Source organism: Netta rufina (genome assembly GCF_964035555.1).
Source record: "Netta rufina genome assembly, chromosome: 8".
Lineage (NCBI taxonomy): Eukaryota > Metazoa > Chordata > Aves > Anseriformes > Anatidae > Netta > Netta rufina.
The window spans coordinates 28443630-28515718 of record NC_140131.1 but is presented as its reverse complement, the minus strand read 5'-3'; the positions used below and the strand labels follow the sequence as shown (position 1 = coordinate 28515718).

Sequence of the window (72089 nt, the reverse complement as noted above, 5' to 3'; positions counted from 1 at the left end):
GTGTCAGCTACTGGGCATTCATCCTCATATGGTCTGAGCCTTCTCTTCACAATCTGGGTTTGTTATCAGCAGTGATCCTGAGAATGAATGCCTTTCGCTTTCCATGAGTGACAGATTTGCTGCAGCTGTTCCACACAGGTGTGATAATGCAGATATAAAATTAGCTGTAAATCTGACTAGTTGAATAGGTTTATGCTACCACATGGCATCTGTGAACTTGTTACACCATCTTCTTCCCCCCAGAATTTAGTGGTTGTGAACAACATATTTGAAACACTCTAGCATCTTCTGTGTCTGTAAGGAATTATTAGCCTTAGAAAACCATTTTAGTACCTCTGGGTTTTGTAGCTGAATGCTAGGATAGGATCACAGACAGTCCTGCTGTGATATTGTTGGATGGATTTTGTAAAATTGAGAAAAATTGTTGGAATATTAATGTGGTAATGGCTATCTCTGTCAGCTGAGTTGCAGAAATAACAGCTATCAGTTACTTAGTACTGCTTTGGAGATTCCAGAGGATGGTTTACTGAGCCAGAAAATTGTCTAATAAAGTGACTTTTTGTAGAGATGTTTTGTGTAAATTTATGGTTATCTGCTGAATTACACTCCATGTAATTGTGAAAGAGTTTGAAAGGTATTTATTTCAGCCTTTTCTACTGAGGTTAGAGTGATGGGCTTGGATCAATTAATAAAGAAAATACTTTCTGAAGCAAAGATTGCTTTTTCAGAAAGATGATAACTTACACTCAGGAAGATGACGCTGCTGTTGTTGCATACTTTTAGAAATCTTTCTGCCCGTGGTTTTTTAATATACCGACTTGGAAGATGAGTAGATAAAGGAAATATGTTCACAGGACTGTTATTGTACCTTCAATGGTGAAAAGCAAAAGTATACAGTGAAAATCATTGGACTTCTCTCTGATAAAATTAGATAGAAATATGGAAGTTTTTAACTCTTGTATACTTGTAAAATAAAAATACCATAAAAATACCAGTTAAGATGGTTGATATTTACAAGCATCATCTGTATATACATCACTGTATTAACTGAAGTGAATAAACAGCCAGTTCTGGACTCATAATTACATAGAAGTAAAGGTCATGCTAGCCACCAGATAACATCTGTCAAGATCATTTGGCTTGTATCTTTCCAAACTATTTGTGTTTCTTTAAGCCATACTGAAACAGCTTGAATTCCCTCTGTATTCCTGAGGCTTGTGTTTCATGTTGGATAGGCATCTTGGCAGGGCAGAGTGTGCCAGGAGAAACCCCAGTGTAGGGGATTGGTGTAATTTGGACAATCCCTGTAATGCTTCTCTACTTACCCAAAAGCATTTACTCAGCCAAATCTGTAACTTTTTCTAGCTGCAGCTGGCTGGCTGGAAGACAGACTCTGATGTTGTTGAAGTGAACTTGCTGAAAAATCTGGAGAGGACTTCTACTGCAAATACCTAGGATGAAAACTACTGTCTTAAATCAGTTCTCTACAAATGTAGCAGCTTCCCTAATCAGTAACACAGAAATCTGCATCCCTCTGCCCCCCTTAGCCCATCTGTCAGTGTTTCTTCAGTAGGAAATGCAATATCAGACGAAGTGTACCACTAGGATAAAACTAGCTCACCATAATCATCTATGTAGCTAGTGTAACATTCTTTTCTTTTAGCCAAGGCAGTTTTTAAACTTCATCTTAAATTTCTCCAAAAACAGGAATGCCAGTTTGCTGCATCCTGCTGTTTGTAGTAAGTGCTTTTGGTTTTGTTGCTTTAACATTTATATTCTAAGTGCAATTTTAACTTTTGCTGTAGCCAAGGCAGAGGTCTGGAAAGCTCTACATTTTGTTACAATTTACTATTCAGTTTGTAATCGTGTTCCAAAATTGTAGGGCATACTGCATATTTTCTGTTTAACTTCATTTCTAATTCAAATCCAAGCGTATCACATTCTTTTACCTCATGAGATATATACATCCCAGTGTGTGTATCAATATGTGTAGTTGTCTACCTACATCCTCTTTTTTGGACTTCTTCACCCTAGATTATTCCATATACCCGTTCTATAGCATACCCCACAAACAGTTGTATCAGCTCAGGCAGGCTGTGAGCTGCGGCAGAGACTTGGAAACAGGCAGAGATGAACATGGGAAGCTCTTTAACCGTTTTTCCTAATATTGAAATGGAAACGTAAAACTGTTCTTTCTTTGTAGAAACTTGTGATTGCAGTCTTAATTCATGCCAAATCTGTAGCATTCAGTGATAAAACAGAAATCACTCTACAATTTTTCCAAGCGAAATACTCTTTCTAATAAATCCTCAAAGTTATTTTTTAACAATTTTTCCTGTACATGAAAAGATGATTAAATGTTGGTATATGTATTATCAAAGGACAGCCCAAAGTAACCATTGTTTAAGAATAGTATTGTCTACTTTTGTATAGCACAAAGTCATAAAGGGTTTCGTAACAAATTTCATAAATCCGTGTGACTGTCTAGGTCAATAATTCAATAAGCACACAAGAGTATGTGAAGCAATGGGACAATGTCTTTAACTTTAACCTTTTCATGTTTCTTGAAGCATCGCTGTGTGTTTATTCAGTCTTTATAAATCTGAATGGAAGAATGCACCCGAAAGAGCTGATAAATGCTTCAGATATAAATATGTCAGAGATTCCTGCAGTCAGAGTTTAAGGCTATAATGAATAATGCACCACCTAATCTGACCTTTCCTATTTCACAGACCATTACACTTCTCCAAAAGAGATTCCAGTATGGGCTCCTTGTTCAGTCCCTTATTTGGGATCGAAGCAAAACTGAAAGTGCCATTTATGCCAGTTCACAGGTAGTTAACATCACTGGGTGAGAGATCTCCTCAATTATTTTACAACTCTTACTGATTTTAAAATGTTATTTCTTTAGAAGTTTTTCCTTAATGTTTCCACTTTAAAGTTACTGCAGAGTATTGCTTATGTAGGAATATAAAACAGTGTTTCCCAAACTCATACCTCCTTATATCTAATTACCTGAACTCCTAAGGCCCCTTGTCTGTAATGTAGCGAAACACTTGTAAAAGGGCTGAAGAATTTAGGAGTGTGCCCAGCAGTGTCAGCAAACAACTGAGCTGATCCTATTGAGAGGTGGATTCAGACAAGATCATATCCAAGCATGACAGTAGAGCCAATTTGTATGTCAATGTATGCAAATGTATGCTAATTTAAATGGGTAATTTGGCAGGCCAAAGGAAACCCTATTTAGCTGCAGATGAGCAAGGTAACCCAAAAGAATACAAATTAGGGTAAAGTTGAAAAAAAAAAAAAGAGAGAGAGAGAGGAAACTTGATTAACTCTACTAGGCCTGCTGTAGCTGTCTGCTTGTTTATCAAAATTTCTGTAATAAATCTCTCATCTCCCTCACCTAATTTCTGGGAGGCCAGGTGGCAAACATGTAGAGAAATGCCCTGTTTGTGAGGCTGTGTGACCAAGTGGACTAGTTAGGCAGTGGCATGAAACTTTGGCAAGCGGGATTTATTCTGTCAGGCAAAACTGCTTATGCTAAGTGCTTTCTTCTAAAGCTTGTTATGCTGTACAGTTTGCTTGACTTTATTAAAAATGTTCCTTTGATTATTCAGGCAAGCAAAGGAGGAACACGATAGCTCCTCAAGAACATGTGCTGAAAGCTTTACAGCTTCCCCTGGATAAATACCCAGCTGGGCGCACTGAACAGTGGCAGCTGCCAGGGCACTGGGGTCTGTGGCTGTCCCACTGTGGCAGGCTGCGGTCCCTGCAGGGCATGACAAATGGTGTTCCAGGTAGCGAAATCATCTTGGGTTCTGGGAGTCCAACTAGGAAGGGGGTACTTTTCTCAGGTTGGGTGTTCTTAGATTTTTTTTCTGCTTCTGGTTGGTTTTGCTTCAGTTGGTGCATAAATGATTGCCCCAAGATGCTATATTCTCTCCAGGCTTGCTCTTAAATACCATGTAAAATTCAGGCACAGTCATGTATCTATGATTACATCTGCTTCTATACTATCTATAAAATCAGTTCTGTCCTTTTTGATTTGCAACTTGGAAGGAAAACCATGAAATAGAAATTTGTGTAGCTCTGTCATTCAGATGTATTTGCACTGTACATACTGATTTATAATTTGCCTTTAACATAAGGATCGCCTTACTCTGTGGTGCAAAATACTTCCGTTCCCGTATTTGTTTTCTCACAGTTTGAATGTTGTTGAATAAGCAGTGTTCCATGCTCATAATTATGATTTTCTAGATTTTGTGAGCTAGTCTAATGACATAGTAAATACCCATTTTCATACGGTACATAAATATCCAGTTTCATAATTATCTAGGCATATGTCATGCATATTGACATTCAGTAAACACTAATAAAATCAACAGAGTTTGTGTTTACTTAGTATGTTGTACTGAATAGCTGTAACTGAGTGCTATTAAGGTAGATGATGTATTGTGAAAAAGTGTACTGGGATCATTTCATTTATTTAATGTTATACTTTGCAATGTTTATCGCCTTTCAGACTGGGGAGTGTGCTGCATATGGTATCATTTTTCTGCTCCGTATCATGATATTGCCATGCTATTAGAATAACAGCATATTAACATTTGCCATAAAAGTGCAATTTAGTCTTTCAGAGTGAAATTCATGGCTGGGCATAGGGCCAGGATGAGGCTTGTGAATCTCCCAAGCCCTACTTCAGCTCTCACATCAGTGTAAAAGCATATACAAACTGTCATGCTTTCTTCCTTGTTTAGCCTGGTGAACAGATGCTTTTGTATATACTTTGGTATATACTTTTGTATATATTTGGTGAGGTTTGTGCTCTGAACTGAAGGGCGCTAGTCTAGACGTGTAAAAGCCTAAAATACATGTAGGTTCCCACTGCTCTTTCCCAAAACATATGCACAGCATTGTGGGGCAGTGCAGGACTTGGATAAAACACCCTGGGCTGTGCTTAATTCTTGTCACGAGCAAGGGAAGCTGGTGAAGTCCAGCAGCACTGGAGTTGCTGTAATTCAGTCTGTAGGAAAGACGGACCTTTGCAGGTATGCAAAGTAAGGGCAGCATCAAAGTAGTCACATTTTGTACCCTTTGGATTTCTTCCCCATGAAAGGAAACAAAAACCTCCTTATAGAGGTGGTATTTTTTCTTCAGAAATCACTTGGAGCCTGTTATTAATGGTGGGCACATGGTAATCATGAGCCAACTGGCTGCCTGTGCCATACGTGCTGCCGGGACCGAAAGTGTCAAGTTAAAAATAACACCTTGCCGGTGTGCAAAGACATCTTTGCAAGGCTGAAAACATAGAAAAAGCCATTAAAAATCAGTGTAAGAGTGCAGGAACAGAGCTTGGGAAGAGCTATTTGATTCTGCAGATGAATGGTATGCTGACTCGAGATACAGGAAACCTAACATCTACTCTTGGTGAGCCAAAGAAACCTTATTAGGTTTAGCTTAAGCTTAGAAACCTTATTAGCTTTAGCCTAAGCTAAGTGCAGCTTAGGCTGAATTGCTCTCTGTCCACACTGCTCGGTCTGGAGAATGAGATTTGTAAAACTGTTCTTTCCTCCCTGAAGGTGTGGGAAGCTTGGTTAATTACTGTCTGTGTATTGCCTTACAGTCCTGAGGAGATGGCTAAGAAATGCCTGCTGTGCCCAAGAGCTGTAGGAATGAGTTAAAGCTGTTCTTCTGTGCACTTTAAAAGGCACTTGTCTCTTGAAATCCTGAGAAACCATTAGTCTGTTATGTCCTTCAAGGTGACAATAAGCCCAGCTTACCCAGATGAGGGAAGGCTGAATAAATGGCCTGTCTGCATGCTGTGACACGGAGCTGGAGCTCAACGTGAAAGGCATAAGCGTCTTTGACAGCATGCACACTCAATTACTGTGATGCCTGATGTCCTGGAGATGGAAGCGTTGCTGACCACCTTGAGGGTGTGATCCAGAAGGGAGAAAAGGAGGTTTAGCCTGCTCCGGTGAAAGATTATTCTAATTTAATTTCTCACCATTGCAGATATGAAACAAAATATTTCCTTAGAAATAAATAAAAGGGAAGAAAGCTATCCTGTATCTGTTTTAAATTATTTCTTTACAGCAGCCCATGATATACAATCAGTACTGCTTGTAGGCACTTTTATGGGCACAGTAGATCTAAACTTTACATAACCGGGAACATAAATTTAGGCCTTCTCCAGATGAAGCTTGCTATGCTATAAACCTTTTGTACAGTTTGAGTTCTATCTAAATAACCCTTCATTAAAATTCACACTGCAAGATGAGAGGGGTTGGGGAGGCTTAAGTGAAGATCAAGAAGATTAGAATAGAACAAACAGAAGAGGAAACTACAAAGAAAAATAAGCCGGAGTGGTTTGTGCATGTGGCTGATGCTGTGTGAGGGAAATTAAAAGAATTACTTTAAGAAGCTGAAGAAAATCAAAGGAGCGCCACAATTCAGTAACACAGTATGGTACATTTCTTTCAAATTACTTTAAAACAACAGCTTGCCATATAGTCATTTTTGTCTCCAGTTGTTTTTCGTGCTGTCATCTTTCAAACTACATGTATATCTTTACATAAAGGACGTATGGCAGTTGACTCCCATGGGCACAAAAATCCATTCTCCTCATGCTTCCAGACTCACAGCAGTGAGACTCAAAGCGATCGGATCTCTGGGGCAGAAGAGTTCTTCTCCATGCACACCCAGACTGCATTGCCTCGGCATGGGAATGAGCGACTGCAGATCGACTGCACCTCTCCAGGCAGCCCACTGTGGGCTCAGCCCTGTGCATCTGCCCCAGGGAAACTCATCCGTTGCTAGCCAGTGTGTAAGCGCTCCGCTGCACCGTGCCCGAGGAAAATGGCATTTCTGTACAGTGGATGCAAAGCTGGGGGGCGGGATGCAGCTGATCTAAATGTTACCTACATTTGTGGTAGCCTGTGCTTAAGACTGCCATTTTGGGAAGAAAAAATCCTGTAGAAACTTTGCTTCGCTTTGACGGCCAAAAGGTTTCTGCAGTGTAATTTTAATCAAGTGGTCTGGTGGAATAGATACAGGCAGACTCCACAGGCTCCGCTGCTACTACTCAGCTGGCAGGCTGTGTGTATGAGCCCAGCAGAAACTTCTAAAGGTGCTTTCCCCCCTCCTTCAATCTCAGTGATAGACTCATTCTGAATCTTTAAGAAGTTGAACACTTTTATGATAAGCTTCTGCAATCCTTATTGATATGCAGATCAATAAACATGGTTTGTATTTTAAGAACAAATATTTCTTCCACATGCTGTTTCAGGGGGAATACATATTTTGATATTTGGGGCCAATCCCGACATTTATGAATAATTCCTATTGACTTGGATCAGAGTTGGTCACTGCAGCGAGAATGTCTCTTGTGTCCCTAGTCTGATCAGAAGGATGGTCTGTTTGCAGTGTGGAGAAAACTGCACGTCTGTTTTTTGTGAACCTGTGGCTGCATCTATCTAATCAATGCAGTACGTCTCCTTCCCAGATCCCCGGCAGGAGCCATTCTGCACACAACTTTTGTTCGTGGATAGTCTCTGGAACATGGTGCTGGGTAACTGTCTCCTGTTTCCCAGTAACTCAATGTAGAAACCCCTGTAATAAGGAGCTTTGCATAATCTATGGGGGAGAATAGCTTTATTAATGAACAATTCGAGGATAAATTTATAGTTAGGTTATTTGCTCGCATATTGATGCACAGGTATGCGGTCACACATGGGAGAATTGCTGAGGAAAGCTCAGCTTAGAGAATGGGCTTTTCTTTTCTTTTTGGTGACACCATTCTCTCTGCTTGGTGAGGCAGAGGTTTCAGGTATGGCATGTGGAAGCTGCTATGCATGCCTGAGGCCCTTTGCGGGCTTCTGGTGGAAGGCAGCTCCTGCAGGGTGTGGCAGGGCAGGGGCAGTGCCTGCAGCAGCACGGGCAGCCGAGATGCAGCTCTGCAGCTGCATCAGCCTACTGTGAAAAACACGCCCAGGTGCTCAGCATTGCTTCCTGAGCTGCAAGGGTGTAGGGTAAGACTTATTGCAGGGAGCGCTTAGGTGATTTATAGGAAGATATGTTCCCATCCAAAGGATTTCCAGAAAGTACAAATCAAAATTGTTCCCTGGAAATTCTTGAACTAGAAAAGGACAAAACTTACCAGCTGAATAATGCGCTGTGAATGGTTTGTTCATGTCTCGCCCTCCTGTTTTCTAAGCACCTGGGTATTATAACAAATTACCAGGTAAGGGAATTATTCATGCCGTGGTTTGAAACAATCCTGTTGTCTTTTGCTGTGGATCCAGCCTACCGAGCTGAGTGATAGCTAGTGCCCTGAGCTGTCTAGAAATATTCTCAGTTATAAGTTTTTATTTTATTATTATTCTTCTAAATTAAATATCATCTTTTCTAGTAGTGACGAGAGTGGTAAATGGGCTCCAGGGTCACTGCCAGTGCCCTGCCTAACACACTGTGACAGATAGGAGCAGCTGAGCAGCCTGCCTGCGTAACCACGGACTTGATGGTTACTCGCTGGGACGAGCTGCCGCAGGGGGCTATAAGAGATGATTGCTGTTCAGGGAGCCTTCTCTGTGGGGAGTTGTTGTACCCGTTTTGTCGTGGGGAATGGTTAGCCTGTTGCAGGGAGGAAGCTGCAGGCCTGGCAGTGTGCATCGTGCGCAGTCCTCAGGCCCCTGGGAGAGGCACGCATGGGGCACTGCAGGCGTCCCTGCTGCCAGCTGCATGGCTCTGCCAAGTTTGAGGTGCAGAAAGGACCTTTTACATGCTTATCCCTTGAAGCAGGAGGCTGTGATTTGTCACCAAGTTAGTAAAATAGGCTCTACAACTAACTTTCCAGTGTTTAAAGAGAGATTTTTTTTTTCTAAGATATCAGTACCTCCAACAAACAGCCTATGCTTCAATTATACGAATAAGTTTATTTGATATGTAGGTTTCTGCTATATTACAAAGATTTTCTGCTTGTGCTGCTCAGTTATGAAAGCAGAGTTCGTAACACTTAAATTTGCACATATTGAGGCACGGTGTGTTGATCCAAATGTTGTTCCCACATGGGAAATTCCAAAGTCGTATTCCGCAAAGACATTTGGATCAACACAGATTCACAGAAAAATGAATGCTTCCTAACAGGGAGCAGTGCTACTTCCCTGGTAGTGTGCCACCAGGTTTTGTTGTGTTGATGCTGTGTAAGCTGTTATTTCATGTTCAAAGGTATTGGAATCCAGCCCACTGTTACTAATTTAGAAGGACAGGATTTCTCCAGGTATGATATCTACGCTTTAGTGCAGTAGTTTTGTCAGTAAGACAAACAGCACTTCAGAGGTGCTTTTCTTACCCATATCCAGCACCCTTCAGTCGTCTCTTTCCTTCCTTTGACTGATAGGAGTGTAGACATGTTGCTGTTTAAATTGCTAACTAAATGAGATTAATCCTACTGTAAGAAACATTATCAGCTTGTACTAATGCATGTATGATAATTACACTTTATGAAAATTTCATAAGCAAATATGGTAGTGACTTTTCTTTTTTTCAGATGTGTTTATTAATGTTAGAAAGGAAGTTTAATTTCTCCCTAAATTTCTTGGGAGCACTGTATTTTCAAAATCTGTTTTGTTGAAGTTACTCTGTGAGGAGGGAAGGTTAGTGTTTGTTTTAGGGCTTTTGATTAAAAATCTGAAGACGTTTCATTTTGATAAAACATTCCTGTATGATATAAAATACCTTTTAAATCAGCAGTCGTACACTTTTGCATGTTGCAGAAGAAGGCTCGTTGTATAGACAGGAAAGTGTGCTACCAGCAAGTGGGTACAGGAGCGCAGTGGCTGAACGTGTCTGCTTACCTGGGCTCCGTCTCTGCTGTGAGTGATGTTAAAGGCTAACAGCGACTGTTTTAGCAAGGTAGGAGAGTAACTTCTCTCTGGTCCTGTTGTAATGTACTTGTTGTTCCCCTACTTTATCAGTTCTTGAAACCTCACAGGTGTTTTTTTGTTTTGCAACCAGTATGAAAAACAAGGCAATTTGTTATTCAACTCCACATGGGCTTATATTGTAAAGCAGACTTGTTAGCGTATATACAATATTTATAATAATGAGAACACTGATGAGACTTAAGGCGGTCTCAGCTGGTATATTGGAAAAATCAACAAATCAAATGGCCTCTAAATAGATTTGGCAAAAATATCGGTGCATTTATTTTTTTCTTCTTAAACAGGAACACTTTTCTACATGTTTTTGCTTTTCTATGAGCCCAGTTTGAAAGGGTTTAAAAGAGGAAAAAAGGAGAATCTCAGGTTTTGTGAGGAACAAAGCTTTTCATGCTTTCAGATACCCATCTCTCTGCCTTACATGACAGCCCAGTTTAAGAACTAGTTATAGACATTTTATTAGTGTTAGTTTCTTTCTGTACGTGTCAAAATAGGTAAATAGCACCTCATTCTTTTTCCTCAACAGAATACCTCCCCCACCCCCCAAATTTCCAATTAAATATGGGGCAAGCCTCATTCTTTCTTCCTCAGTAAAATACCCCTACCCTCCAACTTCTACTGAGAGAATGCAGCAAGCTGAATAGCCACCACGTTACTCTCCCTTGCCAGAAAGCAGCCACAGCACTGACACCAACATTTTGCGGAGGTGGTTGGGTTTTGCTAGCAGTAATAGCATTACTTATAGTTAAAACTAATACCTTTTAAGAAACAAGTATTTCTGGAAGCTACCAGGTGTCACACCGATCACTTGAACCTTTTGCTTTGTATTTTGTTCGTAATTACTGTCATCCCTAAAAATCCTTCATCAACAGATAAATGTTCTTCTGATATGAATACAAAGCTGGGCAGATGAAGGAGCTACCCCAGACCAGCATAAGTGCGGTACATGCTCCGACCCCCAGGGGCATCGACAGCAGCCCGCTGTCAGGTTCAATCTTCCAGGGCCCAGAGCAGGGAGTGAGCATAAAGGAAAGAAAATAGTGGGAGGGAAGAGCAGGAGAAAAAGACCGAGAGCTTGCAGGGTGGTAAAAATTGGACATGGTGAACAGTTGTAAAGCTGGGCTTGGTGTGAGGCTTCAAAACTGCAAATTTGCCAGTAAGCACCAATGGTGAGTAAGAAGGGATCTACCAAGCAAAGCTGAGAATGGGGATCATGCACCTGAGAAACTATTGATCTGTCTTTCTGAGAAGTAACAACCTTTTCTCAGATTTACCGCTTTAGACTGACCCATAGCCAGAACTGCAATTAAGCTTCAATATATTTTATAAAAAATAGTACTTAGTTTACTTTCACAGAAGTGAAGAGATACAATTGCACAATGGTGGTTACAATGGTAGAAATACATACTGTTGATAAAATGTTTGCAAGAGATTTAAAAACATACTATACAGCACCACATCTGAAATTGGTCGATGGCAAAATGAGTCATACTCCATGTTCACGAAAATTAAATTCCTAAATCTTTCCTTTAGAATAAATAAAAAATATGATGTGCAATATGTCTGCTACCAAAATGTTTCCTGATGTTGAACAATAGATTAAAATCAAAAATGAGGTAAAAAAAAAAAAAAAAAAAAAGACATTCATGCATTTAAGCCACCATTAGTCTCTGACTCTACAATAAGGCAGATCATAATCTTTTTAAAACTGTCTTTAGCCACTTAAATCCTCTTTAGTGCTTTTCACAATAAGGTCCATTAAGACCTTGTAGAATCATGAGTTAAGATGCTTTTATATCCAACAGGTCATTTTTGAAAGGCTCAGTCATATTTGAAATGCATTGTGTAGTACAAAATGTTGCTTTTCCTTAATGGAAAAAGGAAATGTAAATTAAAAGGAATGGAGAGAGATGAAGGCTTTAGAATTTATCACAAATGACACTGCTTTGAGGATGGGAGGTGAGGGAAAGGAAAGGGAAAGAGAATTATGTATCATCTTCAGTCTTAATGACGTGGAAAAGGGTGACATTAAACAGGACTTGGTGTCCATTATTCCAGGCATAGAGAGCTCTATCCCTCGCATTGTAGTCAAGCATGGATATATGAAAATACTGATTATGGAAAGGAATGTCTGTGTATTCGTAAGTGGAGGTTTTGGTGGAGTAAGAGTAGTAGACCTTGGCTCCTGTTAGGTGAGAGTTAGTAACGTACAAGGTGCCACAGATCATGAAGGACTCTCCAGCACTTCTCTTTGGGTAGCCTGTGCTCCAGCTCTTCAGCACCTCCAGCGTGTCTTGGTTTAGCTGGCTGATGACAATGTTGCCTGCGTTCTGGTTGGTGGCATACACAGCCCATAGCCCAATCTCATCTGCCATCAGGTCAATATCGGAAAAGCCACCCCAGGTGTAAGGGTAGACATTGTGAAAGCCGGCATACTCAAGGCTACGCTGTGCAAGCACCCGCCCAGTGTCAAAGCTGTATTTGATGATGATGTTGCTCTGATACTTGTTGAAATAGAGGGAGCCGTTGTAGACAACGTGGTTGGTTCCTGCCCATTTGAATGGAAGGTTGTATGTCCGTGATTCTGCCCCACTGACGAAGTCTGCAATTGATTTATATTCGCGGACAATTTTATTGTTAGTGTAACTGTCCATGTACCAGACCTGGAAAGAAAACAAAGTTTGGAAGTGAACACCTGCAACACAGTCTGTGGCACATGATCATGATATGGCACTATGGATACATTGCCAAAAAAGACAGAAAAAGGTTTTGGGTGTGCAGCAATCTATTGAAGTACAGTATTGTCCACCTTCCTGTTAGAAAGGCATTGAGGAACTCTTGAATTTCTACATCAAAACTTACCTCTACAAGTGAACTGTCAGGAAGACTGTTACAGCTGCAGTGCCTGCAGTTATTTAATGTTTGGGTCTCTGCTGTATGGGACTTTCTGAAGATATTCTCAGAGACCAATAATTAAGGAGAGAGGTGGAAAGGGCATGTGAGTTAAGCTTGGTTTTATGCTTAGAAATACACTTGGCTGAATTTTCCTCAGCTGAATCTTTGACCAGTGAAAAATGGTGCACAAAACCATTGTAATAGCAATGAAACCAGTAAAGTTTGGGAACCACATTTCCCTTAAAAAAATAAAGGAAAACAAATTCACTTTTTATTTAACATTCTGTATCCCCCGTTTTTCCCATTTGTCTTTTCTCCAGTTAGTTCCTCTCAGAGGAAAAATCAGATCCTGACTAACAAAAGAGCAGAGCAATTTCTGCAGACGTTTTTGCGCAGATTTCAAAAGCCCCATTAACACACTACATGCATGGACACCAGCAGAGCTCCCCATCTTCCTGGTAGCTGAGATCCTGCAAGGAATATGGTTTGCTTCTTTCCTTGGTGTGCATGGGGCAGCCTGCGTGCTGCTCTGAGAGGGTGGCACTGGGGGAGCATGGGGAGGGCCTGTGCTGAGGACTGTGGAGCAGCCCCATGGGTGCTGAGGTGGCAGGAGAGACTTCTCGGACAGCGCTGAGCAGTGTCTGCTGCTCTCCCACAGGTATCTGGGACTGCTGGCGGCAGCTGCAAAATGGTGTGAACATGGTGGGTAGGAGGGAGCTGCATGGGAATCTTAAGTTATTACCATTTGTATGCTGCCTTTCCTATCAGCTGTTGTCTTTGTTGTTGTTGTTCAAAAGATTAACCTTTTGGATCTCACAGGAATGAAACCTACTGTTTTGGCTTCAAAAACACTTTGAGGAAGGGAGCACCCCTACAAAGACGTGTCCATCTGGGATCCTATCACAGACTGAAACAATAACATAGCTTACATATGAGGAGGCCAGTGGTCTGAAGACCACTTATTTGGGGCTTAATTCTGTGATTTTTGACTGTTGTGTGTTATGGGTTCTGCTCACTGGTGAAACTGTTGATGTTTCTGTTAAATTACTTAGGTTCTTAAAGAGCCAAGGTCAATAAAATGGTAGAGAGAAAAAAAGCGTGTAGCCATTTCAGGTGGATGTTATCCCTAAACAATGTAACGAAAGGGCACAAATGTGCTCAGCTATCTTCTCTCTTTGGACATTTCCTAGAGGGAAAATCTCTTTTTAAAGATTTAAATCAAGCAAGTAAATCTGTAAAAGAACCCAAAGATATTTCAGCGCCTTAACATACTCGGTTGTTTTTCTCTGATGCTAATGGATCTGTCATCCAGGCTCCAAATCGGGTTCCAGATATCTTGACTGTAATGGGGCCTGTAATTTTCATCAATTTGCCACATGCTGAAATTAGAAAAACAAATCCATTAATGCAAATAATTACACAACTCTCCTTGACATAAGACAGAGCACAAGACCAATTGCTCAAAACTAAATAGTGGCTCCAGGGGATTCGGGATTAGGTTGAGGATGGATTGTCATCGCTGTATGAACTTTTCTCTATTGAACAACAGTACAAATAAGTTAAGAAAAATATTTGTTTTTGTTTTTATGTATTTTAAAGCACGGTCACATTTTTGGGACATGAAAAATACAACATAGTAAAGTATCTTCCCAGCTGAAGTGAATAACATTTAATAATAAATGAAAAGACACAAAAAAGCCTTATTTTTGTCTTCAGAAAGTTCAGTGAAAAGTTAGGATTAATGGATGTTTGTGATCAATGGAAAACAATACTTTGGAGTTTTCTATTTTAAAGAATCTTCTGCTAACCAATTGTAGAAAACATATTACATAATTTTTAATTCAGGAATTTTCTATAGATAGTATCACCGCTACTTCGTGTGCCAAGTGCTGTTTTTCTACAGTGATGAACTGCAATTAGCGTGGAAAGTGGAGGGCTGTATCTTATAGCGGTCAAGTGCTTTTTTATTAGGGAACTTATACTTTTATAAGTAAATTGTCTCAGAAATGGGCATTAGGTAAACTCAAACCTTTGAATGGGGCTGAAATACTTTCAAGAAAAATATCAGAAAACTAATAGTGAATAGAAAGAAATTAAGATAAGAAGTAATCACTCTCAAATTTGTGGTTTTAAGGTTAGCAAAACACAAGTGTAGTATGAGTGAATGTGTGAGTTAGAAGGGTCCGCTAGTTGGGTAGCTTTAAAACACTGTATGGACATGAGCAGCAAAATGTATGCAAATAATCTGGAACTCTGAAACCCAGCATTTTTTTTACTAAATAAATAAATCCACACAGCAAACCAAAACTGGGCCATGAAATTCAGGGTCCGAACTGACAGCAGTTGAGCAGCCCATGGCAGAGGCGTGGGGTGCAGGGAGCCCACCTCTGGCACATGGGTAGGAGCCTGCAGCATGAGCCAGAATTACAAATCTCTCTGTGAGGGCAGCTGTGTGGAGCTTGAGGAGGAAGGTGGAGCAAACAGTACTGCAGAGGCACGTTGGCAGCAGCCATCCATCCGGTTTGGTGCGGGCAGCTGCAAAACCATGAGTTTTGCTGAGGCCCAGCAGAGCAGTCACCTCAACGAGTGCTGCAGCATCCTGCGGGTGTGTCCCCGTGTCTGTGCACTCTGGCAGGCTTTCTCAGCTGTGTGTGGCAGGTTGTGGGGAGCAGCATACACCCACCTGCCCGCAGGAGAGATGTATGAGCAGGCAGTGGGCTCGCAGCCCGTGCTGGCCATTGTAGGGATGCGCACACAGCTCTGCCTGTGGGGCGTGCGTGTGTTTGGAGCTTTTTGACATGAGCTAGAGAAGGATGTTCAGAAATGTGTAGGTTTATTAATGTTTCTTAAGTGCCTGCTATTGTTCATCTGTTTTATCACTTATATTGATCCTGAACATATAGTTCACTGATTGCCGGTTAATTTTGTGTTGTCATTAACTCAATAAAACTCCTCAGTCCTGATTTGGTTTAACTGTATGAACTGAGCAGCTTCCCTGCGTGGCAGGAGTCAGATGCTTTTAGAGAATGGTCTTTCAGAATGGATTGAGCAACTGTTCAACATGAAAAAGAGATGACATTGTACTTCAGTGGCTAAATGGTCGGTAGTATGAATCTGGGGTCTATCCATGTGATTAAATTTGCATTCCCAGATAGCATGTAGTGATATGAAGAAAAGAAGACAGCTAGGAGATTTGCTAGGTAGCTGAGGGGCAGCTGAGTGAAAAAGTGACAAAGCTCCTCTTTTCAGCATAATGAAACAGAACATCTTGTAAAAGGCATGAGGATGTTTTTGTTCTGCCCTATAGTCTGTCCCATCTTTCCTTGTTAAACATTAAACACTCTCAGACATCTGCCTATTTGTGATATATCTTGATGGAACAGCTATTCAGAACTAAGTAATGTTACAAGTACTCTTTCCACCTATGGTAAACCAGTCCTGTTATACCCATCCTTTTCATCCCATCAGCAGGTTTCTGCTATAAACCTCAGCGGTACCTGAGGTCTGTTGGCCTACTGACAGGCAGCATGGGCAGGAGGAAGGAAGCAGCAGAGCTCAGTGCCCACCGCTGTCCTGTCACAACAGCTGCCTTGCAGCTTGGAGAAATTTAGGCACAAGAGCTTAATACATGACCTAAACATTGGAGGAGGCTTCGTGTAAGTCTATACCCTGCTATTGCAGACAGCCTCTTCATAAATTTGTTAATGTGGCTGCAAAAATGGGGAATATCTGTTTGCACTTGCCCACCCTCACCCTTACTCTACCTGAAGCTTATTTCACAACCTCACTCTTCAGTTCGTTTGAAAAATATTTGGAGTCAAGTACATAGGTGTCATCAGTCTTCTGTTCTGAGCAGTCAGATCTCAAACCATTGCTTCCAGACACATGCAGACTGGAACCAGACACCAGGGAGGTCTTTGAGCTTGCAAAGAGCTGCTTGAAAGAACTGGACAGGCCCCAAATCATGTCTCAGCTGAACAATCAACTTGATAAATCAGCTTATGTTGTTTTGAACTGTTTAAGGCTGCACAAGGAACTTTTATGGAAATAAATCATCCCAAGTGTTCCCCAAATCAACTGACGTTCTAAATCCTGGTCCTGAATACAGTGAACCTGTGCTGGCTGATGATCAGAAGGCAAATGTGAGACAATAGGCTTATACTACAACTAGGAAATGCAACCGAGGCCACATTTTCCTCCCTTCTTACTGAAATCCATTTGAAATTCATTTCACACTTTATTCTGTCAAAGCTTTAGACAGTTATCTAACATGGTGCTGCTTCCAGTATATGATTGGACTGTAAAAGAATCAGGTGAATGTAATTAAGAAAACAGTAACGCTGAGCTCTCATTCCTCAAGAGAATGGTATCATGCTTTTCTCCAGTTCTGTCTTTTGGAGCCTTACTTTCTAATGTGTTTACCCATTTGTTACAGAAGAACTGTAAAACGTTGCCAAAATCAGGGTCATTTGTGGTTTTGTTCCTTCTGAAGTAGCAAGTGTGCTGCCTGTGCTGAAGTATTATTGACTTACTACTACAGTTAAATAAGTTATTGCAGATGAATAACACAGCATTTTGATGACATGATGCTATAAAATGCAGTTTAACACTGATATAATTAGTGTTACTGACTTTATGAAGATAATTCCTTTATAGCTTATCCAAGCCCAGTCTTTAATTTGATACAGAAAGGAAATGAATGAGAGCTCTTTCAAGAATAAAGCTCAACACAGTCTTTAAGAGTTCACTGACAACGCAAGGTGTTTTCTGTGTAGTTGTAAATACTTCCAACTTTGTATTAGTGCAAGAAAATTTCCTCCTTCCTCCACCAGAATTGGAAACAGCTTCTTCTCATCTACCTATGTGTTGATTTAATCCTAGCCTATATTTGCAATATGAACCTTATAATTGTTCATGTAGCTATATTAAAATTGATCTTGCATGCCGAGGTTTCTTGCTAGGGTGTGGTGATGCTAATATATTGAGAAAGCAGTATTATTTACATAAAACATCTGTGGCATGGCATGTCTAGGAGTCTGAAATTAAAAACAAACATACAGACAAACCAAACCCCCCGAACTCCAAAGAGTTTCCCATTGAGACTTTTCTTTATCTTGGTTACTAGGTAGAAAAGCATAACATAGAAAAACACCATATGAAATGAGAAGCACTTCTGAGCTAGCATCTGTTAAACCTGTTAGGGATTGTCTTAGACAACCCGGGGATTCCCAGCTGCCTCAGTACCCTGGTGACTCTTAGAACCCTTGGGTTTTATTCTCAGAACATCTTTATCAGAGGATTCCTGCTTGGGAAATGGGAAATTTGGAAAAATTCCTTGGGAAATTCCTGCTTGTCTACTGGATCTGTCAGCTTCAAGCTTTGTTACCATTTTGGCGGTTTTTCTAGTCTTTGGTGAATCTTTGAAGGGACGAGAATACTTTTCTGCCCTAGGATTTGTATTCACAGTACCCCTGCTGTTCTTGTAAAATGTGACTTCAAAGGTATAGCTTTCCTGCTGTATGACATGGGGGGTCAAATTCTATATCTCTGTCTCAAGCCCCTGTGCCTTGCTGCCTGGCAATGGGAAGGAGACGGTAGGTGAGATGGTAGGTGAGCGTCTCACGTTTAGTGTGGCAGAGCCTGACGTGACTTCTGGTGAGTTTTTCAGTTAGAGCTTGTCTGGGTCTCATCATATGAAAAGAAAATTTTGAGGCAGAGTAACTGAGAGCACCTGCAGTACGCTATTTGAGGTAGAATATTGGCTTAATTGGGAGGGGAACAGACCACCAAACTAAAATAAAAAGAGCTGAATGAATGGGCACAAAATTATCTATATAGAGAAAATTTTGGTGCTGTTTCACTCTTTCAGTACAAATAAAAAAAGGGAGCTCTTTCTTATGATGTTCAATAGATATCTAATGAAAGAAAGGTTTTGTGTTTCTAGCAAATGTCAGAAAGTTCAGGAACATAGAGAATAAATAGGAAAAAAAAGTGATATTTCTAGGCATTTTTCTCACCACTAAAAGGTTCAGTTGGTGTTACATAGAGTGGGATTTTTAGAAGCAATGTTGGTCTCTTTTCCTTGACTTTGAAAGAAGCAGCTGACTATCTGAGAAAGTCCTAATGATAACTCATTGTAGTAATTGGAAAATCAAACCTCTGAGAATTTATCCATCCTAAATGAGACTGTACAAGGAATATGTGACGCACAGTCTGGGTGTTTATGGCCTCTCTTTGTAACAGTTTTGCACCATGGACTTCAATAACTTTGCTTGTGATTTTGTGTATTTATATTAGGGAAGAAGTTAAGCATGAATTGGCCATTTAAAAAAAAAAAAAAAAAAGTGGATGTACTGCTTCTGTAGGCCGGAAATGTCTGTGGGGCAGAAAACATCTGGAAGGCTGTTCCGAAGTGAGCAAATACCAGGAGAAGGTTGTGAAAACCAATTGGACAGAAGCTATTTTGAAGATAGCTAGGAAAGATAGTTGATATTGCTAGCTGCCATGATGCAAATGAATATTGGTAGCTGCTACATATACCAAGTGAGTGTATGATTTATAGCAGGACTTGAAAGGGAAATAAAATCAAAGCAACCGAAACATCCTCCTGAAGTGTTCATAAGCATTATTATTCTATTTATTGCAGGTAATAAAGAGGGGAAAATGAAGTGAGTATTTTTTTTCAGTGGTTGCACAAACCAATTGCAAGTACTTTATTTCTTTCACTCTCCAGCTTATGATCAAATTTGTTGTAACATTTCTTTCCCTCACATTACAAAGTAGAATTAGTTCTTACTTAATTGGTGCATGTCTGTTGTCATACATAATACAAATCCAGGAAGCTCTACAGTCTCATTATTAGAGCTTGCTGAGAGGAAACTCTGGATCCCTACTGCATGTGTGCAATGACTTGCTAGGTAATCTTTGGCAAAGTCACTTTTCCTTCCTGACTTGTTTCTCCATCTACAAGAAGGTGATAATGATACATCTCTCCGTTGCACAGATTTGTACTAAATGACATTTGTAAAGCTCTCAAAATCCCACTGGGGAGGACGCCTTGGAAGTGCAAGTACCCTTGCAATAGAAAGTAATCTTATGTGTGCAGTAATACATCTTCTGCTACTGATATAACAGCATTACTTTGAATAAATGGAATATTGTACTTTTGAAGTTTTAACCAAAAATATGAATGTAAAATCTTGTTTGGATTTTGTTATAAGATATATATGTGAATGAATCCAATGTGTATCTGCTTGAACCACTTATTTCGTAAGCAATATTTGGCAGGATATTGGCTTCGATGAATGCCAGCTAGGTCATTTTATTCATTACATTAAACAGATTATGACAAGAATCAAAGGGTCCCAGACTTACTGTGCAAGCTGCATTGTCTTACACAAGCACGTACGTGGCTGCCAGTGACAGACCTGTACGTGCATAAGTGTATGTGACCTTGTGGTGTGCGCAATCATATGCACTGTCTCTACAGGTTTAATTGCATGCACTCTTTTAAAATTTTATGGCTAAATTTCTCAGCAGCTTTAGCCTGAATTTTCTCCTACTCCAAAGAGAAGGAGCAAGTTTCAGTCAACACAACTGCTATGGTAATCATTACACCTCAGTGAAAGGGAGACAACTGCTTACTGTATGCTAATGAGCATTGAAAGTGTTGCCAGTGCAGATGGAAGATCTCTTTTAAGTGGCCAGGACAGTATAAATAATGCATTATAATGCTGAAAAACACCTGCTAGGGACAAGACTGGAAAATAGCTATTACACACACTGGTTAGATAATTATATTGTGAAACACAGCAAAATCTGTGAAGGTTCGAGGCAGATCCTGTGGGGGCCAGTCCGCCTTCTGCTGCCACAGGCCATCAGATTGGCATGGGCAGTCACAACTGGGTCACCTCCAGCATGGTAAATATGGGTGGGAGAGGGGGGAGGCATGAGAGCTGTTTTTCATTTGTGCTTGCTGATCTGGGCTCACGCTACCGTTTGTCAGGAGTTGCTCCCAGAGATCCTAACTTAAGCTGTTCTTAGACTAATTCTAAGGGTGTGCAAGGACAGTCATTTAAGCATCTAAGTCCAAATAATAAGGATAAGTCTGTATTTGTGCTTGAAAAGACCAAAACACTTATAATAAAGAGTCAGAAGCAACACATTTGAATTTTAAAATACGTAAAGAAGTTGCAACTTTAATATGAAAATACCAGATTGATAGTAGACCTCCTAGATGACACCATGTTACATTATTGTTACCTCAAATTACACCTGTCTTGGGGTTTTGGAAAATGTAGTTATGTAGTTTGCTATGGGACTGCAGTGGGTTGACCCTGACACTGCCACTCACTTACTTCCCTACCTCCCAGTGCAACAGGGGTGAGAACTGGAAGCGCCAAAAAAAAAAAATAAAAAAAATTGCAAAGGTAATCAGTCACCGCAAGCAGACTGGTGCCCAGACAGTCTGAGTTGCAGCTACCTTGGAAAGCTACCTTTCCGTTTTTATTGCTGGGCATGTTGTGACATGGCAAGGAATAAACCTTTGGCCAACCTGAGTCAGCTGTCCCAGCTGTGCTCCCTCCCAGCCTCTTGCCCATCCCCTGCCTACTCTCAGTAGTAGGAAGAAGAGAAAGCCTTGATGTTGTGCAGGTAGTGCTCAACACTAGCTAAACATTGATATTATCAACACTGCTTTAGTCACAAATCCTAATCACAGCAGCATGCAGGATGCTAGGAAAACAATTAAATCCCTCTTGGCTAGAACCACTACAAATGCTTCAGAGAATTTAAAGCAGAAAGGATGTCCAGGGAGCCATCCATGTGTTAGGAACAGGTTATGTTTATCTGGAATGCATTGGTGGCATGGATGTGCTCAGTAATCTATTTCATAAACATATTTTCTATCTAGTCATAGTTTTAATATATATAATTTTTCTGCATTATTACATCAAGAGAAATAGAACGTGCTACAGGAATTCAGGGTAGATAGGAGGGGAAACATGGCTAAAAATTAGGGAAATAGGAAATAAGAAAAGGAGAAGAGATCCTTCATATGAATACTTCTGGTCATATGAATAACCCAGTGATATTTTAAAATGCACCCTCTACTCTAGTCACTTCACTAATCATTTTTAAAAGAATACACCACAAAATCAAGGAAAAATAAAATGCTTGTTAATGTGATGATGGTCTTTTGTTGCCTAATAAACTTACTGGAACGCTCACTATCAGAAAATACTGTTTATATGAATTTGCTTGTTTGCTGCAGTATTGTAATGCAGCCACTTTCTCTTGACTGCCTTCTGCCAATGCAGTAGTGTGCTATAATATGTGCACTGAGAGGAAAATAGGATTATAAGATGTTTCTGTTTGAAGAAGTCTTTCATTTACTTAGCCCATCATCACTGCGTTATTTCTAGTATAAAACAAAGAAACTGAAAATAAATAATTTGAGGGTAACCTAACCTAGATTTTTCTCATTCCATTGCCTCACAAAAATAGCACTGCCTATCAAATTAATAACATCATGCATAGCCTTCAAAAGTAAACATCCCCCACCTGATAACTGAGATACTGATCACAGGATTGAACCTAGGAGTTTGTATTTTATTTATTTTCCTTCTTAACTTACAAAGCATTTATTTCTCATAGAGGGGGTGGATTGTTAGCTATAGCGACCAAAATTTCCATAGTAGCGCTCTAATCAGGTTTCTCAGAGTCAGTGCATGCATTCTGAGGGCAGACTTTGCATCATGGCTGCAAAGTGGGTGGGTACCAATTACCCTGTTTGGGTAATGGAAGTTAAGGCTGACACTTAATGATACTTCAGACTTTTAGTTTTGGTAGCTAATACTGAGCTAGTGCTGATTTTTGGAGATGCTGAACATCAACTTTTTCTAACAAAAGCCAGCAACTACTACCCTGGCCAGCATGTTCCAATACTTCACAACCCTTTTGGTGAAGAAATTTTTCCTAAATGTTTTAATTTTTCCTGAATATAGCTCAGACTTTCATCAAAAAAGAAAACTTCATCCTGCTACAGAGAAAACCAAAAATGTACAGCTGTGGGATCAAATCTGACAAGAAATTGTAAACTTACTGAGCTTTTTCATGCAGTCTCGAAGCCTGGTTTCTAAACTGAGCACCCGCTGGTGTAGTTCCTCATAGTCATAAGCACCAATCTCTTCTTGAATCCCAGTGAGGACAGCAGACAGATTCCTAATTTCTTCCTTGAACTGGGTGATTAGTTTGGCATCAGTTTTGTATTGTTCCAGAACTGGGATCAGTGGTAGGAGCTCATCCATCTTTTCTTTCAACTCCTGTTAAAGGTAATCAAATGCGTATTAGAGCAGTTTAAAGGAATTCAATCCTCTTATTCCCTTGTATGTAATATTTATGCCTCATTATTAAAATGACTCGAAAATGACTATTGATTTTAGTTAGAGCTATTATTTCAGTGTACTGTGAAAGTCTTAGAAATCTCAGAATTAATGGCAGTAAGCAGTAGACAAAATGTGTGAGATGATAGTTTATTTCTACTGAGGTATATGATTAGCTTCCGGTGACCTGAACCAGACCTGTTGAGGGTCTGACTTTCCATCCAGAGGATATAAACCCCCATGGACTGTATCTTCCTTGAGAAAAGGTGATTAGACCTGAACACCTGGTGACAGTCAAAAACATCACACCTGTTCTATAGTGGGTAAGCTGTTCGTTTGTATTTCACTCCTTAGAAATACTGAGTTCATTTTTTCCTAAATATCTGTTGGAGCCTGTTTAGTTCTGATCTGGACACAGTGATATATACCTCTTTCTTCTGAAGTGAAAAATCCATGGTTCTTAAACTGTTTCGTATTTGCGGTACTTCTACATCACTAGGTGCCTTTGAACTTCCTCAGGCGTTCTTTGTTCTGGTCTGTAGCAAATCATTTTATTGCTATGTGCAGTTGGTATTGTGTCACCACTCCTGTTCCTAAATATCGATTAAGGAAAGCAAGGCTCCACTTGGGAATTTTTGGTTGCCCCTTTCTCAGACTTTTGTCATGTACATTGAGAATTTCTCTTTGTAACTTATAATGACTGCTTGTATTTTGTTTTTGGAATAATTCTTTTAAATTCAGTAAACTTAATCTTTACTAAATTAGTCTAGATTGAGTTTTTTTTTTCTTTCTTTTTATTTTTATTTTATTATTATTATTATTTTTTCTGTAGATAACCTCAAAGAATCCTTGCAATCAAAAGGTTTTGCTTTATGAAAAGCTTGTAGGTTTGCCCTTGATTTCCATATCTGTTTATATTTTGAGAAAACAGCAGGACTTCTGTGAGCAAATGCCAGAGGCATGAGGAGATGCAAGCCTGGACAAAACAAGAAAAAGGGTGGAAATAGAGATTTGTTAGTTACTAGTATTAGGTGATAATAGAGACTGAGAATGGATGAGGACACACAGGGAGAGGCTATTGAAGAGATTAGAAAATGGAGTCCTGAAGGAATAGATGGAGTAGTCAGCAGATTAAAAGGGAAAGCAGAAGAGAACTAAATGGATGCCTAAGCACAAGGAAGAAGTGCAGAAGCAAATGTGGTCAGAAGTTTGTATAGTCAATGAGATGCACGGAGATACGTACAGTTTGTTACACCACTTGTATAAATGGATGCAATAAACATAGTAAAACATTTTCAAAATAAATAACATAATGTCAAACAGAATGCTTTTCTACTGAGGAGATGTGAAAGAAGCTGATAGGCAGGGTTGGCATTAGATTTGCTTGAAGATCTGCCTCTGAGTTTTTACCTCTCAAACATGTTCTAGAACAGCTTGAGAGTTCTACGTCTCTTCAGTACTCAGCTCATCCATGCAGTTTTAACTATCGTTTTCATAATGGAATTATTATTTGCTCAAAATAAAGACCTATATGTGGAGTTGGGAAGAATAGTTTGCATGCATATTATCTTAATATCTAGAAAGTGGCATTTTAAACTACAAAGAGATATGTTGTTATAAATGGATTAGAAACTATGATAAGTTTTCTTTGTATCTTTGGCTCTGTTCTCAAGGGGTCTTCCAATTATAGAATATTAGCAGAATTATTGAGGTGGACAGGAAGAAATGAAGAGTTTTTGTCTACGGTTAAAACTATTTTTCATTTGACTATCCTTATTAAAAATTCATCTTGAGCCTAATATATCTGTAAAAAACAAACAGTTGTGTCTTTCTTGATAACAACAAGACTAGGTTTTGTGATGTGGAATGCAGAGCTCCAAAAGCCAAAGTTTATATTTGATTTTGAAATGATGAACTTAGGCTTTGGTTCTAGGGGCACTAAGCAGTCAAAAATCATGGGTAAACCATGGATGGAAAAACAAAACTCAGAAAGATGATGTGTTTAGAAGAATTAGTGGAATTCTGACAGAATTTATGTCAGATGAGGTATCATTTGATCAAACTGCTGTAACTTTTTTGGGGGGGACCAGACATCTTTTGCCTGGTGTGAATGCTGATTTAACAGAAATATGACCATACTCTCAAGTGTGACCTGGATCAAATTTGTACTATTTGGCTCTCAGAAACATGTAACCATAGCATAAAACATCTCACTTCAGTAAATGATATAAAGATGTTTTTGGTGTTTTCATGAAAAACAAAACAAAACCAAAACCATAGTGTTTGCTGACATTCCTAACTTGTTGCTGCGATCAGTGGTACAGGAACTAAATTGTACTGCAAAATGAATGGCTGGTAGGCATGTTCTGGTGCTTTGCACCTGCTGGTGTGAGGGGTTATGTTGTATCAAGAAGTTCCTGTGTCTCAGGTAAGATGGAATTTTAGTAGGCTGAATTTCAGAAAGCCAGCAGCATGTTGTGTGATGTTGACCTTCTAAATTCCTCTATCATTTGATTGGCTGGAAATCTGGTTTATGCTCCTGGCAAACTATCAAACTGAGGTTAAATGACCAATATAAATACTGAATATTTAAAAGGTTAGAATACTGCAGGAGTCTGCTACCTTTGACATCACATATCAGACAGTCAAATTTTGATATTTTGTTCAAGAAAAACTATTATGAGGATAAAGAATATATAATGGCATTATAGAAATGTGTTGTAGCAATGAGTGATAAAAGGAAAAATTGCAGAGCTTTACTACCTGAAAATTACTAGAAGTATGTGTTCAGCCTCCTATATGAAGAGTGATGACAAAGAATAATGTTTGGTAGGCAGATCATTAATGTACTTAATTCCTAACGCTATTAAGTACACAATATTCAGTGTCTCTAGAAAATAAATTAGCTATGTAATTGTTTAGGTATGTAATTTTAATGCTGATTAGAAAAGTATGTCCATTTTGTGTTTCATGAAGGGTTTAAATATAAATTTTGTTAATGTAAGCTTTGTAATATATTTTTTAGATTCTATCTTGCTGTCTTGCAACCTGAAATGCTGTTTATCAGACTTGATATTTGAAGAACTTAACTATGTTTTTGTAAATTTTTCTCCTTAAAACAACTTCAGATACATTTAGGTGTTTTTTTTTTTTTTTTTTTTTTTTTTTTTCTCTCTCTCAGAATACACAAAGCTGTTTTGTAATCTTTGCAACTCTCCTTCCTCACAAAAAGATTGGCTTGTGTTTTTTTCTTGTCATTAAAATTCCTTATAAGCCTTTTTTTAATCATACAGATGCGACTGGGAATGATTGCCCTCCTCCCCTATCCCAAACTCAGAATAGCAAACCTTCAGACATGAAATTAGATCTTAATTCTACTGGATAAAAATTACAACAACCTGATTTATTATAGGCTTTCTTCCCTTCAACTGCAGTGAATGTCAGGCAGCAGTAAAAGTGCAGAACTCTCTAGTTACTTGCTATTAATTCCATTGGATCTGCCCATTTATCACTGAAGCTTGAATGAATATAAATTTCTCAGTATGACATGCACAATGATACAGGAAAAACAGGAATCTGTTTCTAGTGACATATCTCCAATATCTTAATAATTAATGGTTACTTCCTAGTACAATTAAATTGAACAGAGCAAAAGATTATTATCATAAAGGAAATCTTATTACGCTTTTCATTTTAATGTTGCTCTTGTATGAACATTTCAAGCTGAGATCTTAGCAGTCCATGCATTGCTGCTTAGTACATCGCTTCCAGCAGGCTTTCAAAGTTATTGTTAAAATAAAACCTACTTGAAAATGCTTTGTCATTAATGTCTTCCGATCATCTTCAATTTGCCGAAACTTGGCCTTCAGCCCTTTCATTTGTGTTTCCATTTTTAAAACATACTGGAAATCCCTCTGAGTCCGTAGATTTAAAACTTCAATAGATTGGGACATATTCTGAACCTGTTAAAGAAGAACACTCTCTAAATGCACTTTTTGTTGCTTTACTTTTTTTTTTTTTTTTTTTTTTTTTTTCCTGCTTAGATAGTTAAATGTCAGGCAATAAAATGTACTTCTGTCAAGGCTTATGTCAAGGCTTTAGCTGTGAGTCATTTATACCACAGTATAGGTTTTAAATTCCATAACTGCATGACCGTACAAAAATTGGGGAACAGGGCTAACAGAGGGCTAGCAGGACTGAGATCTTAGAGCCACAGAGTATTTGGATAGTTTCTCTGAGGTAGAGAGGGGGATCCTTTCAGCACCATTTTCAATGGGCTGGAAGAATGCTGTTAAGTGTTAGAGGCTACTTTGTCTTTTGTAGTAGATGCTGCCTGTGCTTCAGGATGCTCCATGCAGCATGTGTTTTCTCCTCCACTTGAGGAACAGGACTAAGATTAGGAGAAAATTTCTGGGCTGTTACGAAGAGTGTGATTTTCATAGCTAGTAGGCATTGGTATAATAACTCACTATAAGGAATACATGAGACTGTCCAGAGATAAGCTGGGATGGGACCATCATTAAATTGGGATTTGCTTGTGGTTTTACAAGTATAAAATTAGAAACTTTAGCCAATTATTTTAATAGTAGAAAAGCATTTTTTATAGATAAGTGACTGTTCAGGAAACTGTAGTACTGCAAGTGACCTCATTTAGCACTTTCACTAAAATGAGGCAAGGACTTTTCATCTGGAGTTAATTATATAATTATATTATATATCTATATAATATATATGGATATATATATCTATATATAGATAATTATAATTATCTAACAGTACCTATTATAAAAGCAATGCTTTTCCCAGTCATAAATATGACACATTTTGCAAATGCAGTTATTATTTGTCAGTAAGTGTTCCGTCCACTAAAACAGGAAAAAAGTGGACTATGAAAAAAAAAATTAAGAATATTAAGTGCTGTATTGAAGTTTTGTCTCAAAAAAAATTGACCTTCCTAATAAACCACAAAAGTAGCAGTACTCCTGTAGTCTGCAAGAGCATGTAAAATTTAATTTAAATTTAAATTTTGTATTTGAAATTAATATGTTGCAACCTACGGACTGCGGGGATTCAGAAAAATATATACTTAAAATAGTACAAATCAGCTTTTGGACAGTTGCCATTGGCAGTTCCAAGAAGTATTTTTAAGTGAAAAAAGTAATGTTTTTATTTCTTCTTTGCTTTCCAACTGTTGAAAGCAAGCAAATAGTCCTTTGGTTTTGTGGTGACACACGTGGTCCACAGGTCTGTAGGTATTTTTGTTGACACACAAAGCCACAGGTTTTTCTCTGCAACTTCATTTTGTACCTGTTCTCAAGCTGCATCTGCTGAGTATCATGAAATCTGTAGGAATGGTGAGTAAGAGGGCACACATGTTGTTAAAGATGAAAAACATTAATTAGGCTTAAAAATTACTGACTGTTTGGTGATCATAGCTGACACATTTACTGAATTAGGTCTTATCCTGGATTCTGATTGTTCCTACCTCCTGTCATGGATGGTAAGTGGAAAGCCAACTAATTGAGTTTGGTTGGGATTTTTATCAGTTTTGGAACAATATGAAGGTGGTGTGAACTCCATTCTAGGAGACTTTACCCTCACCAATGTATTTAGCTTGGAAAAATTCTGATGTTTTATTTCCTTGGGACCCTGAGATAGAAAAATAGCTCATTAAAACCTGTTAATATATTCTGTGGAGGAGAGGGCAAGGAGAAATAACTGAAGATGGGTACCAGGAGCAAACACAACTGCCTGTCCTCCCATCTCCTTTACATTTCTCCTTTCTACATTTCTACATTTCTCCTTTACATTTTACATAAGTTGAAAAACTTACTTCTGAGAAAGGGATTGTTCTTGGGAAGTTTCTAAAACTACTTAGTTACATGTCATGCTACGGACTCTGTCAAAAACTGAAATTAAGTCCCTCCTGAAGTTCACGGAGGTTTATGAAGGGAACATCTGCTGGATTTAGCATTGGTGTGATTTTTCTATAGCTGAAAAAATATTGAAAATTGTATGCTGAAAAATGCATATTTATTTATTTTTTTGGGGTCTACATTTTATGTTGCTTTCTGCTGTTGCTGTTCAAATGCTCTGTCTCAGTCCCTCAGGTTATGAACTACTAGCTGGTACACAGTAACTATAAACTTGGTTACCTACACAGGGAATGCAGAATAATAGTTTGTGTTTTCATGGTTGCAGTGTTTTTTCAGTTCATACGAAATAACAGTTTACCAATTTTAAAATATAAACAAGACTGGATAATACTGGGAATAAGAATTGGGTTGTTTAGACAAAATTTGCACCACCGGAGAACGAAATAAATAGTATTAACTGAGGAAATAAGAAATAAAAATAACTTAGAACTGTTTCTCATCTGTACGGTCTGCTTTGATGGTGCTGTCGTGTCTGTATCTCATTATTTGCTGATAAGAGACAAGGAATGACCTTCAAGAGACTTACACGTTTGAAGCAGCAGCTGTAGTTTAAATCCCACAACCATGAGGAAGTTTAAGGTGGGATTTGTAACTGTTTTGACACAGGGAAAGTCAGTCCTGTATATGTGTAAGAAAGGGTTTGGGGAATGAGCAAGAGAAAACGCAACTTCAGTTTGCTAGATAAGTGGCTTGGGTTGACAGAGGTGTGCTATGAGGGAAACAGACAAATTACGATAAGTGGTGAAAACACAGGTGGGGGATATACCCTGAAGGAATATTTTTATAGATAATGCTTCAGGGCACCATTATATATTAAACTTAGAGAGACAGGAGTGGATTTCCAGGGGAAGTTCAGTGATCAAAAGGAGAAATTCATTGGGAAGACTTACCTTCTCTAGCAGCTGTCTAAGTTGTCTGCTCTTGGCATCTCTTGAACATAGGTTTTGTTCAGGTGCAACAACAGTACAAATGCAACGGCCATCAGGATCCTGGGCTGAACTATAAACTTGCCACCCTTCCTTGGGGCTAATCTGAGTCTGTAACACAACAACAACAATAAAAATAAAGGGAACAGAGCAGATTTCATTGCTGTTTGAAAACACCACCTATTTTTCTTTATGTTTTGCCTTATATATTTGCAGTGAGGTTCCTCCTAGTCATCACTCATTATCCTCTTAACTAATTAGGCTGGTGATTTTGCACAGTTTTGCCATGTTGCACATCTGCAGAAGAGTCTCTGAGCATTGTTTCCAGTGTGGGTGAGAGCAGTTTCCTGTTAGTGATTCAGCACAAGTGGTTGATGTAATTCTTCGCAGTGGGATGGTAAGGTTTTTCATTAACAGAGAACAAATATGTCCTTTCAGCTTGAATGACTTTTACTTTAGACTAATGGAAACAACAAAGACAGAAAAGAACAAATACAAAATCCCAAAGAGAAAGCACAGTCTGTGTGACTCACGCAATAGGGAATTGGCTGGGAAGCGGTTCTGGAGGTGTGTTAGCAGGTTTGCTCTTAAAGATGCAGCACACAGAAAACTCTTCTTGGTTGACTTCAGCTACACGTACACCAAAGGGAAGACGGGCAGTACTGAAAAGTACTAGGTTAGTTTAGATGATGGGGGGTGATGGCAGGCATGGCACATGGCAGGAAAGGCATCACACTGTCCTTTACTGGCACAGCATTTTAGAAATTCTGAACCTGTTCTTTTTCAGCAACCACCACCACCAAGAAGAGCAAAGCAAAAAACTGTATTTCAGAGCAGGCCAACACTACACTGCCTTTAAAGCTCGTGTGATACCTTGCAAGAGTAGGTTTCTATCTGCTTAATGGGATTTACAGCACAGCATCAGAACGAGACAAAGCACCATAATCAGATGATCGAACAAATTCAGGTGAGGGAATGAAAACTAATTGGCACCAGAAATATTTTCAGGCTATAATTTCAAGTTAATAATCTGCATTATTCTTTTCTAATAATACAATATTTGCTGCTGAATTTTACAGTGCAGTTGCTAATGGATGACATTGAAATATTTTTGATCTGGATAAAGTTGGAATAAATTAATTTTAGTATGAAATTCTACTTGGTGTCAGCACAAAGAGTGATTGTTAAAATTGGCAAGCTTTGATATTGATGCTTAGTGAGGAGTAAGTTGCATAGTTCCATGCCTCAGAAAAGGTACAGTATCTCTGTAGACTGAGGTCAGAAGGAAAGGTAGCAATATTTTTCTGAGTATCAGTGCAATGTTAGAGAAGAGCACAGACTTTTTGTCCCCCACAGTGTCTATTTTGAAGAAGTCATTGAAGACAGCAGTGACCTCTTTTACTGTGGAGTTAACTTAAACAATTCAGAACTGTATTGTTCCCTTGTTTTGCAAGGAAGAATAAGGTATCATAGCGTAGATGACTAAACAGAGGACAGTCAAACCTGGGCAGAAAGGTATAGAAAGGCATATCCAGAGGTCAGTGCTAAATTGTTGTGCTCTTGCAGCCTTAATTCTTAGGGCACAGGTGATCTAGTTTAAGACATGGAGAAGAATAAAATCTAACCAAACTTACAACTGGAGAGATGATTTAAATTAGATTTGAGCAGCTACTAAAATTGCAAGCTAGAACAACTGAAACCTCTTATAGCTGGTGACACTTGTGAAGTGTAAGCTCTGTTCACAAGTTTCCATGCTTCTCTGTAGAAAGGCTGCCCAGTGTGCCCATACAAGAGCAAGTTCTTGTTGAAGTTCAGGAGCCTAAAGCTTGCAATTGTAATTCCTACAGAACAGAAATACTCCATATATTTTATGAATAAACTGTGATATTTGCGATACCTGCTATTTTTAGATTGATAGCAACAGATTTTACTGCATTCAAGTGAATAGAGTTCTCTGCAGTGGAGAATGGATGCGATAGCAGGATTGTGCATGGTCATAGTAAAGCAATTACAGTCCATGCTGTATTGTCAAAGGTATTTGTATATGCTAACAATATGTATCGGTGTGTTTTGTCTGAGAAAATAATGTTTATTGATTAATTTGGCTGATATTTTCTTATGGCACTTAACATATATCTTGATTTAAAAAAAAAATAAAAAATGAAGTAGCTATTTGGGAAAATATTTTTCACAGTGAAAGACCTTCAGGCATAATATGAATGCGTTGTGATAGGCTGCCCATGCAGAAATGAGTGCTGAGACAGCAGCTCCAGTGTGGGCTACATTTTTTTTTCTGGTATTCTTTGTTACCTGTGTGCATGCTATTGGGGTACCTTTGTTAACTAGGATGGGTAATATGAATAATTACAGAGAAAAATAAGCATGTGCAGGTAGGCGCACTTAGCTTTTTTTTCTCTCTTTCTTTTTATTTATTTATTTATTTATTTATTTATTTTGTATTTTCTTTGTCATTTAATACCTATTTCAAGCAGAAACTGCTGTGCCACATGGAAAGAGCTAGAATGCATCAAAACCTTTTGAAAACTGCTGAATCTAGTCTCCAAATGCACGCTTACTGCTGACAGGCCTTAGTCAACAAATGAGAAAAGAAATAACAAGTGGTGAACACCAGCAATGACGACAAATCATTCTAGTTCTTGGAAATCTGGGGAAAACAGAAGAGTCTCTACAAAGAGCCATATTAATCTGCCTTGGCAGGCTGCTGAGTTACAGTCACTTTACTTACCTTACAAAGATTAACTTTTTTCACTTGCACTCACATTCTGATAAAGCTGCTATAGCTGCCTCCATTGTTACTAGTAATTGGGCAAATGGAAACACGTATACTCAGTATCAGTGCTTAAATATAATGATATTTGTCAGTCTTAGGATTTTGGTCCTGGGAGTGAAACGTTGCTGAAGGGGGGGGTCTTTCCCCTGACCCCACCTCACCCTACATTTCTTCCAGCAAGGGGAAGAGAAAATGTTAATAAAGATGGGGAGGTTTTGCTCTTTTTTCCTGGTGCAAGATGTACAATTTTTGAGCTGTGTATAGGAGAGAACTTCTGGAGAACCGCTTGCGTGGCACCGTTCACTAGAGAAGCTGCCAGGGGATGACACTAACTTGACAGCTAACTTTAATTGACTGCTGCCGATTAAAAAGCAGGTAGTGATGACCACAGCATCACTGAGTACCTGGGCCATAAAGTCTCAGCTAGAAGCTGAAGTTTAGAAAAAGGCAGCAGATTTGTGGTGCTAGTTCTATAACAACACCCCACCTGATTGAAGATGGTATTTTTTCCACTTGGTGGATGTTGCCAAGCTCAGATAATCGGGTTTTTATGCTTGTGTCCCCAGCTCTCCAGGCACTCCTGCTAGCCCTCTTGAAACCCAAAATGTGCATATAACTCCAATGTTTGAGTTTGAAGAGCATTACTAAAATAATACTCAGGAGGCATTTGTAACATCATTGTTCCGACGAAGCCAAGGGAGGCATGGCAGTTTACACTACCTGGAATATGAAAATGACAATATATATAATCATATATTAGTGTGTAAATATACATATGCGTACATGTTGCAACAACAAGTGTGCACCTCTTTGCTGCTCAATTGCAACCTTAAACTTGGATTTAAATTAGACAGGGAACCTTATTTCTTATAATATCACATTGCCACAAGAACTAGCAAACTGTATTGTAGGTCAGTGGGTGTAGAAAACAAACTGGAGCTTTTCCTTGTCTTCTCACCTCGATGCCCTAAAACTTAAAAGAATTGTTTCTTACAATATAATTAATTTTAAAGTAGTGGTATTTAAAGTCTAAATGCAGTGGCTTTCTGCCGTAATGCTTTTCCTGTGTGCATATATTCAATTAATTAAATGTTGATTAGTTAATGCATTTTTATTTACAACTGAAAAATTAAGTTCTGTATATTGTGCTCTACTGTACAAACAGTTAACTATATCTTTTACATAATACACTATCATACAAACATCTGACTGCAGTTATAATAAAATCGTTTTACTAACCATTTAGAAAAAATGTGTTCTAGTGTAACTTACAGATAACTTATAACTAGGATAGTGGGCCTAGCTAAACTATTATTTTAATTTTTACACTTTTCATTAATAGCTAATACAGCTTTTCTGTAGGTCTTAATTAACAGAGGCTGTTGGATATGAGCATCAAACATACAAGCTGATATTTGTTAGTTGTACAATTACCTTTCTAAAGTTCTGATACCCAGCTTCCTAGTACCAATTTTATTTTATCAGCTATTTATTTGCTTAACTGTGCTCCAATAAAGAAAAAAATAAGAAAGGATCAGGCTCCTTGAATATTGTAGTCAATAGCTTATGTATAGCACTAATCAGACAAAAATTAAAAAGAAATCTTCTGATACCTGTTTTCCTTAATGATGCAGTACATTTTTTTCTGGAGCAGTAAACAGGCAAAATATCGAAGCAAAAGAAATGGCATTGCTGTGCTATTTTTAGCATTTCGCCCTCAAGATGAAGGCATTTGTTCTTAAATATTTAAGGATGCTATTTTAAAATCTTTTCTTTCATAGTAAGACCACAACATGCTCACCAATGTGCAGATTTATGATGCCCAAAAAGAAGCATGCATTAAGTGATGATAGGAAGATTAGTACTCTAAAAAGATTCACAAAGAGGCAACAGAGTAAAGCTTTTGCTGGCACTTCTATTTGCTCAGCATTCAGATGGATTGCAACACATCACAGCTACTTACTAGAGTATCTGAAGTGGGTAGTCTGGTGATATTTAGTCCTACCAGAGATGGGAGAGTTTGGGACATCCAGTTAGAGACCATTGCCACGGTACTAAGAACAGCACCAAGCTTCAGCAGTGGAGGGCTCATTGCTGTGGAGCTAATGAGTTTTCATAGTGACTGATTATCATCCCAGTGCAGGCTGGCGGTGAGAGGCGTGACTGCAGCACACGCCAGCCTCAGCGGGGAAGGAGAGCAAGGTACCCAGATTGAATCATCTGTTAAGAACACTGTTATCTTTATTTGGTCTCTTTCTTTGCTCTTACTAACAATGCTTATCAGTATTTATTTGCTATTTATGACTATAATACTTACTATAGGACTTGGCAGTCCTTTACATGCTAATAGCCATTGCAGTTTACAGTGGGAGATGGGATGAGTGAATTACCTCTTTATAGGTGCTGGAAAGTTAATTAGCACTTCATTAGTTTAGTCCTTGCAGAATGGACTAAAACAGTACATTTAGTCGTCCTGTCTGAAATTCAAAAGCACAATCACAAAACTGAAACAAAGAAAACAAAACAACAAACAAAAAACTCCCCACTCCCCATCGCTGTTTTGGTAGAAATATGCTCAGGTATAGTTCAAAAGATGGTACAGGAACTATACTTGTCCCGGGGGACAGGGGAAGGGTGAGAGCTGTAAGCCTGCCCATGAAAAGACAAAGGCAGGCATTCTGAGAAACCTCCCCAAATACCCCTTGATTTGTTGATCTCACATAAACTACAAACATCGGCAACTTTATAATTTGCAAGGCATGTTAAGATACACGTTAAGATAGTATTTAGTGTTTTATTGTTTTTATTTTTATTTTTATTTATTTTTTTTTTTTTTACTGTGCATGTTTTTACACTGAAAATTTTTGCATTACACGGCTGGCAGACTCAGTGTGTCTTCACTGTTGTTAGGAATAGAAAATAAGTTGTGGGTTGCTCATATAGCATTTGGAGGCTTCTCTTGGCCCTAATCTGCTGTTAAATCTGATGTTCTCTAGTGCTGTAGACTGATCTCCAGGTTCAGTAGCAATTAATCTTTTTCAGAAACTTAGTAAGTGTGGGGGAAAAAAAAGTGCATAAATCATTGTGTTGAGGTAGCTTTCCTTTTCCTTTCCTTTTTTTTTTTTTTTTTTTTTTTTTTAAGAGTTATTTTAAAAAGAAGAAATGCTGAGTAGGGATTTCTAATGGCAATTATTTTAGAAAGAACTTGCTTAAAAATTTGCAGAGATGGACTACTGTGTGTGCTTCCTGAGGCAATTATGGATTTAGTTTGTTTCTGAATTTGTGTCGAAAGGAGTATATTTTTCTTAAAGAACTTCTACAGTTTTTATGAAGGAAACCTGTAATAAAATGGAAAGGGATTCATTTTAGAGCAGTGTGCCATCACAAATGCAAACTTCCTATACTTACTGTAAGTATAAACTTATAGCTTACGTGTAAACTTAAACTTGTAGTATCAGTCTTGCAAACAATATTTCAGATTCTTAGATCTTGTACACCGGTCAGGCTAAATTGTCTCTTCCAACATTCATTTAGAATGATTTCAATCTCTTGTTTAACAAAGACACACGGAAAACTAGTTTTTAAAAAAGAAACAGAAAACCACATGGAGGGCTATTATCTAATCTTACAAGGGGTCTTCAGGCACAAGGATTCAGCAATGGAATACACCGAGAAATTCCTCGCATCCCAATGTTATATATTTTCTGGGAGTCACACAGTAAGGTGAGCTGCAAAATGTTTCAGGTACTCAAAACAAAAACACGCCGAATTCACTGAAGAGGTGCACTTGAAAACTGAAAGAATGAGTTTATTTGTTCATATGCAGATTCTACACAGAAAAATAAGTTTTTTGCTAATTTCCATATACATATATAGACATGAAAGTAAAAGATCTATCTGAAAAGGATAAGTTAAAGTGTTAAACCTGTTGCAGTTTTAATTTTCTGATGCATGTTGAATGCACACACTTGTGTGCATTTTGACTTATTTCACATATTTTGGCAAAACTTTTGGGACAAAATAACATACAAGGGCCATTTTCTCCAAAGAATTCAAATTGCTTTCAGATTACGAGTCAATAGCAAATAATTCTGACGTTTGAATAAGAAAGCATTGTGATTCTTTTGTTCAGTCTGAAATAAACAAAATCCCAGAAAAAAAAAAAAAAAAAAAGAGTTGCACTGGATCAGTCTCCTTGATTCATTTAGTTCCTTTTTTTAGCAACAGCCAGCAGCAGATGCTTAATAGAGGAGCATAAGAGAGCAAACATACTGCAATACTTTCCTTGCTGTAGCCTTCCAGCAAAGTGTGGTGCTTACAGGGCCTGAGCTTGTAACTGTGTTCAGTGGCCTTTCCAGGAAGCTTTCCTCCATGACTTTCTCATCACTTTTTAACTCATCGGTAACTTGGGGTGGCACATCATCTACTGATATGGAGTTCTGCAGTTTAATTATGTCCTTTGTGAGAAGTATACTTACCAAAAGTTGTGATTAGACTGCAATTTTAAGAAATGCTGTGTTTAATTCCAGTCTGATATTTTCCAATGAAAAATGCATTTTTGGTAAGTATAACCTTGATCTAATAGCCAGAACATCTTTTGGTTACTTAGTAGAAAAGAAAAAAAAATCATCAATGAGACTGAAAGGTTGGTCAGGCGTTACCTCAGCAGAAGGGCAGAGTGAGTGGAGGTGTCTGAGTGTCCAAAATAGAGTTCCTGTACCTATGGAGATATTTTGTGGCTCAAAGTTGGGTTTTGTCCTGTGGAGCAGATGGGCTCGTGTTCAGGCTCCGTTTTTCCCCTCTGAGCATGAGGTTGCTGTGCAAAGTAGTATGGCAGAAGAAGTACACATAAGATCTTTTTAACATGACTTGAAGGATCAAGCATAACATTTTATTAGAGCAGCAAGAGACAGAAAATGTAATGGAACATCACTGAATTCAGCCTTCAGCATTGACTTTTTTTTTCTCTTTCCCATTTTAGGGTGTAGTTACATAAAATGTAAATCACAAATGTGAGAATAGAAATGTTGTTTTTGCAGAGTTACATTGTTTAGAAGGAGGGAATGTGGTACTGAGATATGCTTACAGTGATAAGAAAGTTTAGCAGGCGACCTTGTAAAATGCAGACAATCAGACTCCTTAGGACAATTAGGTGAAAATCATGGTGTCGAGTCAAGTCAGATAAGTGAAGAAACATTACCACTTCAAGCAGTAAAAATGTCAAAAGAAATTTGAAATTTAACAGGCTGGCGACTGAAGGCCATGCATTGTTTGTGAAGCATCAGATAGATTGTGAACGTGGATTCCCCACTCAGTGGGGAAACAGGGGAGGGTCCTGCCATCAAAAGGTATATAAACTGTGTTTTGGAACTAGTAGATGCGCTCTCTCTCCTGCTTGTGGGGCGCCCGCCATTGCAATCGCGAATAAATTACTACTTCACTGAGATCCTCGCCTGAGCCTAAGTTACTGGCTACGGAGTGTTTCTCACACAAATACAGAAAACTAAGGCTATAGAGCAGATATGTGAGTGCCATGTCATCAGAATGTTGAAGACCAGAACAGCAGCAATGTTGGACCTTTAACACCTCTAAAATTCTACGTAAGATTAGAAGGGAGTGAATTTCAGTCAAGTGCAATTGCCCAGGGCCGTGATATCAGTCAGCCTAAAACATAGCATACAATGTAATATCATGAAGAAATGTAGACAGAAACATAATAATCACTTATGTCTCTAATACGATTATAGGTGCAGAATTCAGATTACAATATCCAGGCCCTAAAAATGGAGAGAAAACATTTGAGACAGTTTTCTTCAACAAGAAAACTTAATGGTCCATGAGAAATCATTAAGGCTACTGGATGAAGGAACAAGAAAGATCTGCTCTCAAGAGGCCCCCCCATTGTGTAAAGGTATTTACAAACTTTGCTGTGTTAAAACTGTTGGAGCAACTTGTCAGAGGCTGGGCATTGAGCAAACGGTAGGACACACATTCTAAATGCCTGATAATCCAAGATACATGTACCAAGTGCATAAGAGAAAACTAGAGTAAAGCCCTTATGGTATATTAACATGTGCACACCATAGTTATGTAGACATATTATCGTGTCCCTATACTTATACATACTATTTATATTTATTCAATAATTTCAATGGTTACTTTTATCTCTGAAAAAATGAATATCCTATAAATTTCTTCCCCTTTCCTGTATCCCCATTTGTTCTGAATGACATCGAGAGCCAGTCTCTTTGCTGAATTCTTGCAATTACTTGCCAGCCTGACAATTTCACAAGTAATTTTTATTTTATTTTATTTTTTTTAATTCAGAGCTGAATTGTTTACCATTTCTCTATGTTGTATAATTTTCTCATATAGGTTCTTCTGAAGCACTTCAGCATTCTCTCTAGATCTGACTAACCACAAAAGATTCTGCTGTTCACCAGTTTTATCACCTTTTTTGTTCCCGTGTTCTTTAGAGGTTTAATAAGCACATGAATACCCCCAGTTCCAACACATTTCCTAGAACAGTCATGCTACATTTATACTACGTTGAGCTGCAGCTGTTTATAGTTTTGTTTTTCTTTTAAACATTTTCTGATCCACAAAAGACCATAGTCTGTCCCTTCCTGACTGTTTAAACCTTTGACAAACTACATTGCAAAGATAGTAACTTTTCTGAAGTTCAGATGAGTAATTACTGCTGATTATCCTTAATCCCATGTATTGTCAGCTCCCACAAAGAATGCTGTTTGTTTGGGGGCACATGATTTTTTCTACAGATGATATGCTGCTTGGCTTTTGTGTATATTCATGATATTCATTACATACAGAATATTCATTAATGTATTTTAGAATTTTATTTTCTTCCAACTAGTCTGCCTGCTGAAGTGAAAACCTGCTGATGTGTGATTCACAGTATTGCTGCTAGATATGTCTTTAAAGGTAGCATACCAGGAGATTCTCCTCTAGTATTCTTTCTGGTTCTATAATTGCAAATTACCATGTAGGTGATATCTGGATTCCCCACGGTGCTGAAGTTAGATCTGCTGTAAGTGCATAAGGGCTTTAAAGCACATTTGCACTGCAGTGCAGTAACGTGATTGCAGATTGTAGAGAGATGCGAGTCTCCTAAAGCAACCCTAGCCCAGGGATTGATGGTAGTGTAGCTTACACTGGAAAGCTGCAAAAATGCTTTTCTAGGACCTTAAGTATTTAGAAGCTGTGTCCTATGCTGCTGCTAGACTTGTTTTTTTTTTTTTTTTGTTTGTTTGTTTTTTTTTTTTTTACATAAGCTACACCTTTCCCCTAGACATGGACTTGACTCGCGCAGCATCAGCATAAGCAATATTTCTTATGTCATGCACCCATTTGTCAAATAGCTACTCCAGCGTGGTATGCAAAGGAACCCATCCATGGGAACAATTAAAATATCATTTTTCCTAAACAGTGGAAGTGTTCACTGGAACTACATTTTATTTGTGTTCTTATTAGAATTGGAGGAATGCTTTAAAAAACCTTTCTGTTAAAGAACAGAAACTTTGAAATAATTTTAGCTTTATTTCACCATAAATGTTTGGGGAAATTAAAAAATGGCAAGCAAATATTAGAAAATTTTCATGAGAAACATACTTGCAATCATATATACAAAGACCTTTTCAGAAACCATAGAAAAACTGAAGGGTTGTTCTCATCTAGTTAGATCATAAGTTTTTGTTTTATTTCCTATGTTTCACATAAGCTCTGTTTTAAAGAAAAAAAAAGTGCAATTTCACATTTCCAGCTCTTGATATGCTACTAAGAAATAGTCTTATGAACAAGAGCTAGAAAGCAATAATGCTGCTAAAATCTAAGCACTATTCTTTTAAAACAAGTTACTGTGATTTATTATTATTATTTTACTGGCATAGTGACTTTCTCTTTTTGGAGCCAAATTATCTTAGAGTGAAAGCTAAATTATTTATACAGAATGACTGCACGTGCCATGTTTTTATCTTATATGGAACTGGGTAAATCTAACAATTTCAATGTTGTCAGCTGAGATACTTGTATGCCAGCTTGGTACTATTCATTTATAAATTATTTGCAGTGTAAAAGGTATTATTAAGGGTAGCATATGAATGCCCCAATTTATTGGTATTAAATAAGAGGTATAAGGCTTTTCTATTCTATGATATTCAATTTACTTTGAGTTCCTGTTAGATTTTCATATGGTTTAAACAGGGTCTAATATAAATGAGAATACAGCCCTACTTTATGTTGTCACGTTGAAGTACGATAAACTCTGTATAATAAAAGTAATTAACATCAGTATTAGGAACATCAACAAAGTAAATGTTCTGAGAGTCATAAATATGGGAACACACACACAAATGCATAAAAATGTCTAATTATATCCAGGATGGAGGAAGAGGAACAGTGACTGTAAGAAAGAGGAAATAGCTAATTCAGTAGCAGTCACTTAACCCTCATATCATCTTATAAATGTGTGTAAAAAAATATGTTAGCCTCCCAAACAGTTCTTAGAACTGAAAGCTGTATTCATGGGTAAATGCTACAAAAAAAGTTTTATTTGGTATGAAAATATATGACTTCTGTATAAAAGCTTTGCCTAAAACTGCGTTTTATGTAGACAGAGATCAAAGTGATTGCACAGTCACCTCTCAGATTTCTTAAATAGTTTCCTTTGAAGCAGAGCAAAGTCAGGAATCTTAAGCCACTCTAAGTTAGTACTCTGACAGGTTAGGTTTAGGAATTAAGCTCATGCATGGAAGTCACAGCTTCCCATGGTACAGTGGTGTTGTTCTGTAGCGTGTACTTTCTTTTTCTTCATGTAATGTATTCTGGTGGTGACTCAGCAATATGTGGATTTAAAAAAAAAAAAGTGCATTAGTCATGTTCCTGAGCACTGTTAATTATTCAAGTGAGGCTAATGTGTGTATAAACCCAAATTCTCAAAATTTGAATAGCAATTACAGTTCTTAGTCCACCTTCAGCTCTGTGAAAGCACATCTTTGCCCTTTCAGTTCAGTTGTAGTTCTCTGAATTTAGAAACCCAGGGGAATCCCGAGCTGCTTCATCTAACTCCATTTATGTTCAACATAAACCTCTGGCTCGGCAGTGTGACTTGTAAGTAGTAATGTCCAGGTTCTTTGCAAGAGTGGATTGAGAGGCATGTGGCCTTTCTGGAGAACATTCTTACACCAGCCTTGTCTTTGCCTACATACATGGTAGTTGCTCTGGTCAGGCATCTGCACTGACAGGAGGAGTGTGAAGGGAGGGCTTGAGAAGTCTGTTCTATCCTTACTGGTGCTCTTGAGGTGACATTCTTTTTAAAATAAGTGGCCTTTGTTATCTGTTTGTTTATTTTTCAGGATGCTCTTAGTCCCTTTGAATGAAGGGACATTGTTCTTAGAGGGCATTTTCATTTTCTTTCTCACCTGTTCCCTTGTGTTGTGCAGTTAGCAATCCCCAAGTGCACAGAGTAACAAAGCAGTGCGTCTGCAGTGGGCTTAGTGGATGGTGTGAATTGCTAGAAGTGAGGACTAACATCTACCTAGTCGAGAATGATGAAAGATTGTGCAGAGTCCTTTCCCCCCAGCAAAGGCTGAGAATCTGCATGCTTTGGAAAACCTTGAGGTCCCTCCTGTTGTTGTGAGCGACAGGACACAGGACGACTGGGTGCAATGTGATGTGCTCCTGGACCTGGTATTGCTTGGGCTCAACACAGTATTGCTGTTTAATTCTTTTGAAAACCGCTATGGCTGCATATAAGGATTTATGCATAATCCCTCCTGCGGTAATCCTCTTGCTTAAGGCTTTTAACCACTTGTAATTTTTCCCGTTCTCAAAATACATGTTATTCTGCTGGGGAGTGAACAAAGCCTCAGTGATGTTGGCAGCTGAGGAAGCTGGCTTTCACAGACGGTAAATTTAAAAAGGAACTTGGCTCTTCTCAGATATTCAAAGGCTGAAATTCACTGTGCAGGTAGATCATATAATTCTGGAGTAGGGCTTGTGCCATGAAAATGAGTGAATTTGTTATAATTTAGTAAATTCAGTGTTTTAGATGGCTCTGAATTCACCTGCATGTCAGAAAACAGAGGGAAGGTATTTTCTAAGAACAGCAGTCCATCCCTGTGAAAGTGGTTGGTATAACTGAACCTCCTTCAGGTCGATGTGTGCTTGCCGTGTTTGGCAGTCGGTGATTACAGGGAGCTGGCACTGTTTGCTCAAAGGCAGGAGTGTGGTGGCTAGGGGATCAAAATGGCAAATGTTTAAAGCTTCTATAATCCTATGTACTACAGGATTACAAACATTCGGACTATGAAAATAGTTTAACTGCAAAGAAGGATGGATACAAAGAGGGAATAGATATTTATACTCTATTTTAAGGGAACTCAAAAACCCTGTGTACATTGCAATTTGTGGGCAAGGCACTCTTCCAGTAAAGGGGTCTGACTTGCCAGTCTGCAGTTTAATAAGCACAATGTAGAAATGATTACAACTATACAGTTCTTTTCTGTATTTTACAATAATCTGTCCTGGCCAAGCAAAAATTCTGTTCTGAGCTTTTGTCTTGCGTTACTACATTCCAAGCCAAGGTTTACATTTTCTGGCATTGAATACATCACCATATACAGAATCACTTTGTAAAGGCACCAAGAGGTTAAACAATAAATGTAAAGACTATTAAAATGAAACTGGAAAAAAAAAAAGATATGTCTTAGCCAATTTGTCAAAGTGCTGGTGCTGTTAAAGCAATTAAATAGCAATAAGAAAGCAGTTATGTCCATCATTGTTAGTTCTGGAAATCACTTTTAGATTTATAACTATAATAAAATGATTTAAAATCTCTATAAAAAGAGATGGTTTGACAGAAATAAGAAGAAGCTGAAGAAAATATTGCACCGGTTGAGTGGGAAGTGGGAACCTGAAGAAACTACATTTCACAGATGCTTCTTTTCTTATTGACTTTTCACTTTTGATGGACTAGCAAATTATTGTTCATTGGTTTTCTTATGAATATAACCCATAGTCAGTCTGTCACAAATAAGGACAAATGGAGGCCACCTCAGCTAGTGCTTTGGGATGATGATGTTCATCATTTTCACGCTAGATGAATGTCATCGGACCATCTGCAAGAAGTAGGGTTTTTTCTTTAATGAAACATAATATAGGGGGGGAAAAAAAGATGAAAGTACTTTCTCCACCTTGAAAACATGCTTGCTCTAGGAAAACTTTTGCTGCCTGTGTACTTCTCTTAAGGTTTCTTGCAGTTAGGGGAAGGAAGGAGTAAAAGGAGCAAGGAAAGTAGAAATATTAATACATTACTTAAGTGATCAGTCAGTAATAACAAGAAAAGTTGCATGATGCATAGACAGTACGTAATTTTAAAGAAATTTGCTCTATGAATAGTAATAAAATAAACAAATACTTAGGTGTTGCAGTTTCTCTATTTTAGATTATTTAGCAAACAAAGTTCTGCAGACTTTAAATTTGCAGTGGGTGACCATTTCAGGCTGAAGGCTGTTATTAATATTTTAATAAATTATCTCCATTAAGAGCTCTGTTTCTTTTACTACAACATGCATGTTTTACAGATAATAAAAGTCATTTCCTGAAAAGCACTTCAGCAAAACCCAGCTTGAATTTATGCCAGATTTTCATGGAAGAATTTAAATGGAGTTTTAAAATGTGCTAAATTTTAGCTCTGGAGTAACTTAATTAAATGACAGTCACTTTGCAAATAGCTTTTGCTCATTATAGTCAAATAATCACAGTCAGTTTAAAGGCAAAGCGTGACTTGCATGATTTGCACAAGAGATACATGACAGTTCTTTTGGCTTGGATGAATTACTTAATTACTTTTTTAAGCTGTGCCTCTGGACACTGAGATTTTTGATTTGTTGTTCAGTGTGCTCAGGATGCAGATGACTTATCCCATGAGATGAGTTAAAGGAAAACTCAGTAGATAAAGTTAGCAACATGCACATTTTTACATCTATAGTATGATGAATTAAAAATATTTTGGATTGGTACAGCCCAAAGCTGTTCAGCTCTGTAAGCTGTTGAATGGCTATAATACTATCTGCTGGAGGTGGACAAACATCAGCATCATAAATGTAACATGGAGTTCCTGAGCCTTTCCAAAAGGTAAAAAGAGCTTTGGGTGGCCTGAGCTATATTAGTAATAGCTCAGTAATAGTTTATTAATTAGTAATAGCTCATTAGTAATGTTGGTGCTGCAATTCTCCTGAATGAAGTAGTAGCTACCTTTGATGATGTATCTGTATTTAAACATATGAAGTGTAATGTTGTTCTTAGTTTCTGAAAATCTCAGGGAAAAAAAAAAAGAAAAAAGATTGAACAACCTTTTTCAAAAAAAGCTATTATATCTAAACTATTGGATTTGTTTAAAATGTTTAACTTCTGCTTTTTTTTTTTTTTTTTTTTTTTTTTGCATTTAACCAAATAATTTTTCAGAATATTGAATATCTCAGAATTGCACAAGGTCATTCAAATAACTGTTGTGACTTTCAAGTTGTTTTGGTGAGAATAATTCTGAGAAATCCAAGTAGGTGGTACGCAGAGGCTTAGATTAAGTGCTGGTAACGTTCATTAGAAAATGATTATATTCTTTATTAGATGAGCTGATACAATTAGGAGAAGCAGTCAAGTTTTTTTTTTTTTTTTTTTTTTTTTTTTTTTTCAGCGAGTAGCTGAAGCAGTAGCAGAAGTTGTCTCAGAAGCAAGAGCAATCTTCAAACTTCTCAACTGTTTTTTTTGGAGTGGTTCTTGCTACTTTGGACTGGAAACTACTGAGCTTGTGTTCCCAAGAACTCTTTGAACACTTTTTTTTTTTTTTTTTTTTTTCCCCTTAGTGAAATAGTTACTTTGCAAAGACTACAGAAACATTAGAGCACATGGAAGGACAAAGCTCAGCCATTTGAAAATGCATTGAAACAGAAGTGCGCTTTATTGGGACTGGTTAAATGATTTCTGTTATCAAAGAGTGGGAACACCAGATTTCCTCACAAAGTCTGTCATGCTTATTATGCTGTGATGGCTACAGCAACAGTACTGCTACAACATGGAAGCCAGAGTGATGCTCGCTGCTGTTCCTTACTCATGACTTTGGTGGGCTTCAAGTACTTTCTCTGAAGTCACAAAATGCAAGTGACTTTAAATACTGATATTTGGAAAATAGGCTGCTTTGAAATTACAGTACATGTTTACAAAGGAATCATCAGCTTAGTATTTTAAGGCAGAATCAGAAGGAAGACTGTTACTTCCATGACCCTGTGATGAATATTGCTTCTTAATAGAAGAGATTGAGAAGTTGAGATCCCCTACTATAGAACATAGAGTAGCTTTGCTCAGCAAGTTTAGCACAAGTAAAAATATCATATTTCTTTATGGTGTCTGAAGGATTAAACAGAATTCTTCAGAGAACTGTCACCCAGTGTAACACCCAGCAGAATTTCATAGTGATTAGAGGTTAAAAAATAAAAAGTCTGATCTTAAAAATACGTATATGGCAGCCTATAAAGTCCTGGAGCAGTGTGTTCAGGAAACATAAATCAGGTGCTGTTCTCTAAATACCATACGTATCAACCGTACCAACTTGTAAGAGTTGCATTAGGAAAAGGATAATCGCTACATGGTCACTATGTGCATCTATACTTTATAAAGAATAGCTAAAACTATACCACAATAGTATAACCACCGTGGTGCCACCTCTGTGCTTTTACTTAAACCATTCCATCATTTCTCTCCAGCAATGTGAAGTTAGAAAAAAAAAAATCTCATCAGGTAATAGTTACTTTGCAAAGACTACAGAAACATTAGAGCACATAGAAGGACAAAGCTCAGCCATTTGAAAATGCATTGAAACAGAATTGCGCTTTATTGGGACTGGGTAAATGATTTCTATTATGCAAATAGAGATAGTAATTAAATAAGGACTGTATATCAAATTAATAGAGGAGCACAGAAAAATGGAATTTCAGGAGCAGTATAAATATAATTTGCAAAGATACACAGATCATTTAAAAAATATGTAAAAACAAATCTCTTATGGATCACTAAACAAGAAAAGCTGTGTTATCATGGTGACACAAAAGCAAATCTGTTCTACTTGATTTTTTTTCCAGGCAAGGGGAACTGCACGAATAAAGTGACGTGGGCAAATGCCATATGCATAGATGTGAAAATGGATGATGAGTTACAGTTATTAGAATACAAAACAAAAAAGCTAGCAGAAGAGGAGAAAAACTAGTGGAGATGGTCAAAAACTAGTAGGGTGAAATACCAGATTGTGTGGCAAATATTCAAGTGATAGCTGATCACATGGAATGTGGCATTAGGTTTATTCAAAACAATCAGTGTGGAGACCTTGTTAAACAAGTTTGATATAAAAACAAACATTTTGGAATGCTACCTTTGAATGAATTGCTAATACATTAAAGAAACCAGTCCCTAGGTTACAGATGACAATGATCTGGGGAAGGCTTTCAAATCAGGTCATTACACATACATTTAATGGTTTATTAATAGTATGAATAGATATTTTGGGCTGAAAAACTTTATCATTTCAAAGGGATGAGAATAAATATCAGTTTAGACACTTCTGTTCTTTTGAAAAATAGGTAGAGACTTGAAAAATTCTTTGGTCATTGTACAACAGGATACTGGCTATAGCCACACTATAAACACAAAAGTGAGTCTATGGGAATGGGTTAGTGTCTGGGAAAGCAGACCACAAACACACACTTACTGGTGACACTCAAGCAATCTTGTTTTATCCTGAAATCTAACTGAATGTTTTGCTGCCGGCAGTCTTTCATGTTTGCTTATTGTTAAAATACATGCTTGAGCTGCATAGAAGCTGATTGCAGTATGCGTGCTTCTTGATTCTTCAGAACTTGTGGTTATGGTTTCCTAAGCAATATAAATTGCCAGATTTTTTCCCTTAGCAAATTGTTTTATCCAACTCTATCAGTTAGTTTAATGAATGATATGACTTTTTGTTCGTTTTTTGCTTGGCTCATTTACATGCTCCTGTAACATGGATTAATTTTCTGTGCTGCAGTTTGCTTTGTGCTTAGAACAATTGATTTCAGAATCAGATTCCCAGGTCTAGATCTCTTTTCATATTACTCTCCAAATTCAAATCTGTCTCCAGATTTCCCAACTTTCCTAGCAAAATCCAATATGTTAATAAGGAGTTGTAGCTTGAGGATACCTGTATTAAGAAAGCGTAGACTTAGATTTGCTAACGCCCAAGCCTTCCTTATGTGGACTTTCCTAGTAGTTCCTTGAGGGTATGATTAATTACCTAAAAATGAATCTTGGACTGTGCAGTATGTTTAGAATAACAAAACATAAAGCAGTATCCCAAGCAGTGTTCCTTGATGACTTTCATTCCTGCTACAAATTCCCAGATGTTTAAAGGAAAATGTCATGGCTCTAAATCCCTTGAGATGATTGTCAGTCCTAGAAGGAAATAAAACATGTAGAATTTGTAAGTATTTATTCTGAAATATAATAAGATATTGTATTTTAATGGAGCTCATGTGTTTGATGCTATCCCTTCTCAATGTGTATAGTTAACTTGAAACTTTTAGGAAATGAAATGTTAGTAAAAGTAAGGCTGAGGTAAACTGCTTTTAGTGGGCTGAATTAACAATGACTTGATCATGAGTATAGAAGAAAGTATGTCTGACTCCTGCAGCCTTAAATGGAGTATTTTTCTGAGCCTGAATTGTGGGATCACAGACAATTCTATACCTGAAAATATCAGAGCAAGGAGGCAGAGTGGAGAAGATAAAGAAGGACTGGTTTATACAGAAGATGAGAGGAACTTCAGCACCATATCTCTCCGTTCTGTTCTACTTTAGGGATAAAGTTGTAAAGCCAGAGTTACAAATATAAATATAAAGGTTACAAATACTGTCTAGCTACAAAAGCCAGTTATTGTTTTTAGTCTTTCTTTTTGTACTTTGTGCCTTTGAGGAATTAGCGTTTAATTCAGAAGACTTTGTTCCTGTGTTGCTGCAAGTTTATGTTTTCCTGGACTTGGTAAGCATGCCAGAGCCAAATGACATCAATACAGGAGTGAATGCTGGGAATCAGGAGATCAAATAGATTCATCACAGGAATGGCTGGATCTCTTGATTTGACTTAGAAGTGAGGTATTAGAAGTCAGATGCATTAAGTATGCATTTAAGAGGGAATGAATGGAGTCTCTAGTGCAGCTCGCTTGGCAGTCACAAGAATGTAATTATAATGGCTTTTTAGTAGGGTGGAAATATCCAATTTCCCCAAAGACCAATCTGTCTTAGCAATGCAGACTTTCTGACCTCACAGTCTAATGCTTACTTCACAAGATGCCTCATTTCTTCTTATGTAATGAATTGGAAATAACATTGTTTCAGAGCACAAAATGCAAGTACTGCTTCATTAGACAAAACAATTCTTCAGGAGCTTGCTAAACAGAAGAAGAGTGAAAACTGGCCCTGCAGTCTACCCATGGACTTAAAATTTTAAGTATTAGATAATTGTAGAGAAGATAATTAAACATATTACCCAGCACTGAGATAATCCAGAGAAAATTGGCTAAAATGACCACACAGACCCTTTGCAAATGAAATAGAAACTGAAAGGATTGACAGTGGTAAATATCAGTGTTTTGGAAAAGAAAAGCATCCCTGAAGGAGAATATGGCTTATCAGATGTTGAAGGACAGATGATAAACCCCATATTACTTACAGTCATTAGTTATGCCAAAGGCATATGAACTGCAATGCAACTGTAACACGGTTTGCTGTTTCATGCATTGTGCATGTAACTATTAGGATAAAAACCTTCCAGCATTCTGTATGGACAGTTACATTAATGCACAAAGTCATTCTTCAGTAATTTTGAAGAAACTAAGAAAATTCACAGGCTGTATTTGTACTTCAGTTTTAGCCTTCTGGGTCTGGGACACAGTCTGCAATTTATTGTAAAAGGGGAAAAATATACTACGTAGGCAAAGACTTACAAGATTACATGAAAAATAGGGAAGAAGGAAAACAGAGCTATCCCAATAAAATAGCAAATTAAAATGGAAGGAAATGTATGCAGTAACAGAATAACCTGAGATTTAATGGCTAATTCCCTCTTTTCAGCTAGAGGCAGTCAGGGTAAAGAAACAAGAGAGGCAGTAGGTGTATGGGCTTAGAGCAATTGGTGGAATGTAATTATGGAAAGCCAAATGAGGTAATATTCTTTATTCGTTATTATAGCGACCCTTTTTAATAAGATTTTTCCTCAGTCTGGCATAATATTCCCACTAGGTAATATATTAACAATCTACGAAAAGAAAACTACTGTAGCTGAAAATTGAACCCTTTCACATTGAGGCAGAATGAAACAGAAGAGTAAGAACTAGGGCTGACATAATTCAAGAAACAGACACCTTCTGGTTTGTTTGGATGCTTTGGGACTCTCAGGCTGTCCTGATCCGGCTGAGGAAGGATGTCTCTGCATGAAGAGGTCTCTAGGCTATAATAATGTGACTCTTTTGCTCACTGTTTTCCTGGACCTCTAAGATGATCATTTGTTGGTGTTGTATGCTTCAGTCAGCTCTGATTTATGTTATGACAAGCAGGTTCTCCTGGCAACACCAAGACTTCAGTACTGCAAGTGATTTATTATTATGTTAGTCCTCCTCCTCTGGTCTTTTATTGGATATGTGTCAATGGTTCGTGAAAAAGCAGTAATCTTTAGCAAACTGCAGCGCAAATGCCAGGTTCTAGTGCTAAAATACAGTTTAGAAGGAAAAGGAACAGTGTTACCGTTTCTTCTGAGTTCCTTATCAATAGTAAAGGAGTGTGCATGTGTCACTAAAAAAAACTTGTGTACGTGTGTAGTGTTGCTTTCTGATGTTTTTTATTCCATGCATAAAACAAACAACCCAAGTTAGATTTAGTTTTACTGAAGCATAAATTTAAATGTGAATAACATTTCCTACAACCAGTACCCAGTGAAACCTCTTTCACTCCTACAAAAAACTGGGGAGAGTTTCCTGCTACAAGTTGACTGTATTTCGAGAATTAAATTATGGCAGAAAACCTCTTATTTCACCATACAGAGCCATTGACTATTATTGTGGCTTTTTTTTTTTTTTTTTTTTTTTTTTTTTTTCCTGCTTGTGATACAGTCATTGATATCTTGTAATTAACAGAATATGCTCAAGAATGTGAAATACAAATTCTGCCTCTGCTCATAAACAAAAATTACGGGTTGCTCACAGGAACTGAAAAGAATACTTGGAATTGAGGAAACCGTGTATGGAACTTCCCAAAGCATTTTGTAAAACACGATATGAATTTCTAAAAATATAGGACATTATTATCATCACTCAATACATTGGTATTTCAATGTCACATGATCAAATAACATTGGTTTCAAAGATGTGTGCTTGTGTTTAGTGAAACAGAAGCACTGAGGTAGATCTTTCCAGGCACATGTGTTTCCTGTGCTGTGCAGGTGAGAAGAGCACTTCCAGAGGGCAGCAACACCCCAACTTCTTGCCCTAGACCTTCCACAGTGCCGTAAGAGGGAGGATGCATCTGTGAGAGTGGCTGAGGTTGTTTTAATACAAGTAGCATCTTATCAATTGAAATACATGTATAAGTGCTCTAAGAAACTGTTGTGGGAAACAAATGGAGAGTCACCACTGTATTTAAAATAGAGTCATAGTATAAAGTATAAGTATAAATATGGTATATCTTCTTTTATAATTCAGGCAACGCTAACGAAGAAAGTAATGAACTGGAAGTAACTTAAAGCCTAAAGGGAGCACAGGGTGTGCCAGCTGTGTGTTCAGAATAAAGTTTGTGAACTTCAGGCCACACACAATTTACAGCACTGACTGCATCACTGTTTTTCCTCTCTCTTCCATAGCACCAGCTTTTAGATCTGCTCATTCCCAGTGGCACATTCCATCACATACCCCAGTGCATAGTTACAAGTTGCAAGTGACAACTCTGTAACTCGTAGATGATAAATTCCATAAGGTGATTTCAGAGACTTCAGAGCAAAAGGAAAGAGCTGCATGGCCTGAAGTCTTTGTTAGTTTGAGGCAGATTTGCTCATTTCCAATTTAAGGAAAAAGGTCTTATGACAGCCTCTGTCAGCATAAAACACTCAAAGATAATTCAGTTCAGTTGTATTTCTAGGATGATGCAGGGCTCAGAGTTTAAGAGAGAATGTACCTCAAAAAGTCAAATAGAAAGACTTTGTTATCTTAGTATATGTAAGTTAGCCGTGCCTCTTAGCTTCTCATCAAACCAGTTGTTACATTTTTATCCCTTTGAGATTTTCCGGTTTGTGTTCATCTTTTCTTTGTGTTTGCATGTGTGCTCAGGCTATAAGCTGCAGAGATGGCATAATGAAGGTTAATGGAGCTCTCAGATTCATGTAACTCATATGAATTAGAAATAACTACTAAAACAGAGAAGGCTCAACAAAATCAATTCTAAAAATACTTCATGCAGAGTTCATAATGGACTAAATAACACTTCTAAACAGCTGCATTGTGATTTTGCCAAACTGAGATAAAATAAATGCCAAAGAAGTGTCAGAGAGAACAAAGGAAGGATTCCTCCTGTTTCCCTTTACAAATATTTTTTCTACATTACTCCTTTAGTTGTCAGAGATGGAGTAAGAATAGAAACAGGAAGAAACACTCAAAACCAAGCAGCTCTGGATGATTCCCTCCTTCCTCCAGTTGATAAAGGAATATATATTCCTGAAAACTCTCATCTGAAATCAAACAGTATTCTCTTCCTTATTTTGTTAAACACTGCAAGCATTAAAAACTCAGCCTTATACTATGAAATCAGCTATGTGCCTGCTGAAGGAAATAAGGGAGAATGAGTCCTGTTCTTCCCACAGAGAGCTATACAGAATTACAGAGCAGGGAGGGATACAAGAACAGATATAGCTTTGCCTTTTCTCTCCCCAAGATACCTGCCCTTGCAGATGAGCCAGTGTGACAAGAATAATAAATTTTCTTATCACTAATAGCTATAATTAATGCCATTGAAAGGAAAGAGGGAAACAATTATTTCTTTGTGCTGCTCATGTAATAGTAAAACAACGTAATGCTCATTAAGAACTGCATCCTGACAGTGTAATTTAGATATAGATGACCTATATAGTTTCCAAAAGCTTAATCTTATAATGACAGGAAGAGTGCTCTTAGATCATCCGGAAATGAATTGTGCCCTACACACTAGAAAAGCTTGAAGGGTTTGGAACACAAATTTCATTAAGGATAAGGGATCAATTTGTGCCACTTGGAAAATAATTCTACTGCACTTTCAACTTCTCAGGTTCAGTCAGTAAAGAGAAGACTAATTTTACAGTAGGATTTCACGATAGGCATGCTGTGGGAACTCCAGGGAGGTGGAAGCTGGCCCAGCAGCCCAGTTAATGAGCCAACCTCCCCAGTGCCATGGGATTTGCTCAAAGGGACTCCACAGAGCTACCGCATAGGGGTTACTTGTAGGTTATCCAATCTCAGGTTCTTTGTTCAGCGATATTTTAATTCACAGAAAGACATTAAGCATTTAAGTCCAGAATAAGTCGGACTGAACTCTTATCATTTCATTGACTTTCACTTTCAAATTGCTCCTTAATTTCTCTTTGGTAGTAATAATAATTTTAATTTAAATGTCAACTTTAACCTAAGGATGTCACAGTATTTCAAAATGGTTAGTCCAGCCAACCCTACCCCCAGCCAAAAAAAAAAAAAAAGCAGTTCTAAAAGCCTCCAATATGACATGAACATTGTTCTTGTCATGGGGATGGAGCTACAGTTAAATTCCTGAAGCATGGGAGTGACTGCAATAGTGATAGAACTAAACGTAAAGTTTGTTGGTTGTACTGGAGTACTCCTGTGATGAAATCTAGCCCATAAGCTGTAGATTTGGAATAGAAGGAGTGCCCTAAACATGATAAAAATGTATGCTCTGTGTGACTCTCAGCATGTCTATACGCTACTTCATAGTGTATGAAGAATATATGGGCACGTGTGAGACAACATCACCTACCTGTGCTTTGTTTCTAAATTATGCAAATACTAGGCACTAAGTGGCACCATTACCTTATCATTAAATGTTGTAAAGGCAGTCATATATTAATAATGTGAAACAATTGTTATGAAGAGCTAAATCTCTAAACTCTTATTCATTTAAGGATTGAGGATTTTGCTCCATATTGTCTGTCCCTAAATGTACTTTCTTGACTGCAAGTGTGCATGGTAGGAGAAATGGTGTTGCCTGTCACTGTGTAGAGAGACAAAAGATCCCATTCCATTTTTCTCATCCTGCTATTGCACTGTTCTCCAAATAGTCTTTGAAAATTGAGCTGAGGAAAAAAAAAAAAAAAAGATATGAATTCAAAACCACCATATTTGTATTTCATGGATTTTCAGTCCTAGTGTTAGCAGATAGGGAAACAGTGCCTGCATGATAACTGACAGAAAAAAAGGAAGAGCAAAATCTCCAGTATCAACGAGCCTAGCATTGTAGGCTTTTCTGTGTATGAAACACAACTCTGAGCTTACCTTAAGGTGATCATCAGTGGTGCCTCTGAGTATTAAATGAATGTAGATTATGTAAGTTCATCTGTCTTTAAAAATAGAGCCCTGCTGTGTCTTTAGCTAATTTGGGAGCAAACCTGAGCTGTCATCAGAATACTGCCTTGTTTACACACCCGTTTATGCGATGTTAGAATTTTGTTCTCTTGGACATTGCTTTTGCTTGTTGGCTCACCAGATACACAGAATGAAAACACTCTGGGTGATTTATCCCTTCCAAAGCATAACAATTCTGTTTACTGTCTAGGGGAAGAAAATCTTTATACATGTCTGGTCAGCTCAGAGCAACCTGTAATAATGGACAACTGTTTGTCACAAATGGTAGCATTGTTTTCTTTGTTAAAAATCTTTCAAGCAGAAGAGAAAAGATGATCAAGAATTTTGCCGCACATAAAACAGTCAGACTGCTCTTTAGTGCTAGAATGGGTGACAGAAATGCCTCCCAGAACATCGTTTTATTTCAGTGTAGTATTACTTTACTGAGGAGGAGGGAAGGAGGGAAATGTGGGCCGGGAGGTTAAATGGTGGCCTGATTCTGTATCGTTCCCTGAGCTTTTTAGTGATGTGTAGGTGTCATTCCAGGTATAACCAGTAATTACTGGCTTGGGGATGGCAGGATCACCTTAGGACTTGGTAGCACCACAAAATTATGGCAGAGGTTGGTTAGGGTCAGACCCTCAACTGGTACAATTCTGCCTGCCTGACTGCTAACAGTGCTTTTGGGCTGGAGCACCTTCCAGCTAGAAGCAGAGGCCAGAGAGAAGATAATTTTATGTTATTCTCTTGTACCACATACAACCTGAATGGCCAAAGCAAAAGGGCTTATCAGAAGGGTTACAGCTTATGGCATCCTTAGTAAAATTCTGGTCTGTTCTTGGAAATATCCAAAGTCATAGAACAATCCAAGCAATATGCTGTCTGCATTGATCTGCTGTGTCTGGCTCCTTCCCTTTGGGCACAGTCACTTCGTCTGGTGTTAATGAAGGAATTAATTTCCATTCTCCCTTTCCTGCAGCACTCATATGTTGGCTTTTACAGTTCTCAGTGTAAGAGGGCTTCCCTCTCAGCTCGCCTTTTGAATCTTCAGAAATCCCAGAGCAAAAGTAACTAAGCAATCTGAAGTTTGAGAAACTTTCAAAAAGCTTTATTTTTTCAGGCACTAAAAGAAAAAGAGCTCTGAAATAGGAAAATAAAATCATTCTTTCCCCCAAGGACTTGCTTTGGAGTGCAGTGTGATTGTATTTTTCTGATACAATGTCTTTATAACTTTCCAGCATAAATAAATAAAAGCTGTAAAACAGCTCAGGCCTATGCCTCCCTTGGGTAGTCAGAACTTTTAGAATCAGATGCCTGTCTGATGTTCTGTGGTCATAAGTCAATCCCTGATCTTTGCCTCTATTTGCCTGCTGCAGTGCAGATACTGTTTGCAACTATTGATCCTTGAGCAGAAACATTGGCCTAGGTGTTCTAATGCTTTTCAACTGTACCTCAGACTAACTTAACTCCAACGCACTCCTTTTGTAGCTACAGAATAAGGAAACTTATGACTTTGAAATTGTGCTATGTGCATCCCCCATGGATCCCAAAATAACAGTCTTCTTTACACTTTCTCATATGGAAGTTATCTGTAGTTTATTCTGCCTACTGTAGGATTTCCCCAGGAGGAAAAAAAAATGGACAGACACAGAAGAGGATGGGTTAGCATCTCCCAGGAACATGATTAAAGATTTGGTTCAAGTTCTTTTAGTTTAAAGATTGAGTTCAAGACAAATCTATACACCGTATCCATTCATAATTATATATTCACTTACATATCCTATATAATAGTTATATAATAATCTTACATATAATAATAATATATAAATATATATTATATAGTAGGTCCATGGTATGGTATTTGTTTCCTAGATGGACAAGAAAACATAGAGGTTGCCTTCTTGCTTTTCTGCGAGTACTGAAGCGCACAACTTTGAAATTGTATGTATACATATTTTAGTGAAAATCTAATAGAAAAATGGTCTTGAAATAAACAAAATGAGTAAGATATAAAATAAGTAAGAATTATATATATATATATTATATATTTTTTTTTTTGGTAAATATTGGTGGTATTAAGGTATTACCTTAATGTTTGCTTAAGTCAGTGCAATGTGAGAGAATACTAAGACTTAGAAATACTATTTCTTGTCTTGGTAGCAGCAAAGAAAATGCCATCTCATCTTAAAGTAGTGTTCTCATTTATGACAACACCTAATGAGACTTTTTTCCTTCTGTTCATTAATATCCACCTATCTATCTGTATAGACACTTCTTTCAAAGATCTATATAATTACAGAAGAAAAAAATAAGCAAATAAAAGTGAAAAAAAATAAATCTAAGCAGCTAATTATTTCCACTTATCCTTGTAAACGTATTTATGTAATTGTGCACGTTATTTAAAGGTTTGAATAAATGACTTCAAAGTCTGCTGTTGCATGAAAGTATAAAAGTAGCAGGAAAGAACATTTTTTTCCTTGTTGCAAGCTACTTTAAAGTGATGGCTAAAGAGAATGATAAAAACTTGGGAGCAGCTGTAAATCATACTGTGTAAGATTCTATTTCAAATAGATTGTAGCTTGTTCCTTGCTTTGTTTGTTTTTTTGACACACTTCTCAGATATATTTTGAAGAAAAAGCAGTTACCCCTTACTCTTTCACTCTTCCCTGCCACTGAATAGTACTTGATATTTTCCTGCAAGGTTTCAGTGACTGTACCTTTTCTATCCCTTTTTATCCTTGAGTCTACACAACAAGTCAGAGACCCCTTGCCTATTTTCTCTGCTGTCTGCCATAATGGTATGGAAATACTTTTTAGCAAGAACTTTAGGAGAATACATTTCCTTTCCCAGCAGTGAGTAAAAACAGATATTGCTTTGTAAGTGTTACTTAAGTGATACTTATGGGTTCTGATTTTGACACATTAGATAGTGGAATGAGAGAGAGGTAATTGTTTCCACATTAACTTTGTGTGGTTCTGCTATGAACAGTAGTAGGGAATATTGAGTATTTATACTCAATACCTGAGTATGAATAACTGGGAAATAAAAATTGCAGTAGTAGAAGTGTTGTTGTATCATAGGCTTCTGAGAAGTGCTGAGAAACACACTGCCAGCAGAGTTAAAAATAGACTGCACTATATACTCAAAATAAATATAAAGATACTGTGATCTAAACGATTTAACAAAATTAGCTTCCTTTTTAACTAGAGTCAGTCTAAACATAGAGTACTATTTTCAGCAACATTTCCATAAATAGTTCCTGATGTGTAGCTTCTATGAATAATTCACAAATCTGAATACTAAAGTTTGAATTACTCTGGGTTGATAAGCCATAAAATGTATTGATATTTCTTTAATGAGCAGGCAAAACTGTACATATGCAAGTACAAATTATTAACTCGTTGTCAAAAATATTTTACAATATTCACGTAATGTCCTCCTCTGTCATTAATTTTGCTTGCTAAAAAAGGAGCACAAATATTTTTAAGCTATGCTTGTTTAAAACTGGAATGAGTATTTGTGGAAGATTTTATTTCTGGTTTTCTTCCTATCTACAGTAGACACTGCATTAGGAAAGGAAAACATTGAATCACTTCATCTTGTTCATCCTCATTTTCTTTTATAGGCATCTTGCACTGATGTGCTCGTCCAGTAGGAGATCATCTTTGATGGGCATGGGCTGGCTGACTAGTAATAGACACAGTAACATATTCTAACTCAGGATTGATTGATTTGGAAGTGAGAAGTGAACCTAGCTTTGCTGCTGTGGCTATTTGCTGGCCAAACAGTAATGTATTTTTAAATTAAATAAATCCCAGTTCCAATTTACTTTTGTACTGTATAGACCTATTTTTAATATGCTCTTTTATTAATAGGTGGGTACCTTTATGAAAGACAAAACAGTCCTGAAGATACGTTTTTTCAGATACTTAAAATTTCAGTGTTTCCAGCAGAATTATTTACTTTAATCTCACACTATGTCATTTGGCAGGACTATTCTTTCCACTGTTTGGTGTACTTAGTGCTTTTTTCACAGCGTGCCCACTGTTCAGAACAGTGTGCTGACTTACACCTGCCATCCTTCTTCCCATCACCAGCTATCACTGCATCACAGCCTGCTATTTAAGATTGATCTTGTAGTCTGCCCTATAGGGTAGTCAGATATCTCATATATTTGGCATTTATAATGCAGGCATTGTTCCAACAACATGCTTCAGAAGAAAAAATTTCTATGTGCCATGTGACAACTGAAGTAGCAAGAAAGTGTTTGAATGCATTTTTCTGCTAAACTGGCTTCCTAAGCTTGGGTTTTTGAGAGTGCTTGCAAGCTGTGAGCCTTAAGTATGCGCTATGGCTACAATGCCACATTGGACCAGTTACGGGCATTTCATCAGGCTGCCCTTGGACCTTGGTTTCAGTGGATGACCAACCTGAGGGGAGCTGCAAAGATGTCTCATTGCTCACAGGCCAGGTTGTCTCTGACTGATCAATGAACAAGTCAATCCTTTGGTGGAACCCTAAGCACTATTTAAAATAATCAAGGAGATTACTTAAGACATTTGTTAAGCTCGTGTTTAAATGGGTGGTGGTAGGTATGCTGATCATAAGTTCCTCCTCCTACGGTCACTGCTATTTTAAGCAGGCTTGTGTTAAAGCATGGCCTCCTCACAGCAACAAATATATATATTGGGGGCAGCGATACCCCGCCTGTCATGAGACATTTTAGTTTAACTGATATTAATTGGAGTAACAGTTTCAGAGTTTGGATACATGCCCTTGCAAGGATAGCTGAATGTCCTTCCAGTCCAAGGAACAAGTTATCAGATCAGTCTGTTTTGTCCTTTTTAAGTAAAATTAGACATGTATGGTGCATGAACCAGAATCAACATGAATTCTTGACATCTTGGGATGTCTTTCTTAGCTGCACTTACATGTAGCTCAGAAGGTTTGGTTTTAATTTTTATTAAAATAAATTTATTAAATAAATTAAGCACATGAAGTGACTTGGAGACAACTGGAGGAATTTGTCAAAACTTAACAAAATGCTTACGAGTCTCCTAAAACTGAAAAAGATCAAAAAAGATTCCTGGAAAATGAGGCCATCCTTTGAAGGCAACTGAATATAGCAGAAGCAAATGCTTAGCAGCTAAAAGGGCTTGTAAGGAACACGGCTGGTCAGACAACATTCCAAGATTGCAAACAAGGAGTATAACAGCATTCTGGAAGGTGAAGAAAGGAGAAAACTAAGGGCTTTGGTATGAAATTAACTAATAATAGCATATTTTGCACAGAGGAAGAAGAAGAAAACAGAAAAGAAGGATATCACTTGTAGTAGTAGTTTACATTCCTAAAAACTATGAATGTTTGGGAAACCAAAGATGAGATGATATGGCAAGTCTTCAGAACATTACCTGAAATACACGACAATGGATAAGAAAACAATGATATTTTAACAAGAAAAATATTGCCTAAGAGACTAATTTCTGGAGAGAGGGAAAATAATTAGCAAGTGAAAAGATAACATCAGTGCTTAAGAGTTAGGGTCAATTAAAACAGTCAAATCACACAGTACAAATGTTTTATGTCCAAGAATACTAATGAGAAGGAGAAGGTAAGCATTAGACAATACTTAATTGCATGTGCTTCAGGAAAATCCCCAAAGAGAAAAAAAAAAAAAAAGACTTCGTTTCTATTTAACAGAAGAATTGGGCAGTTAGGTCATATCAGGATTTTATCTTATTTTTTATTTATTATTATTATTATTAATAATTTTAATTTATTTTTATTTTTTATTATCCACCACTATTGTTACATTCATTTGGAAACTGATTTGTGGAAGCATTTGAGAAAACATTAACTGGTTGTTCATTTCCACTGTATGGAGATGAACTCAGTAACTTAACCTGCTTAACCTTACATCTTCATTTCTGCGGCATCCAGCCTCTCACAGGAATCAAAGCCTTGCTGATAGGAAGGCACCTCTGGATGTTGTCTAGAGCATGGTCAGCTAGAGCAGGTTGCTCAGGGCTCTGTCCAGTCAGGTTTTGAGTAGCTTCAAGGATGGTAACTCCACAGCCTTCCTGGACAGCCTGTTCCAGTATTTGATCACCCTCACAAATAAAAAGGAAATATTTTTTTGACGGAGCACCAGATTGAATTTAAAGTGTAGCTGCTGAAAGGCATGTTAAACATCATACCTGTGGGTGTTAAAAAGGAAGAAGGTTTATCCCTCAGATACTAGCCAGGAGATGGATTCCAAGTCTTAATACTGATTTACTGATGTGTGTCAGAATTATCTTCTATTGAATGAGTCAGAATGTTCAGTAAGAAATCTAAGATCTTTTTTTTTTTTAGCTCAAGATTTTATAGGAATGTTAGTAAAAAACGGGAGTTTTCAAAGTTGAATGAATCATTCAAAATTGTTTAGAAATAAACATATAGAGATATAGCTTCAACTGCATACTCCTAAATAAATCTCATTTCTAAATGGAAGAGAGCTATAAGCAAGAGCAATTTATTTTATTTTTGACAGTCACCTGTGAATATAATCTGAATACCAGTAGCATCTGTTAATTTTTTTCTTCTGTATACACAACAGAGGTGAACTTTACAATTAGTGTAGCTTTCTGACTTGTCAAATCTAAAGCTTAGCAAATCCGAATACTACAGCTACTGCCAGTATTACATCAAGATCCTTCTTTCATTTCCCCCAAAAGTTCAAGGCTCTCACTATTGCCTAGTCGCTTCTTGTACAGTGTGGTTGTATCAGAGACTTCTGCAGGGGTTTCTGTTTGCCCAGTGCAGAATTCCACAAACTATTTCCTGGTGACACCCACAAAAGCAAAGTTATTGGTCTGAAAGCAGGCTGAGTAACTGCTGTTCAATATAAATCAGTTACCAGAATAGCAACGATGCCCAAACTGAATAAAGTGAATATAACGTTGTAACTGACACTTTGAACAAGGTTTTTTGTGTATCTGAATAATAGACACTGATTTAAAAAGTAAATCAATGTGTGTATTAGGAAGGGTAATTCAAAAGAAAAGTATGTTGAATGATGCTGATTCCATAGGACATGTAATTTTACCTAGAAGCCAACAACCACAATTTTGAGCATTCTTTGAACAATGAAACTTATATTTTAAAATAATTCCTTGGCTAAGCTGAGGTGTCAGACTCAACTCTATTTTGCAGAAATCTTTTCTCCAAATAAGGTGTTTCCAACAAGCTCTCCATTTGTTGTCAGTTTGAGGACTATTTGTGCAGCGAGTGTTGTAAATAATGCATGAGGTCACAGTTCTCCAGGAATGTCAGAGCTTAGCAGTTCTGATTTTGTTGACTTTTTTTTTTTTTCCCCATTCATTTCTGCAGTAATCTTAATGATAGACTAATGTGATTATTACTTAATAACATTTTTTTCTTTATTAATTTAGTTGAAGCTTTTTGTCATGTCTGAGCTTATGTGACTTTTGTAATAGGATACCAGACTTAATTGTTAGTTGATTTCTCCTGATCTGAATTACCTATTAGATATGAAAAGTTCCCTACTTTATGCTTGGGAAGGATCTTGTTCGTTACTCTGCCTGATATGCATCTCAGGCATAAATACCTGCGATGACAGCAAATAACATTGATCTGAAATCTCATTATAAAGGCAAACCAGTCACCTGAATTTTTCATACCATCATCTATATGATAATTCATATCACACTCAAAAGTTAAGATACTTACCTTCAGGGCACAGAGCCGAAAGGACCTTTACTGTCTAAAACTAGAGGACAGCAGGATCTGTGGTCATGTTTAGTACAAGTACTATATATGTGCTCTTGCAATGGCAAGGTTGAAGAATTAGCCAGCTCTTGCTAATATGCAAGAAAACAAGAAAAGCAAGGAACAAAACAAAAAAAAAATAGGAAAAAAACACCCTCCAGCATTACATGGCTTAGTAAATTATGATATGTAAGAGAGATCTTGCCTTTAAGACAATTTCTTTGTAATTTTTCTGCCAAGCTCACATGCCATGGCCTCTGGAAATTTTATGACCATGCAAACAGAATGAATGTCATAAGTACGATCCTGTGTATCTTTAGAATTATTAAAAAGCTGAGAATAGTGGAGAATAGTGAAAAAGAAGACCATATCTCCCTTCTAAAAAGGGTAGTGCTGTGTAGATTTAGTGCCTTAAAATGGACAATGAAAGGTCTGATGAGTTTGGTGAAGTAGAGGTGGAACAGGGATGGGTCAGGAGGTGATGCTGGGCCTAGGGCAATTTGCAGTGTGGTGTTGCTGGGGAACTTCAGCTCTTAAGAACTTGGATTCAATGATGGGTTAACAATAGATAATTTGAAAATAATGGTCTGCCACTAAGCTACAACTAATGGGCTGTCTTTACCTCTACAAAATAAGAACAATGAAATGCCTATTCAGTTCAGGGAGAATAGATCTGGTTCACTTGGACCCAGACCAGCCAAAAATGAAAGCAAATTACTGATAGCTCACATTGAAAAGCAGGTAAATTTCACTACAAAATTACATCTAATCTGAGAAAGCTAAAGCTAGTTGTTGGAATCGTAGTCTGTACTCCGTGTATTGTTTGTTTCTTGGTAAAGTATCTTGGTGTTACAGCTACACTGTTTACTTCGTATTTTCTTGGAAAAGTCTCAATACCGTATATTGAAAATGCTCAGAATCTTATTAGAAGGTGGATTTGTTAGAATACTGTGTAAAAGGCTACATGGAAAAATGAATACGAAAAAAATAATTGCAGTACTGAGGCTGGGACTTGCACAGAACAGGAGTTCTAAACAAACAAACAAACAAAAAACCAATGGGTTCATTAAAATATCTTTAAACTGCATTTTTTAATAACATGCACCAATAGTTTAACATTATTTACAGTGTAGTGATAGGCACTTAATTGTAGAGCTCACGAAGATGCAGTCCTCTGAGCAGAATCTTTTCCACTTGTTCTACCTGTTCCCCTTCCCTTATGAGTTACGTAACAGCTGCAGGAGGATGTTAACAGTATTTCCCCAAACCACAGGAGTGAAGTGGGTTACTTGCTTCCAGCATTTGCTTAAGCTATTGTTCTGCTGATGAACATATGTTTTTCAGTGAAGTAATAAATAGAAGGAATAAAAAGATTAAATCTGCATTCCACAGTTGCAAGGATTTGTTTGGTTAGATGGCAGCGCAGCAGGCAGATGACTTTGTTCTTGAAGGAACTGAAGGATGAAAAAATTACATTTGTGTTATTTGGGGCTGCTTGTAGTGGTTTAATTTAAGTGAGAAAGGCTCAGAAGGGGGGTCAGAATATTAAAATTATTTAATTTTTTTCTTGAGGAAGAAGTTTTAATAGATACTGGATGTTTTGTGAATAATTTCGTATTATATTTTTCTTTTCTGTGGGAAAAAAAAAAGTACATAAAGTGCATACAGAAGCAGCTAGGTAAGAGTTTACAAAATTCCATATCTGCAGGCCTGGTATTTCCTATGCAGCCTCCTTTTGGCTATAACTGAAGTTCCAAGTTATGATTGTTTAGTGAGTTATGACAAACATGCCTGGCTGTTTCTTTTGCTTTTGTGATAAGTCAGCTTCTGTCATGAAATTGAAGAGGGTATAGGACAGTATGGAAAAGCATATAGTATGTGTGATACCACAATGAAACTTCAAGGAATCAAATTTCTGGGTATACCCGTGTAGCCATCATTAACAGAGTTCTGTCCTTAATGTTAACTGCTTATACCACCAACATTTTGTGTTCACTGTCACCTTCTTCTCTAAGTATGGAAGTTGTGTGGTGTGTTGAGTTCATCAATATGAATCACTCATATTGTGAGAAAAAATATTAGGAAACTATTTCTAGAAGGTGGTCAGTAAAAATGAAGGCTACGGGTCATTTAGTTTTAGTCTACACAGAGCTAGCTAGACAAATGGTAACAATTTCCTTTGTCCAGTACATACAACGCATGGTATTTCCCTGTTAATAAAAAATCTTTTAGTACTGCTCCCAACAGGGATAAGATAATCTGTGTTACTGTAAATACGGTTACATGCATGTTTTATTTGCATATTAAACAAGTTATCTGCTGGCCAGTAGTCCAGTTTGCCACAAAACAAGTTTAAAAACACTGAGAAGTGAGTAATAAAAGCAGGGCACAGTAACAAAGGGCCTTATAATTTAGCATTCTGGTGTCCTTTCAGGCAGAGACATGAATTCTCTAATTTCAGATAAACCAAGGTTTGACCTTAAACACCTTTAATGACAGGAATAAAACAAAGACACTAAAAATAGTAACATTTTTGAAATAGTTTCAAGTGTTCTGATAAATTATGCTGCTGATAGGAGTGCAATTACCTTTAAGATTGTAACCACTAATGAAAATAACTGAAGCTGCAGTCCATGCTCGGAGTGAAGTGTCTCTGATTTCTCTATGCTCCAACATAACACGTAACATCCGAGTTCACTCTCCTTTATTCTGAGATACATCTCTCAACACTGTGCTCAACTTTAAGAAACAATCTAAGAATTGTCCTAGGCTTCACCATCACCCAGACATTGTAATGTGAATTTTAAATTCCCAGAGGCAAATGCTCCCTTAACTTGTCATGCTGGATTCCTTCATCTTGAATTAATTTTATCCCCTTTATCTCAGCCTGTGAAAGGTATCAAGTGGCCATCAGTGGTGGATCAGCGTCCTTCAGATAAATAGATAATGTCGTAATCAGAATTGTTAAAGTTGCAACTTTTTATCAATTTCTGAATAAGAGTTCTACGCAAAGTTGTACACCTTTGCACTTTTGTTTTACTAATATTCTTACTTCTTGGATAAGATGTGCCATTCTTTGCAGTTAATAGGCAGTGTACCCTAGAGCAAATATGACGAACAGAAGAATCGACTTTATGAATGGCTGGTAAAGATAATTTAGTACTGAAGTAAGAGGAGTTATGTCCTCTAGAAAATGTATTTCTTTCTAGTATTAGGAAAAATTCCCAGTTGACTGAATAAAGGAATGGCTAAGATATTTATCATCCATTTTTTCTTCTTAGCAAACTCACCAAAAACATCATTAATGCCAAGACTAAGTATATGAAGATTGATGTTGTGCACTTCAAGGGTTCTTAAGAGATCCCCTTGTGAACACATTAAGATCGTTACCTCTTAGAAAAATAAAAAGTCAGTAAAAAAAAGCTGAAGGAGGCAGATTCGGAGCTGTCATATTTTGAAAAAGATTTTTTTGAAAAATGACGGTCAGATCAGGTGAACAGCAAATTGTTCTGTTCTGCAGGTGCACCAAGTGCACATTTATTAGCTGACCATGTGGAAAGTAGTACACATGACCTCATTATGCTAAACAAGTACAACATAAGCTCTTTGATCTTCTTTGGGCATTCTTGAAGTAGATAAAAACATCTAACTCTTGAATGTTTTTCTATCTGTAAAGCTGTCTATCTGTTCCTGCATGCTGGCATTCTCCTTTGTGGAAAGAGTTCTGTATTTAAACCCAGGCACACAAAGTCCTCACTTCTCTCAATTTCATCTTAGACAAGAAATCTACTGCCCTGTGAAGTGAAGCAGTACAACAGATTGATGTTCTGGTGAAAGGTGGTCTTCAAAATACTATTGCTGCAAAGATTTACACAAGGATTTTTAAATTTTACCTGGTTTTCAGTGAAGATCCAGTAAGAATGCTGAAGCGATGCCCTGAAGCATTTGTGTCATACTAAAGTATTGAAAAAGGGTATTTCAGTGCCCAAAGTAAACTGGAGCTTCTCTGAGGATTTCCTGTTCATTTCTTAATAGGTCTCTTAAGAATTGCAAGGATTCGAACTGGAAATTTATAATTGCTCAATCTGTAGGAAACTAGAAACACATTTTTAGAGTTATAGCTGGGTGTTGTTTCAACAGCTATTAAACTGCATTTCTGCAAACCGTTACCCATTGACTGAAGTTACTGGACTGCGAGTAACAAATCTGGGAGAAGACATAGGACACAGACAGCTCTGGACTGCTCTTCATTGGTTTTGAATCATGTTGCTCAGAAATGTTAAAGCAAGAGTTGACCATATATATTCAGCAATGCTTTATTTAGAGCATTCTTAAATCCTGTAGGTTAAATAATTCTATATGATTTTCATATTGACTAGTGAACAATACTGTGGAAAACAGTGTTAATTAATTTCCAAAAAGATAATGAGATTTCCACACAATTTTGCGCTGTATTATAGTACTATGACTCAGTATTTCCAACAAAAATTGTGTATTACGGTAACCCTTGTTTGTACATAATATCCTTGTTATACACTCTCACAGCAGAGATGAATTAGCTTATACTCTGAAGCAGCATTAAAGTAATGCACTCTTCCTACAAACAAGTTCTGTTGATCTCTGGGAAAAAGAAGGATTTTAGCAGCTAGTTGTGTAGTCTGCTGATACGTGAAAATTGTGGATTTTTGAAATCTAGAAACATGGCTGTTCCAAAGATCAAACTGCAGAAGGTATGGGTGCACTCAAAAACAGTTAACTTTTCAAATTTGCTTTTTTTTTTTTTTTTTTTTTATGTTAATGTTCCCAAAGATCCTATTATCGCAAGCAGTGAACATAGACAACAGATGCTTTTTGCAACTGTCCTTAATGATATTACACATAGCTCCTGTTTGGGACTGGACCCACCAGTCTTCCTTTGAAACACTTCTTTTGGCAAAGTTCAAAGACTAGAAGCCCACCAGGTGTAGGATATACAACCATTATAAAAGTTAAAGGCATAAATTTTATCGACTGCATTGAAAAATACCTATTTTCAGATCTGTTTAAATCTTCAAAAATCAAACTTAAAAAACAGCATCTAGACTTGGCAACCTGCTGAGCTTGTTCCCTGTCTGGTGCAGCATTACATTACTCTAAAATGCTCACTTGGTTATACTGCTGTGGTTATTTGGGTGTAGCGATCAAGTGATGGCCACCAAAATAACACTTACAAAAGAAGTCCACTTTGTGTACTATGAAGGTCATTTCAGAAAACTCCAGGCTTGCAGAAAAGCAGCACAGAGATGCCATCTAGCAGTAACTCTTAGAAATTTCCTAGTACTTAATAGTTCATTCTTTCAAGATACTGCTTTTGAGTGTAGGAGAAAGGAAAGATTTTATATTCCAAGTCTTTTTATATAGTTGGCTTCCTGCTGAATATCTAATCATCCTGCTGGAAATAAAACTTTACTGAAACACATTATAATGAATAATTTCCTTGTATTTTTCAGTATAAATACAGAGCAAAATTAGAATCAAATTAACAGATGTGACATTTTAATAAGTGTCTTAAAATTGATATTCTACAATTAGCATTAAGAGTATTTAAAATTAATCAGTAGTGAGCTGTCTTCCATTTGTTAAAGGCTAATTTCCAGAGCAGGTCAATATTCTACATCAAGCTTAGCAGAAAAAAAGAAATAAAAATACAACATGGGCAATAAATTACTGCAATTGAAATAAAATTTTAATGTGCCAGAAATTTAAGAATAAACTATACATATTTTTAGCATATATTACCATAAGATGGCAATACTTAAATACTTTACAATGAGTAGATAACACAGTAAGTTTAGCATAAAAGCCCTGTCATAGTAAGAGTGCCTGTGGACAACAGTCTTTAAAGTCAGTGAGCTAGTTCTAAATCAAAGCTTTTTTTTTTTTTTTTTTTTTGCTTTTTTTCTTTTCCTGGAAATTTTTAAAAGTAATAGATGAGTTACAGAAACTATTACTTTATTACTTAGATATTATGCAGAACATTAATAGGAATGTACTGTGGCATGCTTTGAAACATCTGTCATGATTTATTTTCATTTGTGTGTGTCAAGGGCATCTAAAAAGTTGTGTCTAGTCATGAGCATGTTGCACAATTATTTGTAAAAGAAGGAAATAATCACCTCATTGTTTCCTATGACTAATTTCACGTAATATATTTGCTTCCAAACCTGCAGGGCAGAACATTGTTATGCCATTTAGCATAAAGTAAGCTAAATACCTGAGGATTACTTCCATTTTTAAAGTGATTTCAATCATAACTTGTATTTATTTGCTGAAAACAAACAAACAAAACCAAACCCACAGACCTTGTATTCATTTTGCATACATCATTTTTCACAGAAATACGTCAACAAAACTCAGCTATCATCTGTCATCTATATGTGGCACCTTTTCATATGCTTAATGTGGAGCAGTATCTTAATCAAGGATCTGAATAACCATTTGTTCTCCTGTTTTAATTTCTGAAAACCCAATTTATCTCTGATAAAAAGCAGACTTGGATTAAGGGGCTCTTGTTTTTACATATTCTTAAGGACTTTAGAGCTTCTGGCTCATGACCTCTTCACGGAGTTAAAAGGGCCTGCAACGAACATTTTAATATCCCTGAAAATGTCACACACAGCAATGACTAAAAGGCCATTTTTCTGCCCTCTGCACAGTGTGCCACAGCAAAAAGGACTAGAAGCAAAGTTTCAGAGATAATTTATGCCGTTCCATTCCAGTGGTGCATCCTGCTTTTCAGGGCTAGATGGTAACAGACACCTACAATGGAACATTTCTTCCCAGTGTTGTTATGGGGCATATCTCTGACACCTAAACTAAGCAAAATCCTGCCAGCTGAAGCTCATTCGCTTCATTAGTGGTTTTACTCTTCTGTGGATAGACAGTGATACAAATTGTGTTTATCCTGTCTTCAGGCAGCCTCTTTGCCTGCAACAGATCTAAGTGTACCAGAAGACAGCAATGACTGGAAACCTGTGCTTGCAGTGTGGCCATGTGCTCGGGCTCACACAGATGAGGAGCTCCTGTTCCCCGCCTGATACGAGTCTCTTTGCAGAGCACAGCGATAGCCGATGCTGTCAAATAGCTGCTATTTAATAACATATGGGTATAATTCATTATTAGCTGATGTTATTAATCATATATCATCTCCTTTTATGTTGTCACCGTATCTTATGATTCCTGCAGCTGTAAATCTGTTTTTCACCGAATTGCTTATTAAGTTCCGTCTTTATATTTTCGTAGCAGGAACACCCTTTTCATGCTGTTGGAAATCCCGTGCGTATTTTATACGACTAATTCAATTATCTAAAAGGGAAAACCAAACTGTCAGAAGAGCCAAATCCCGTCTCGTGGGGCTGCCTGGCACCCGAGCGGTGCCGCGGGGGGGACATTCACCCGCACGGCTTTACCGACCGCGGCACGGCGGAGCGGGCTGCTGGGGGGATGGCCGCAGTGCCCCGCCATCCTCTCCCTCTCCTCACTTTGTTAGGAGGCGGCTGGCAAGGCGTGAGCTCCCGCAGCGCCGCAGGCCCGCCGGGTCCTGCCCATCGCGGAGATTTAAGCGGCGCAGCAGCGGTTCTGCTCCTCAGCCCCCTCCTCCAGACCCGCCCCGGCCAGGCGCACCGCCGGGGCTTCGGCACCTGCCCCGGGGGAGCCCGGGGCCGCTCCTGCTGCCGCGATCCCCCCCGCCCCGGCCCGCCGAGCCCTGTCGGCCGCGGCCCCCGGCCGGCTCCTACCTGGGCAGGGTGCAGGGCGGCCAGCAGGGACAGCAGCAGGAGCCTGGGGACGCTGCCGGGCGCCCGCATCCTGGCGCCGGGGCCGCCTCGCCGCACCGCACCGCGCCTCGCCTCACGCCGCTCCCTCACGCCGCTCCCCCCGCGGGCACCGCGCCTCCCGCCGCAGCCCGAGTGGAAGCGGCGGCGGCAGCGGCAGCCGCCCGGGGGCCGCTCATTCCGCGGGCGGGCGAGGACGGCGCTGCCCGTGGTGCCGGAGCGGCTCCGCTGCCCTGCCCCGGCCCGCCCCCGGCCCGCCCCGGCCCGCCCCTCCGCCAAACTTCGCGCCCGGGAGGCGGCGGCAAGGATGCGACATCATGGCTGCCGCCCGCCCGCTGCCCGCCCGCCTCAGGCGCCCCCTCGCGGGGCGGCTCCTGCGCAGAGGAGCCTGTGGCAGCGCCGTCCTGTAACAAAGCGCTGGTAACATGGGTCACAATTGTAATTAGTTTCCCGCACAGCACTCAAGTTCACGGCCCATAGTCGGCATAATCTTAGGTTTCATGCGTTAGTGGTTCTCAGGCAGGCTGGGGCACGCCTGAGGTGCAGCTGGAGAGCAGCCCCTGACCCCTCGCTCCGCTTCACCCGGGGGCTGCCCGAGGTGGCTGCCAGAGCCCCGAAGGGGCTGCAGCGCCCCCAGGAAACCAGCACAGCGGGGTGCCCAGAGGCCTCGGGGTGTCCCCTGCTGTGCTTTCTCAAGGACTTCTCTCCGACAACTGTTACTGGTATTCGTTAATTTTAAATATCTGTTTTATATACATACAATACTGAGTTCACTTTTTAAATCTGATTCGGCTAGAGAATTTAAGCCTAGGTGGTCATCAGAAAAAGTGAGTCTCCCTACTCGCTTCATCCTAGTAGTTGAGGACCAGGAAACATTTCTTCATTCTCTCCCCACAGCTCTATCCTACAGCAGCAATTCTAAATGCTGTTGTGAACTTAACAGTATTTGCTGTTCTGTTTGAAAGAGCCCCGGGTCCTGGATGCGGTGTAAGATTTACTAGCTTTTATTAAAACACATACAGCGGTTCCAGTATTCAGTGGTAGCAGACATCCTTCTCTTCACCAAAACCAACCTGAGGGTAATTTAAGTACTCACAGAGAGGAAATAAACTTGGAACTGTAAGATGTCATCTTTTCTGAGGGATTGGCACATTTTTACTACTGGGGGCTGATTGAAAAGGAAAAGTTTCCATATTTTCCTATTACAGTGTGATTGGAGCACCATTCCTCTCTCTTTAGGAACCTGCAGGAGGCTTCCTTTTCATCTTCCCATGAAAGGAGAGGAAGAAACAGCTGCTAACTGGGGACTGAGCTCCTGTGTGCAGGCAGTAGAAACAGTAAGTAGGTAGAGGATTATTTGGCTGAGTCCCCATTGTTTTGGTTTGATTTGGTTTTATCAGTTGGGGTCGTAGGAAGTGAAACGAAAAGAAGCTCCTTTTGTATTAGGCTTGGTATTAAGATTAAAGAGGAGAGAAGGGAATTGATTCAGGGAAACTAATAAGACAGATCTGTCACTTCTGTTGTGACATACAAATGAGTTTTCCAGTTTTGCATGGCAAAATGTATCAGCTTTACTGTTGGCATGTGTTTGTTGGTTTTGGTTGATTGGTTGGTTTGGTTTGGTTTTGGTCTTGATTAGATGTTAACTTTTCTGGGGTCTACATTTTCCCTTTGTACTTTTTCAGCAGCTACCACAGAAAAGCTAATGCTGTCATGGATTTTCAGGTGCTGTGTAATCTTAACAAAGAAAATAGGATCAAAAATATTCTTAAAGAAAGAAGAAAAACATCATAATAAAAAATAAAACAGCAATGCAAAATATTATTTAAGGATGTTTTTAGGTACAATATGTTGGTGAGTTCTCAAGCCCAGGAGAGTGTTTTGGTTAAGTGCCCATTAGGATAAGTATGAAAATGGCACTGTTTTCTAACCTGTTTCCAAATCTACA

At 38.1% G+C, this 72089-nt stretch overlaps 1 protein-coding gene across 2 annotated transcripts; it reads right to left on the bottom strand.

The window, feature by feature from the left end:
• Nucleotides 1-11926: 11926 nt before the first annotated feature.
• On the bottom strand, nucleotides 11927-70174 carry OLFM3 (olfactomedin 3; the record flags this gene model as incomplete). Of its 2 annotated transcripts, none has more annotated exons than XM_084291270.1 (6): nucleotides 11927-12604; nucleotides 14109-14215; nucleotides 22939-23158; nucleotides 27025-27180; nucleotides 30045-30191; nucleotides 70106-70174. In XM_084291270.1, the coding sequence occupies 6 exons, from the start codon at nucleotides 70172-70174 to the stop codon at nucleotides 11927-11929; spliced, it is 1377 nt and encodes a 458-aa protein (XP_084147396.1). The 2 variants fall into 2 exon arrangements, with proteins under 2 accessions (XP_084147396.1, XP_084147397.1); XM_084291271.1 differs by lacking the exon at nucleotides 70106-70174 and adding an exon at nucleotides 34835-35034.
• Nucleotides 70175-72089: the final 1915 nt, after the last annotated feature.